Here is a 71,450-nt window from a genome sequence, read left to right on the forward strand (position 1 = left end):
AGATTGGCACTCCATTCATGCAATGACGGTGGATGGTAAAAAAAATGAAGACGTCACTCCTGGACGATTGTCAACAATCTTAGCTAACGCCAAAGAGGTATTTCAACAAGAACTGGGCACTCTTAAAGGCGTAACCGCCTTGATAAAAATAGAAGAGAATGCAATTCCCAAGTTTTTCAAAGCAAGACCGGTACAATATGCAATTCGCCCAGCCGTCGAGGCAGAGCTGGAGAATCTGGAGAAGGCAGGCGTGTTGTCTAAGGTCGACTGGAGCGAGTGGGCAACACCCATCGTTCCTGTCATGAAGAAAACGTTAAGCAATAAGTCTGAGGAGCCAAGGAAGGTTCGCATCTGTGGGGATTTCAAGGTGACGGTGAACCCAGTCCTTCACACAGTACAATATCCTCTTCCAAGGATAGAAGACATCTTCACCTCACTGTCTGGAGGGAAGCGTTTTACAAAAATTGACCTAGCACAAGCATATTTGCAGATGGAGGTTGAAGAATCCTCTAGGAAGTATCTCACGATAAACACTCACAAAGGTCTTTACTAGTATCATCGATTGGTATTCAGAGTAGCATCGGCTCCGGCGATATGGCAAAGAACGATGGAACAAGTCCTGCAAGGGATTCCGGGGACTCAGTGTTACTTGGACGACATCCTTGTGACAGGTGAAGATGACAGTGAACACCTTAACAACCTAGAACAGGTGCTCACTAGACTACGGGAACATGGGCTACGAGCCAACCGCCCCAAGTGCGAGTTTTTTAAGAAACAGATATCGTATTGTGGCCACGTGATTGATGAAGAGGGGTTACATAAGTCCCCTGACAAAATTGAAGCGGTTGTTAAGGCCCCAGCGCCTGAAAATGTGTCGCAACTGAGGTCATTCCTCGGATTGGTGAATTACTACCATAAGTTTTTGCCGAATTTGTCGACAATCCTGCACCCACTGAACGCCCTGCTACGAACGGGAGTAGCATGGAAATGGAGCAATGACTGTAAGCGGGCCTTTCAGAAGAGTAAGGACTTAATCACTTCAAGAGAAGTATTGGCTCACTACAACCCAGCCCTGCCGATCAGATTGGCGTGTGATGCGTCTCCCTACGGCATTGGGGCGGTACTGTCACATAAATTCCTTGACGGTTTAGAGAGGCCGATAGCTTTTGCGTCACACTCGTTAACTTCTGCCGAGCGTAACTACGCCCAGATTGACAGAGAGGCCCTCAGCCTAGTGTGGGGGGTGAAGAAGTTCAATCACTACCTGCACGGTCAAAAATTTACTCTACTAACCGATCATCAATCTCGTCTCCATTTTCAACTCTCAGAAGGGCGTACCGATGATGACAGCGCAACGGCTGCAGAGGCGGTCCCTTTTCCTAGGGGCACACCAATATGACATTGAGTACAAAGGAACTAAACAGCATGGGAATGCTGATGGATTGTCACGCCTACCGTTGCTGATGGTGGAAGAAGACCTTGCAGTGGATCCAATGGAGTTATTCCACTCGACCATAGTCGAATGTCTCCCTGTGACGAATGCAAACATAGAAAAGGAAACACGGAATGACCCGACACTATCACGGGTCTATGATTTAACGGTGAAGGGATGGCCAGCACATGGCGAACCACTGCTGCCAGCATTCTCGCCGAGAAGAGAACAGCTGTCAGTGTGCAGAGGAACCTTGATGTGTGGATCCAGAGAAGTAATTCCACCTAAGTTGACGGATAGAGTGCTCAATGAGCTTCATGAGGGTCATCTGGGTGGGGTAAAAATGAAGAACTTAGGCAGAGCGTTTGTGTGGTGGCCGGGAATCGATAGAGAAATCGAAGAGATGACCAAGAGCTGTGCAGGATGCCAGAAGGTCCAAAACGCCCCACCACAAGCTCCTCTACATCCATGGGAGTGGCCCTCATCTCCATGGCAAAGGGTGCACATTGATTTTGCTGGTCCCTTCATGGACTCGATGTTTTTAATTGCGGTGGATGCACAAAGTGGCCAGAGGTAATAAAAATGTCCTCAACCACCACGGAAAAAACTATCACAGTTTTACGAACCATATTCGCCAGGGATGGGCTGCCTGAACAGATTTGCTCTGACAATGGACCACAGTTTGTGTCTGAAGAGTTCCGGAGGTTCTTAAAGAACATTGGTGTTAAGCATTACACATCTGCCCCATATCATCCAGCCACTGGCTGAGAGGTTTGTTCAAACATTCAAGAAGGCTATCAAGGCAATGTGTAATGAAGATATACCCCTACAACACAAGGTGGACAACTTCTTGTTTGCCTACCGGAATGCGACACATGCGGTTACCAACCAAACTCCAGCCATGATATTCTTCAATCGAAGACTACGATGCCGCTTGGATTTGGTTAAGCCAAACGTCCGAAGAGATGTGGAGAACAGGCAGTTTCAGAATATGAATGAAAGGCCGACCAGGAGTTTTAAGATAGGGCAACCAGTTTTGGCCCGGGACTACTGCACTGAGAAATGGCAGCCAGGAACGATTTGTACACGGCAAGGACCTCTCATGTATACCGTGGACGTTGGAGAGAGCATTGTAAGATGACATGCTGACCAGATTCTAGAGTCACTGGAAAACGTCAACTCCACACCACGATCTGAAACACCTGGTAATGAAGTCGACGTACCAATGGCAGCTACCGCAGAATCGGTGATATTGGAAGCAGATGAACCAAACAACGACATTGATCCCGACTCAACCTTGCCAGAGGAACCTGATACCCGAAAGAGGCGTTATCCAGACAGAATCAGGAAGCCTCCTCAAAGACTGAACTTATAATTGCTTAAACTTAACCAATGTATCTAGCAACAGTAATTGTGATTATAATTCGTTATCATTTAGTTGTTAGATGAATGTTATGTACTGTTTATCTAAAAGGGGAGGAATTGTTGTGTATGTACCTTTAAGAGAATAACTGGTCTCAGACTGCAGTACTGGCAGTGACCACCCCTGTATAAAAGGTGCTAGTAAGCCTCTGTAGTTTCAGTTTCCCGATTGACTCCTTTCAGTAAAGACTTGTTTTGTTCAACTCCTGCTGTCCGTGTCTCAATCATACACGGGCATAATACTAGGGTACTTAAGGAAGTGGCCCTAGAAATAGTGGATGCACTGCTGGTCATCTTCCAAAATTCTATAGACTCTCGAACAGTTCCCATGGATTGGAGGGTAGCTAATGTTACCCCACTGTTCAAAAAAGGTGGTAGAGAGAAAACGGGGAATTATAGACCGGTAAGCCTGACATCGGTAGTGGGGAAAGTGCTAGAGTCCATTATAAAAGATGTAATAGCAGAGCATTTGGAAAACAGTGACCGGATCGGATAAAGTCAACATGGATTTAAAAAAAGGTAAATCGTGCTTGACTAATCTACTAGAATTTATTGAGGATGTAACTGGTAAAATAGATAAGGGAGAACCAGTGGATGTGGTGTATTTGGACTTTCAGAAGGCTTTCGATAAGGTCCCACATAAGAGATTAGCGTGCAAAATTAAAGCACATGGGATTGGGGGCAAGGTATTGACTTGGATAGAGAACTGGTTGGCAGACAGGAAGCAAAGAATTGGAATAAACGGGTCTTTTTCCGAGTGGCAGGCAGTGACTCGTGGGGTACTGCAGGGATCGGCGCTAGGACCCCAGCTATTCACAATATATATAAATGATCTGGACAAGGGAACTAGATGTAAGAAGGCAAATGGTATGATGGCCTTCGTAGCGAGAGTGTTTGAGTACAGGAACAAGGATGTCTTGCTGCAGTTGTACAGGGCCTTGGTGAGGCCACATCTTGAGTATTGTGTGCAGTTTTAGTCACCTTATCTGAGGAAGGATTTTCTTGCCATGGAAGGAGTGCAGCGAAGATTCACCAGGCTGATACCTGGGATCGCAGGAATGTTGTATGAGGAGAGATTGGGTCGATTGGGCTTGTACTCGCTGGAGTTTAGAAGAATGAGAGGGGATCTCATTGAAACTTATAACATTCTAACAGGACTAGACAGGCTAGATGCAGGAAGGATGTTCCCGATGGTCGGGGAGTCCAGAACCAGGGATCACAGTCTAAGGATAAGGGGTAAGCCATTTAGGACAGAGATGAGGAGGAATTTCTTCACCCAGAGAGTGGTGAACCTGTGGAATTCTCTACCACAGAAGGCAGTGGAGGCCAATTCATTAAATATATTCAAGAAGGAGTTGGATATATTTCTTAAGGCTAAAGGGATCAAGGGATATGGGGAGAAGGCAGGGACCAGGTACTGAATTTGGATGATCAGCCATGATCTCATTGAATGGCGGAGCAGGCTCGAGGGGCCGAATGGCCTACTCCTGCTCCTATCTTCTATGTTTCTATGAACCCCAGGACCAGGCCCCTACGGGGAATAGGTATGCAGATCTAGCCGCAAAACTAGCTGCGGAAGAAATGCAACCAGAGGACGCGTTCAAAAACAAAATAAGTATGGTCAGGATAGTCAGTGGGGTACAGGAAGTGAATATAATGGAGCTACAAGAAAATACTAGTAAAGAGCAAAAGGAGAAATGGAGACAAGCTGGCGTGCAATTACAAGAGGGAATTTGGAAATGGGGCCCCCGTAACCAGGTGGTGGCACTGGAATGTTGTAGACAACTGATGGCGCTATACCATGGTGTAACACATACTGGCAGAAGTAACATGTTGCACCTACTGACACAGTACTGGTGGTGGCCAAAGATAGGTCGGAAAGTAGCGAAATATTGCCACCGCTGTATAATATGCGCAAGAATAATGTAGGACAGAGATGTTGAGTTAGAGTAGCAAACCAACCCAGGCCCCAAGGACCCTGGGAAAACTTACAAATTGACTTTACCGGCCCCTTAGCGCAGGACCGGGGGAAGAAATATTGCCTGGTAATAATTGACCAATTTACCAGGTGGGTGGAAGCCTTTGCCACCCGAGACTGCTCTGCAAAAACAGTTGCAGTAATATTGGCTACCGAGGTTATACCCCGTTGGGGAGTGCCTTTGCAAATTGACCCAGACAACGGCACTCATTTCACTGGCAAAATAATGAAAGAAATCTGTAAGCTGCTACATGTGACACAAAAATATCACGTACCATATCACCCCCAGAGCTCGGGGATGGTAGAAAGAATGAATAGGACACTGAAAAACGCGCTGACAAAAGTCATCCAAGAAACAGGGAGGGGATGGTGGAAATTATTACCCAGCATACTAATGAGGCTGCGAGCCACCCCGGGACGAACGACCGGACTGACCCCCTATGAATTAATGACAGGACGAGCTATGAGACTACCAGAGGATTTGGCTGGAGGGGTGGGAGAACCAGGACCAGTACAAGATAGATTAAGGCGATACTTAGTACAACTAAATCAGGAGGTACAAGCACTAAATAAAGAAGTGAGGAACCAACAACAGATTAAAGATCTAGAAAGGCAGAATGCTGGACTTAAGCCAGATGAGTTGCCCAGAATAGGTCAACAAGTAATGACGCAAGTTATCGGAAGAAAGGGAATGGGGCCCGTTGGATGGGGCCATGCACTGTATTAATGACAAGTGATACGTGTGTTTGTCTACAGGAACCAATGGGTATGTGATGGAAGCAATGGACCCAGGTGAAACCATTTAACACTAAAGACCCCCATTCTACCCTCTCCTCTAGGAGAAAGAGCTCGGAACACGACCAGACCTCAGTTTAAATTACAGATAAACATGGATCCAGTCGACCCTTTATATCAGAGGGTCTGTCTCGGGGAGAAGAAGCTCTCCCGGTTTACCCTTACACCTGAGAACTCATTTTTAATGCGGAAGCAAGTCATCCTCGGTTCCGAGGGACTGCCTAAGAAGAAAGAAGAAGATATAATTGGAGTAAGGCTTCTTTACTGCTGTACTCAAATCCTCTTGTAATGAAGGCCAGCATACCATTTGCTTTCTTAACTGCCTTTCACGACCACCGGACGTCCCAAAGCGCTTTACAGCCAATGAAGTACTTTTGAAGTGTAGTCACTGTTGTAATGTGGGAAACGCGGCAGCCAATTTGCGCACAGCAAGCTCCCACAAACAGCAATGTGATAATGACCAGATAATGTTTTTTCGTCATGTTGATTGAGGGATAAATATTGGGCTCAAAACACCGGGGATAACTTCTTCGAAATAGCACCACGGGATCTTTTACATCCACCTGAGGGGGCAGACGGGTGTAGTGTATGTGCCTTTAAGAGCCCCATGTGTACTGTAATGCCGGTAACGGCCACTCGGGCTATATAAGCCTGTATATTGTGTTGTATCAGTTAGTTCCCCTCCAGACTTTGTTTAGTAAACACCTATGAAACCAACTCCTGTCTTCAGTGTCTCTATCAACACACAGACACAACAGTGGCGACAAATTGGAAACGGACTTACCTGCAATTCGGCAGCACCTCAAGAACATCGATTCCTCTGGTGTCCAAAGTTGAAGAAAAATCAAGAAAAAGAAAAAGCTGTGGTTTCACCAGCTAGCCAAGCTGGTGGCAGGTACTGCAATAATCCTTCCTGGGCGTCGGGCTGGGGCTCCAGCGGCTGGCTCTACAGATAGGCCAAGCAGCGAAAGCGGAGGCAAGCAGTAACAGACGGGGAGGGAGCACTCGGGAGACGGCCGGCGCTGCAAGCAGGTTGGCGTTCAGACCTAGAGAGTCCGGCGGGAATGAGTCTCCAACTGTAAATAAATAAATAAAAAGAACGGAAACTGCGGGAAACAGCGTTGTCATCGGCAGCAGCGGCGGGGAAGCGCGGGAAGTGCCATATCTTTTCTGCAGAAAAGAAAGAAAAGCGCGGGAAGCGCCATTTTATTTCTAGGATGCCTAAGTCTGGCAATATTGATGCTTTTGATAACGAGATAGAGGATTGGACCACATATGTGGAAAGAGTGGAGGTATATTGCACCGCAAATGGAATAGAAGATGAAAAAAAAGCTTCAGTACTGCTAAATCTAATGGGCGCAAAGACATACGGGCTGTTACGAAATTTAATCACTCCAGCCAAACCAAAGGAGCACTTAAACCCAACACCGCTGCTGATAGCGGAACGATACAAATTCTTCAAGAGAAATCAACACAAGAATGAAAGTAACGCTGATTACCTTACCGAATTAAGAAAGCTATCAAAACACTGCCAATTCGGGGCAGGACTAGCAGATTATCTTAGAGACAAATTCGTCTGCGGTCTCTTAAGTGAAGGAACACAGAAAAGGCTGCTTTCTGAAAAAGATTTAACACTGGACAAGGCTTTCAGTATGGCTGTATCATACGAAGCAGCCGCAAGAGGAGCTGCAGAGATACAACAAAAGACACAGGACTTCGGCACCCATGAAATGACACAGGGTATCGAGAGATGTTATCGCTGCGGCAGATCCACTCATGACCAGAGGGACTGCTGGTTCAAGGACAAAGCATGCAGGCAATGCAGAAAGATTGGACACATCAAGACAGTGGGAGACTTTCAGAAGGGAAATAGAGAGAGTACAACGCCAACATGTTCCTGTAAAGGTCAAGGGTGGGACCAACAAGCAAAGGGAACCTTGGATGACAAGGGATATACAAAAATGCATTAGAAATAAAAGGGGGGCTTTTGGCAGTTACAAAAGACTAAAGACGGAAGAAGCCCGAGAGGAGTATAAAAAGTGCAGGGGCATACTTAAAAAAGAAATTAGGAGGGCGAGGAGGGGCCATGAAATAACACTGGCGAACAAAATAAAGGAAAATCCTAAGATGTTTTATAAGTATATTAAGGGCAGGAGGATAACCAGGGAAAGGGTAGGGCCCATTAGGGACCAAAGTGGCAATCTGTGTGTAGAGCCAGATGATGTAGGCGGGGTTTTAAATGAATTTTTTGCATCTGTGTTCACTATGGAGAGAGACGATGCAGACATAGAAATCGGGCAAGGGGACTGTGACATACTTGAACATATTAGCATCGAGAGGGAGGAGGTGCTAGCGGTTTTAGCAGGCCAAAAAGTGGATAAATCCCCAGGCCTGGACGAGATGTATCCCAGGCTGCTGTGGGAGGCAAAGGAGGAGATTGCAGGGGCTCTGACACAAATTTTCAGAACCTCTCTGGCCACAGGGGATGTACCAGAGGACTGGAGAACAGCTAATGTAGTACCATTATACAAGAAGGGTAGCAGGGATAAACCAGGGAATTACAGGCCAGTGAGCCTAACATCTGTGGTAGGGAAATTATTGGAAAAAATTCTGAGGGACAAAATTAGTCTCCACTTGGAGAGGCAAGGATTAATCGGGGATAGTCAGCATGGCTTTGTCAAGGGTAAATCATGTCTGACAAATCTGATTGAATTTTTCGAGGGGGTGACTACGGGGGTGGATGAGGGAAATGCTGTGGATGTGGTTTACATGGACTTCAGTAAAGCTTTTGACAAAGTCCCGCATAGGAGACTGGTCAAGAAGGTAAGAGCCCATGGGATCCAGGGTGCCTTGGCGCATTGGATCCTAAACTGGCTGAGTGGCAGGAGGCAGAGGGTGATGGTCGAAGGATGCTTTTGTGACTGGAAGCCTGTGTCCAGTGGGGTACCTCAGGGATCGGTGCTGGGTCCCTTGTTGTTTGTGATCTACATAAATGATTTGGATGAGAATGTAAAAGGTATGATCAGTAAGTTCGCAGATGACACGAAAATTGGTGGGGTGGTAAATTGCGAGGAGGAAAGCCTCAGGCTACAGGACGATATAAACGGGTTGGTCAGATGGGCGGAAAAGTGGCAAATGGAATTTAACCCTGAAAAGTGCGAGGTGATGCATTTTGGACGGACAAATAAGGCAAGGGAATACACAATGAGTGGTAGGACCCTAGGAAGTACAGAGGGTCAGAGGGACCTTGGTGTACATGTACATAGATCTCTGAAGGCAGCGGAACAGGTAGATAAGGTGGTTAAAAAGGCATATGGGATACTTGCCTTCATTAGCTGAGGCATAGAATATAAGAGCAGGGAGGTTATGATGGAGCTGTACAAGGCACTGGTGAGGCCACAGCTGGAGTACTGTGTGCAGTTCTGGTCGCCTCACTATAGGAAGGATGTGATTGCTTTGGAGAGGGTGCAGAGAAGATTCACCAGAATGTTACCTGGGATGGAGCGCCTCAGCTATGAAGAAAGACTAAACAGGCTGGGGTTGTTTTCCTTGGAGCAAAGAAGGCTGAGGGGGGACCTGATTGAGGTGTACAAAATGATGAGGGGCATAGATAGGGTAGATAAAGAGGAACTTTTCCCCTTAGTAGGGGGGTCAATAACAAGGGAGCATAGATTCAGGGTAAGGGGCAGGAGATTTAGAGGGGATTTGAGGAGGAACTTTTTCACCCAGAGGGTGGTTGGAATCTGGAACTCACTGCCTGAAAGGGTGGTAGAGGCAGGAACCCTCACAACATTCAAGAAGCATTTGGATGAGCACTTGAAATGCCATTGCATACAAGGCTATGGACCAAATGCTGGAAAATGGGATTAGACAGGACAGGGGTGGATGGGCGGCGCGGACACGATGGGCCGAAGGGCCTCTTTCTGTGCTGTAAAACTCTATGACTATGACTCTATGGCACGGGTATGCCGATCTGGACAAAACAAATCCACAGACAGGAAAAAAAAAAACAATAAAGAAAAGTACAGAAAGGTACAAATGATGACGGACAGTAGCTCCGAAGACCAGAAGAGCGATAGCGACTCCGAAAACAAGAGACTAAGCTGTCTCAAATTACATAATGTAATTGCCAAAGACGATTACCAGACCATTTGGGTTACCCTTACGATAGCAGGCTCCCCAGTTAAAATGGAGCTAGATACAGGATCAGCTCTGACCGTCATAAATCGACGGGATTACGAGCGGCTATTTCCGCATATACCTTTAAAAGACACATCCATTATCTTGAAAACATATACGGGGCAGAAAGTATACCCCAAAGGAAAAATAAGGGTGCCTGTTGTATACAACGGCAAGGAAATACAAAAGTTGTATTTATACATTCTACAAGATGGTGGTCCACCGCTGTTGGGACGTGAATGGATCAGGAAAATACGTTTAGACTGGCACTCCATTCAGGCACTGACGGTGACCAGTAAGAAAAAAAACGATGATGATGTCATACCTAAACGATTAAAAGACATCTTGGCCAACGTCAAAGAAGTGTTTCAAGAGAAACTCGGAACCTTGAAAGGCATCACCGCCTCAATAAAAGTGGAAGATGCAGCAATTCCCAAGTTTTTTAAGGCAAGACCGGTGCCATACGCAATTCGTCCAGCAGTCGAGGCAGAGCTGGAGAATTTGGAAAAGGCAGGCGTATTATCCAAAATAGATTGGAGCGAGTGGGCAACACCCATCGTTCCAGTCATGAAGAAAGCATTGAATAATGATAAATCTGAAGAACAGAGAAAAATTCGCATCTGTGGAGACTTCAAGGTGACTGTAAACCCGGTCCTTCACACGGTACAGTATCCTCTTCCGAGGATAGAAGATATTTTCGCCTCAATATCCGGAGGGAAACGTTTCACCAAAATTGACTTGGCACAGGCATATCTACAGATGGAGGTTGAAGAGGCCTCTAAAAAATCTCACGATAAATACACACAAAGGTCTGTACCAGTACAATCGACTGGTTTTCGGAGTAGCATCCGCTCCAGCTATCTGGCAAAGAGCTATGGAGCAAGTCCTCCAAGGGATTCCAGGGACTCAATGCTACCTAGACAACATCCTTGTAACAGGAGAAAACGACAACGAGCACCTTGCCAATTTGGAGCAGGTGCTCACTAGGCTCAGAGAACGGGGCCTACGAGCAAATCGCCCCAAGTGCGAATTTTTCCAAAATCAAATATCATATTGTGGCCACATAAATAATAATGAAGGGTTGCATAAGTCACCTGAAAAAATTGAAGCGGTCATAAAAGCCCCAGCACCTGAAAATGTTTCACAATTAAGGTTGTTCCTGGGATTAATAAATTACTATCATAAATTTTTACCAAACTTATCAACTCTTCTACACCCTCTTAATGAACTGCTATAAACAGGAGTAATTTGGAAATGGAGCGAAGACTGTAAACGTGCCTTCCATAAATGCAAAGACTTAATCACGTCCAAAGAAGTTTTGGCTCATTAGAGTCATAGAGTCATAGAGTAATACAGCACGGATAGAGGCCCTTCGGCCCATCGTCTCCATGCCGGCCATCAAGCCCTGTCTAATCTAATCCCATATTCCAGCATTTGGCCCGTAGCCTTGTATGCTATGGCATTTCAAATGCTCATCCAAATGCTTCTTAAATGTTGTGAGGGTTTCTGCCTCCACAACCCTTTCAGGCAGTGAGTTCCAGACTCCAACCACCCTCTGGGTGAAAAAGTTCTTTCTCAAATCCCCTCTAAACCTCCCGCCCTTTACCTTGAATCTATGCCCCCTAGTTATTGACCCCTCTACTAAGGGGAAAAGCTCCTCAGCATCCATCCTATCTATGCCCCTCACAATTTTGTACACCTCAATCATGTCCCCCCTCAGCCTCCTCTGCTCCAAGGAAAACAAACCCAATCTGCCCAGTCTCTCTTCATAGCTGAAGCGCTCCAGCCCTGGTAACATCCTGGTGAACCTCCTCTGCACCCTCTCTAACGCGATCACATCTTTCCTGTAGTGTGGCGACCAGAACTGCACACAGTATTCCAGCTGTGGCCTAACCAGTGTTTTATACAGCTCCATCATAACCTCCTTGCTCTTATATTCTATGCCTCGGCTAATGAAGGCAAGTATCCCATATGCCTTTTTTACCACCTTATCCACCTGTTCCGCCGCCTTCAGGGATCTGTGTACCTGCACACCCAGATCCCTCTGACCCTCCGTCTTGCCTAGGGTCTTACCATTCATTGTGTATTCCCTTGCCTTGTTAGACCCCCCAAAGTGCATCACCTCGCACTTTTCCGGGTTAAATTCCATTTGCCACTGTTCCGCCCATCTGACCAACCCATCTATATCGTTCTGCAGACTGAGGCTACCCTCCTCGCTATTTACCACCCTACCAATTTTAGTATCATCCGCGAATTTACTGATCATACCCTTTACATTCATATCCAAGTCATTAATGTAGACCACAAACAGCAAGGGACCCAGCACCGATCCCTGTGGTACCCCACTGGCCACAGGTTTCCAGTCACAAAAACAACCTTCGACCATCACCCTCTGCCTTCTGCCACTAAGCCAGTTTTGTATCCAATGTGCCAAGGCACCCTGGATTCCATGGGCTCTTACCTTCTTGACCAGTCTCCTGTGCGGGACTTTATCGAAGGCCTTACTGAAATCCATGTATACCACATCCACTGCGTTACCCTCATCCACACACCTAGTCACCCCCTCAAAAAATTCAATCAAATTAGTCAGACATGATCTTCCCTTGACAAAGCCATGTTGACTATCCCTGATTAATCCTTGCCTCTCCAAGTGGAGACAAATTTTGTCCCTCAGGATTTTTTCCAGTAATTTTCCTACCACTGATGTTAGGCTCACTGGCCTGTAGTTCCCCGGTTTTTCCCTACTACCCTTCTTGAATAATGGTACGACATTAGCGGTTCTCCAGTCCTCTGGCACATCCCCTGTGGCCAGAGAGGTCCTGAATATATGTGTTAGAGCCCCCGCAATCTCCTCCTTTGCCTCACACAGCAGCCTGGGGTACATTTCATCCGGGCCTGGGGATTTATCCATTTTTAGGCCAGCTAAAACCGCCAATACCTCCTCCCTCTCGATGTTAATATGTTCGAGCATATCACAGTCCCCCCGCCCTATTTCTATGTCTACATCGTCCTTCTCCATAGTGAAAACAGATGCAAAAAATTCATTTAGAACCCCTCCTACATCTTCCGGCTCCACACACAGATTGCCACTTTTGTCCCTAATGGGCCCTATTTTTTCCCTAGTTATCCTTTTACCCTTAATATACTTATAAAACATCTTCGGATTTTCCTTTATTTTGCTCGCCAGTGTTATTTCATGGCCCCTCCTTGATCTCCTAATTTCTTTTTTAAGTATCCCCCTGCACTTTTTGTACTCCTCTAGGGCTTCCTCCGTCTTTAGCCTTTTGTATCTACCAAAAGCCCTCCTTTTTTTCCTAATCCATTCCCGTATATCCCCTGACATCCACGGTTCCCTGTGGTTTTTGGAACCACTCTTGACATTTATGGGAACATGTTGCCCTTGTATGATCTCAATCTCCCTTCTGAAAGCCTCCCATTGCTCCGATGCGGATTTTCCTACAAGCTACAACCCATCACTGCCAATCAGACTGGCATGCGATGCATCCCCTTACGGCGTAGGAGCAGTATTATCGCATAAATTCCCTGATGGCTCAGAACGGCCGATAGCTTTTGCATCACGCTCATTGAACTCAGCTGAGCGTAACTATGCCCAAATCGACAGGGAAGCAGTCAGCCTGGTATGGGGAGTGAAGAAATTCAACCATTACCTACACGGACAAAAATTTACCTTGTTGACTGACCATCAACCCCTTATCTCCATATTCAACCCTAAAAAGGGTGTTCCCATTACGACAGCGCAAAGGCTACAGAGGTGGTCCCTTTTTCTAGGGGCACACCAATACAACATAGAATACAAAGGATCAAAACAGCATGGGAATGCTGACGGGTTATCGCGCCTACCGTTGCCAACAGTAGAAGAAGCACCTACCGTAGACCCAGTGGAGATTTTCCACTCTAACATAGTCGAATGTCTACCAGTAACAAATTCTGCCATTGAAAGGGAAACTAGAAATGACCCGACTCTCACGAGTCTACGATTTAACAGTGAAGGGATGGCCAGCACATTGCGAGAATGCTGGCAACAGTGGTTCGCCAAGAAGAGAACAGCTGTCAGTGTGCCGAGGAACCTTGATGTGTGGATCCAGAGTGGTGATTCCACCCAAACTCCAGGATAAAGTTCTAAAGGAGCTTCATGAGGGGCATCTGGGTGGAGTGAAAATGAAGAACCTAGCCAGGGCGTTTGTATGGTGGCCAGGTATCGATGGAGACATCGAAGAAATGACCAAGAGCTGCCTAGGATGCCAGAAGGTCCAAAACGCTCCACCCCAAGCCCCTCTACATCCATGGGAGTGGCCCTCATCTCCCTGGAAAAGGGTACACATCGACTTTGCTGGTCCATTTATGGACTCAATGTTCTTAATCGCGGTTGATGCACACTCCAAGTGGCCGGAGGTAATAAAGATGTCCTCCACCACCACGGAAAAAACCATCACAGTATTTGTTGTGTCCGTGTGTAGATAAAGACACTGAAGACAGGAGTTGGTTCATAGGTATTTACTAAGCAAGTCTGGGGGGGGGGGGTTTCTAAAGGATATACACAATACACAGGCTTATATAGCCCAAGTGGCAATTACCGGCATTACGCACACCTGGGGCTCTTAAAGGCACATACACCACAATTCCTCCCCTTCTAGCTAACTAGTACATCATATTTTAAGTAATTATTAATTACATGTTATATGCAAAATAATATATATTGCTGTATTAATTAATTATAAGTTAGTCTCTCAGGAGGCTTCCTGACTCGGTCCGGATAACGCCTCGGGGGTGTAGTAGTTTCTGGTGGTGTAGTAGGTTCTTCTGGCAAGGCTGATTCGGCTTGAAGGCCAGTGTCGGGTTCATCGGGCTCCAGTATCACCGGATCGGAGGTAGATATGGGTATCTCCACTTCATCGTTAGATGTATAGAGTGGTGGTGTAGGTTGTCCCTTTTCGGATGACTTGATGATTTGGTCAGCATGGCGCTTTATTATGCTGTCTCCGATGTCCACGGTATACATCAGTGGTCCTAATCGTGTGCAGATAGTTCCAGGCTGCCATTTCTCGGTACGGTAGTCCCGGGCCAAAACCGGTTGGCCTATCTGGAAGGCCCTAGTTGGCCTTTCATTCATGCCCTGAAACTGCCGGTTCTCCACGTCCCTTCGGATGTTGGGCTTGACCAAATCCAGCCGGCATCTTAGGTTTCTATTGTAGAACATCATGGCGGGAGTTTGGTTAGTAACCATATGCGTTGCATTCCTATATGCAAATAAGAAGTTATCCACCTTGTGCTGAAGTTTTATGTCTTCATTACCCATGGCGTTGATGGCCTTCTTGAAGGTCTGGACAAACCTTTCAGCCAATCCATTGGTGGCGGGATGGTATGGGGCGGACGTGTAGTGCTTTACCCCATTGTTCTTTAAGAACTTTCTGAATTCTTCGGACACAAATTGCGGTCCATTATCAGAACATATCTGCTCCGGCAGCCCATTCCTGGCAAATATGGTCCTTAATACTGTGATGGTTTTTTCCGTGGTGGTGGAGGACATCTTTATTACCTCCGGCCACTTGGAGTGTGCATCAACTGCGATTAAGAACATTGAGTCCATAAATGGACCAGCAAAGTCGATGTGCACCCTTTGCCAAGGAGATGAGGGCCACTCCCATGGATGTAGAGGGGCCTGTGGCGGAGCATTTTGGACCTTCTGGCATCCTAGGCAGCTCTTGGTCATGTCTTCGATGTCTCCATCGATACCTGGCCACCATACAAATGCCCTAGCTAGGTTCTTCATTTTCACTCCACCCAGATGCCCCTCGTGAAGCTCCTTTAGCACTTTATCCTGGAGTTTGGGTGGAATCACCACTCTGGATCCACACGTCAAGGTTCCTCGGCACACTGACAGCTGTTCTCTTCTTTGCGAGAATGCTGGCAACAGCGGTTCGCCCTTTCAATGGCAGAATTTGTCACCGGTAGACATTCCACTATGGTAGAGTGGAATATCTCTACTGGGTCTACTGTAGGTGCCTCTTCTATCGTTGGCAACGGTAGGCGTGATAAACCGTCAGCATTCCCATGCTGTTTTGACCCTTTGTATTCAATGTTGTATTGGTGTGCCCCATAGAAAAAGGGACCACCTCTGTAGTCTTTGTGCCGTCATAATGGGACACCTTTTTTAGGGTTGAACATGGAGATGAGGGGTTGATGGTCAGTCAGCAAGGTAAATTTTTGTCCGTGTAGGTAATGGTTGAATTTCTTCACTCCCCATACCAGGCTGAGTGCTTCCCTGTCTATCTGGGCATAGTTACGCTCAGCTGAGTTCAATGAGCGTGACGCAAAAGCTATCGGTCGTTCCGAGCCATCAGGGAATCTATGGGACAATACCGCTCCTATGCCGTAAGGGGATGCATCGCACGCCAGTCTGATTGGTAGTGATGGGTTGTAATGAGCCAAAATTTTCTCGGATGTGATTAAGTCTTTACATTTATGGAAGGCCCGTTTACAGTCTTCGTTCCATTTCCAAATCACTCCTGTCTGTAGAAGATCATTAAGAGGGTGTAGAATAGTTGATAAGTTCGGTAAAAATTTATGATAGTAATTTATTAATCCCAGGAATGACCTTAATTGTGAAACATTTTCAGGTGCTGGGGCTTTTATAACTGCTTCAATTTTTTCAGGTGACTTATGCAACCCTTCCTTATTAATTATGTGGCCACAATATGATATCTGATTTTGGAAAAATTCGCACTTGGGGCGATTTGCTCGTAGGCCCCGTTCTTTCAGGCTAGTGAGCACCTGCTCCAAATTGGCAAGGTGCTCGTTGTCGTTTTCTCCTGTTATAAGGATGTCGTCTAGGTAGCATTGAGTCCCCGGAATCCCTTGCAGGACTTGCTCCATAGCTCTTTGCCAGATAGCTGGAGCTGATGCTATTCCAAAAACCAGTCGATTGTACTGCTACAGGCCTTTGTGTGTGTTTATTGTGAGATACTTTTTAAGAGGTCTCTTCAACCTCCATCTGTAGATATGCCTGTGCCAAGTCAATTTTTGTGAAACGTTTCCCTCTGGATAGTGAGGCGAAAATATCTTCTATCCTCGGAAGAGGATACTGTACCGTGTGAAGGACCGGGTTTACAGTCACCTTAAAGTCCCCACAGATGCGAATTTTTTTCTGTTCCTCAGAGTTATTTTTCAATGTTTTTTTCATGACTGGAATGATGGGTGTTGCCCATTCGCTCCAATCTGTTTTGGATAATACGCCTGCCTTTTCCAAATTCTTCAGCTCTGCCTCGACTGCCGGACGTATTGCGTATGGCACCGGTCTTGCCTTAAAAATTTTTGGAATTGCTGTATCTTCCACTTTTATTGAGGCAGTGATGCCTTTCAAGGTTCCTAGTTTCTCTTGAAACACTTCTTTGGCGTTGGCCAAGATGTCTTTTAATCGTTCAGGTATGATGTCATCATTGTTTTTTTCCTTACTGGTCACCGTCAGTGCCAGTGCCAGTGCCTGAATGGAGTGCCAGTCTAAACGTATCTTCCTTATCCATTCACGTCCCAACAACGGTGGACCACCATCTTGTAGAATGTATAAATACAACTTTTGTATTTCTTTGCCGTTGTATACCACAGGCACCCTTATTTTTCCTTTGGGGTATACTTTCTGCCCCGTATATGTTTTTCAGATAATGGATGTGTCTTTTAGAGGTATATGCGAAAATAGCCTCTCGTAATCTCGTCGATTTATTACGGTTAGAGCTGATCCTGTATCTAGCTCCATTTTAACTGTGGACCCTGCTATTGTGAGGGTAACCCAAATGGTTTGGTAATCCTCTTTGGCAAGTACATTATGTAATTTGAGACAGCTTAGTCTCTTGTTTCCGGAGTCGCTATCGCTATTCTGGTCTTCGGAGCTATTGTCCGTCATCATTTGTACCTTCCTGTACTTTTCTTTATTGATTTTTTTTTTTCTGTCAGTGGATTTATTTTGCCCAGATTGGCATACCCGTGCAATGTGTCCAATCTTACCACATTGCCTGCATGCTTTGCCCTTGAACCAGCAGTCCCTCTGGTTATGGGTGGATCTGCCGCAGCGATAACATCTTCCGAACTCACAGTGTGTCATTTTATGGGTGCCGAAGTCCTGTGTCTCTTGTTGTATCTCTGCAGCTCCTTTTGCTGCTGCTTCGTATGATACAGCCATACTGAAAGCTTTGTCCAATGTTAAATCTTTTTCAGAAAGCAGTCATTTTTGTGTTCCTTCACTTAAGAGACCGCAAACAAATTTGTCTCGAAGATAACCCGATAGTCTTGCTCCGAATTGGCAGTACTTTGATAGCTTTCTTAATTCGGTTAGGTAATCAGCGTTACTTTCATTCTTGTGTTGATTTCTCTTGAAGAACTTGAATCGTTCCGCTATCAGCAGCGGTGTTGGGTTTAAATGCTCCTGCAGGGTATCAACAATTTCTTTAAAAGTCTTGTCCTTTGGTTTGGCTGGAGTGATTAAATTTCGTAACAGCCCGTATGTCTTCGCGCCCATTAAGTTCAGAAGTACTGAAGCTTTTTTTTCATCTGTTATTCCATTTGCAGTGCAATAAACCTCTACTCTTTCCACGTATGTGGTCCAATCTTCTATTTTGCCATCAAAAGCCTCAATATTACCAGATTTAGGCATTTCAGAAAAGATATGGCGCTTCCCGCGCTTTTTTTTTTCTCTGTAGCAACGATATGGCGCTTCCCGCGCTTTCCCGCCGCTGCTACCGATAACAACGCTGTTTTACTGTGGTTTCCGTTTATTCACTGTTGGAGACTCGTTCCCGACGGAGGTCTAAACGCTGGCCTGCTTGCCGCGCCGGCCGTCTCTCGAGTGCACCCTCCCAGTCCGTTATTGCTTGCCTCCGATTTCGCTGCCTGTCTCAGCTGTAGAGCCCGCCGCTGGAGCTCCAGCCTGACGCCCAGGAAGGATTAGCGCAGTACCTGTCACCAGCTTGGCCAGCTGGTGACACCACAGTTTCTCTTACTTCCTCGAGTCTTCTGGACGCTGGAGGAATCGATGTCCTTGAGGTGCTGCCGAATTGCAGGTAAGTCCGTTTCCACTTCGTCGCCACTGTTGTGTCCGTGTGTAGATAAAGACACTGAAGACAGGAGTTGGTTCATAGGTATTTACTAAGCAAGTCTGGGGGGGGGGGGGGGGGGGGGGGGTTTGTAAAGGATATACACAATACACAGGCTTATATAGCCCAAGTGGCAATTACCGGCATTACGCACACCTGGGGCTCTTAAAGGCACATACACCACAGCATTAAGGACCATATTTGCCAGGAATGGGCTGCCGGAACAGATCTGTTCTGATAATGGACCGCAATTTGTGTCCGAAGAATTCAGGAAGTTCTTAAAAAAACAATGGGGTTAAGCACTACACGTCCGCCCCATACCATCCCGCCACCAATGGATTGGCTGAAAGGTTTGTCCAGACCTTCAAGATGGCCATAAAGGCCATGGGTAATGAAGACATAAAACTTCAGCACAAGGTGGATAACTTCTTGTTCGCATACAGGAATGCAACACATATGGTTACAAACCAAACTCCCGCCATGATGTTCTTCAATAGAAGCCTAAGATGCCGGCTGGATTTGATCAAGCCCAACATCAGAAGGGACGTGGCGAACCGGCAATTTCAAGGCACGAATGAAAGGCCAACTAGAACCTTCCAGATAGGTCAACAAGCTTTGGCCCGGGACTACCGTACCGAGAAATGGCAGCCTGGAACTATCTGCACACGACTAGGACCGCTGATGTATACCGTGGACATCGGAGAAAGCATAATAAGGCGCCATGCTGACCAAATCATAGAGTCATCCGAAAAGGGACAACCTACACCACAACTCTATACGCCTAATGATGAAGTAGGGATACCCATACCTACCTCCGATCCGGTGATACTGGAACCCGATGAACCCGACACTGGCATTCAAGCCGAATCAGCCTTGCCAAAAGAACCTACTATACCACCAGAAACTACGACACCACTGAGGCGTTATCCGGACCGAGTCAGGAAGCCTCCAGAGAGACTGACTTATAATTAATTAACTGCAGCAATGTGTAGATTATTTTTCTTGTAACATGTAATTAATAATTACTTAAAATATTATGTACTGGTTGGCTAAAAGGGGAGGAATTGTAGTGTATGTGCCTTTAAGAGCCCCATGTGTACTATAATGCCGGTAATGGCCACTCGGGCTATATAAGCCTGTATATTGTGTTGTATCAGTTAGTTCCCCTCCAGACTTTGTTTAGTAAACACCTATGAAACCAACTCCTGTCTTCAGTGTCTCTATCAACACACAGACACAACGGGGGCCTTGGTTTAACGTCTCATCCGTAGGAGGGCACCTCCGACACTGCAGCACTTCTTCATTACTGCCCATCTGACAATGCGGCTCTCCCGCAGCACTGTCCCTCCGAAAGTGCGGCGCTTCCGCAGTACTGCCCCTCCGATGGAGCAGCGGTCCCTCAGCACTGCCCCTCCGACAGTGCAGCGCTCCCTCAGTAATGCCCCGACAGTGCGGCGCTCCCTCAGTACTGCCCCTCCGACAGTGCAGCGCTCCCTCAGCACCGCCCCTCCGACAGTGCAGCGCTCCCTCAGTAATGCCCCGACAGTGCGACGCTCCCTCAGTACTGCCCCTCCGACAGTGCGGCGCTCCCTCAGCACCGCCCCTCTGACAGTGCGGCGCTCCATCAGCACCGCCCCTCCGACAGTGCGGCGCTCCCTCAGCACCGCCCGTCCGACAGTGCGACGCTCCCTCAGCACCGCCCCTCCGACAGTGCGGCGCTCCCTCAGCACCGCCCCTCTGACAGTGCGGCGCTCCTTCAGCACCGCCCCTCCGACAGTGCGGCGCTCCCTCAACACTGCCCCTCCGACAGTGCGGCGCTCCCTCAGCACCGCCCCTCCGACAGTGCAGCGCTCCCTCAGTAATGCCCAGACAGTGCGGCGCTCCCTCAGCACTGCCCTTCCGACAGTGCGGCGCACCCTCAGCACCGCCCCTCCAACACTCCCTCAGCACTGCCCCTCTGCCTGCGGCCCCTCTCCCAGATTCCAGTCCCAGCCCTGTGCTGACTGAGCTGCTCTCACCTGGGGACAGCGCACCTGAGCTGGAGAGGAGGTCCCGCCCCCTTGCCGCGCCACCATTGCCCAGTTCAGTCCTCCCACCTCAGCCCTCTTCCTATTGGTCAGAGCTCCCGTCAGTCACAATCACATTGCTGCGGCTCAATCCGCTCCGTTCGGCGTCCGCGGAGGTCCCGCCCGACTCTCAAGTTTGGTTTCTCGTATTTTATTTTATTATCTCGGTCTCCGCTCCCCCCTCACCTCGATTTAAATCGATTCCCAACACTTTACTTTACCCCGGCCGCTGATTCCGCCTCTTCCCCGGGCCAGGCCTTCCTTCTGCTCCCCGGAGGCCCCGCGCAGGCGCACTGGCAGCCTGGTTTTGTGGTGAGGGGGCCGAATGAGCATGCGCGGCCCCGCCTCTCCCCCTTTAAAGGGACACCCACCCCCTCCACATTTAAAGGGACACCCACCCCCTGCACATTTAAAGGGACACCCACCCCCTGCACATTTAAAGGGACACCCACCCCCTCCACATTTAAAGGGACACCCACCCCCTCCACATTTAAAGGGACACCCACCCCCTCCGCATTTAAAGGGACACCCACCCCCTCCGCATTTAAAGGGACACCCACCCCCTCCACATTTAAAGGGACACCCACCGCCTCCACATTTAAAGGGACATCCACCCCCTCCACGTTTAAAGGGACACCCACCTCCTCCACATTTAAAGGGACTCCCTCCCCCCCTCTCATGTCCTCTACTGTGGAGGAGGAATTCCTGGAGTGTTTACGGGATGATTTCCTGGACCAATATGTCGAGGAACCAACCAGAGATCAGGCCATCTTAGACTGGGTATTATGCAACGAGAAAGGATTAATTAGCAATCTTGTTGTACAAGGCCCCTTGGGTCTGAGTGATCATAATATGATCAAATTCTTCATTAAGATGGAGAATGAAGTTGTTGACTCAGAGAGTAGGGTCCTAAATTTAAATAAAGGAAACTACGATGGTCTGAGGAGCGAGTTGGGTAGGATTGATTGGGGAATGTCACTCCAAGGGTTGACGGTGGATAGGCAATGGCAAACATTCAAAGACCGCATGGATGAACTACAGAATTTGTTCATCCCAGTTTGGCATAAAAATAAAACAAAAAAGGTGACTCAACCGTGGCTAACAAGGGAAATTAGGGACAGCATAAGATCCAAGGAGAGGACATATAATTTGGCCAGAAAAAGCAGTAAACCTGAGGATTGGGAGCAGTTTAGGATTCAACAAAGGAGGACAAAGGGATTAATTAAGAAGGGGAAAATAGAATATGAGAGTAAGCTTGCAGGGAACATAAAAACTGACTGTAAAAGCTTTTATAGATATGTGAAGAGAAAAAGAACATAAGAAGTAGGAGCAGAAGTAGGCCATACGGCCCCTCGGGCCTGCTCCGCCATTCAATAGGATCATGGCTGATCCGAACCTAGACTCACGTCCACTTCCCTGCCCGCTCCCCGTAACCCCTAATTCCCTTATCAGTTAGGAAACTGTCTATCTCCGTTTTAAATTTATTTAATGTCGCAGCTTCCACAGCTATCTGAGGTAGCAAATTCCATAGATTTACCACCCTCTGAGTGAAGAAGTTTCCCCTTGTGGAAATGTGAATAAAATGGACGATGAATTGGCTTACAAAAATGGCTTCGCACAAGGAAAGTCTGGATTAGATTAAAGAGCAGCCCCAGCTTTGCAAAGTGCAAAGCTAGCAGAAAAGAGAGACACCTGCCCCAGCCTGCGGCCAAGTGTTAACGAGCAATAAAGGTCACTGAAAGGGCTTAACTGCTAGCTAGAAGATGACTGACTAGCTATTGTGTGGTGCCCAATCACGATCCGGTACTTCAGGAAGGCATATGCAGCAGTGAGACAAGTCAGGACTTGCCCGCCAGACTGAAGGCCAGATCATGGCCAAACGGAAAGGGCTTAAGTGATCCCCATTGGAGAACGCTTGTTGCCAGGGAAGTGATGTAATGACCCTTGTCCCACTGTATAAAAGGGGCTTCCCTACCGGTATTCGCTCTTAGCCAGAAGACGTGTGGATCATCAAGAGAGTCAGACACCTCCCGGGGACGTAAATGCTGGCAACACGTGCCTAACCCGGTGTGACTCTCGGGACACGAATGTACTGTAAAAGACCTCAATATACTGTGTGACCACTGCGAACAGTTGGAAGTAATAAAATGTTGTTTTAACTCTCCGAACCCTCGAGCCTGAAATCATTCTTCGTACTACGGAACTCAAGACGAGGACCAGGAAAACCCGGTTCTAACACCCTCATCACAGTTTTGAAACGGCAGCCCCTTATTCTAAGATTATGCCCCCTAGTTCTAGTCTCACCCATCAGTGGAAACATCCTCCCCGCATCCACCCGATCAAGCCCCCTCACAATCTTATATGTTTCGATAAGATCGTCTCTCATTCTTCTGAATTCCAATGAGTAGAGGCCCAACCTACTCAACCTTTCCTCATAAGTCAACCCCCTCATCTCCAGAATCAACCGAGTGAACCTTCTCTGAACTGCCTCGAGAGCAAGTATATCTTTTCTTAAATATGGAAACCAAAACTGTACGCAATATTCCAGGTGTAGCCTCACCAGTATCCTGTATAACTGCAGCAAGACTTCCCTGCTTTTATACTCCATCCCCCTTGCAATAAAAGCCAAGATTCCATTGGCCTTCCTGATCACCTGCTGTACCTGCATACTAACCTTCTGTGTTTCATGCACCAGGACCCCCAGATCCCTGTGTACTGTAGCACTTTGCAGTTTCTCTCCATTTAGATAATAACTTGCTCTTTGATTTTTTCTGCCAAAGTGCATAACCTCACACTTTCCAACATGATATTCCATCTGCCAAATTTCTGCCCACTCACTTAGCCTGTCTATGTCCTTTTGCAGGTTTTTTATGTCCTCCTCACTCACTGCTTTCCCTCCCATCTTTGTATCGTCGGCAAACTTGGATATGTTGCACTCGGTCCCCTCCTCCAAATCGTTAATATAGATTGTAAAGAGTTGGGGTCCCAGCACTGACCCCTGCGGAACACCACTAGTCACTGATTGCCAACCCGAGAATGAACCATTTATCCCAACTCTCTGTTTTCTGTTAGATAGCCAATCTTCCACCCATGCCAGTCTATTACCCCCATCCCGTGATTTTTTATCTTGTGCAGTAATCTTTTGTGTGGCACCTTGTCAAATGTCTTTTGGAAGTCCAAATACACTACATCCACTGGTTCCCCTTTATCCACCCTGTTTGTTACATCCTCAAAGAATTCGAGCAAATTCGTCAAACATGACTTCCCCTTTATAAAACCATGCTGACTCTGTCCGATTAAATTATGCTTATCCAAATATCCTGTTACTGCTTCCTTAATAATGGACTCCAACATTTTACCAACCACAGATGTTAGGCTAACTGGTCATTCTGAAGGGGATTGACATACCTCCCGTCTTTCCTCATCTAACTCTATCAGCATAACTCTCCTATCCCTTCTCCCTCATATGCTTGTCTAGCCTCCCGTTAAATGCATCTATACTATTTGCTTCAACCACTCCCTGTGTCAGCGAGTTCCACATTCTCACCACTCTTTGGGTAAAGAAGTTTCTTCTGAATTCCCTATTGGGTTTCTTGGTGACTATCTTATATTGATGGCCTCTAGTTATGCTCTTCCCCACAAGTGGAAACACTCTCTCTGTATCCACTCAATCAAAACCTTTCATAATTTTAAAGACCTCTATTAGGTCCTGGGATGAGAGAGCTGTCCTATGAGGAGAGATTGTGTAGAATGGGCCTATACTCTCTGAAACATACAAGATTCTGAAGGGGATTGACAGGGTAGATGCTGAGAGGTTGTTTCCCCTGGCTGGAGTGTCTAGAACTAGGGGCCATAGTCTCAGGATAAGGGGTCGGCCATTTAAGACTGAGATGAGGAGGAATTTCTTCACTCAGAGGGTTGTGAATCTTTGGAATTCTCTGCCCCAGGGGGCTGTGGATGCTGAGTCTTTGAGTATATTCAAGGCTGAGATCGATAGATTTTTGGACTCTACGAGAATCAAGGGATATGGAGATTGGGTGGGAAAGTGGAGTTGAGGTCGATGATCAGCCATGATCTTATTGAATGGCGGAGCAGGCTCAAGGGGCCGTATGGCCCACTCCTGCTCCTAATTTTTATGTTCTTATAGGTCACCCCTCAGCCTTCTCTTTTCAAGAGTAAAGAAGTTTCTTCTGAATTCCCTATTGGACTTCTTGGTGACTATCTTATATTGATGGCTTCTAGTTATGCTCTTCCCCAGCTCGTTCATCCTTTCCTGACAGGTGTACCCTCGCATTTCTGGTATCATCCTTGTAAATATTTTTTGCACCCTCTTCAGTGCCTCTGTATCCTTTTTTTTTGAATAAGTCTGGTACGTGGTACTATTCATAAAGCGTTACGGTAGCATAGTGGTTATGTGACTGAACTAGTAATCCACTAGGCCTGGACTGAGAATCCAGAGACTTGAGTTCAAATCCCACCAGGGCAGCTGGGGAATTTAAATTCAGTGAATTAAATAAATCTGGAATAAAAAACTAGTATCAGTAATATAAAAACCCATCTGGTTCCTATAGGGAAGGCAATCTGCCATCCTAACCTGGTCTGGCCCACATGTGACTCCAGACACACAAGGTGGTTGACTCTCAACTGCCCTCTGCGGTTGAAGGCGGCTCACCGCCACCTTCTCGAGGGCAACTTGGGACACGCAATAAATAACGGCCTTGCCAGCGACGCCCACATCCCATGAACTAATGAAAAAAACGCCTTTTGAAAGTCCACATACACAACATCTACCGCACTACTCTCATCAACCCTCCACTACTTAATCAAAGAACACGATCAGGTTAATCGGACATGGTTTGCCTTTAACAGATCCCGTGCCGGCTGTCCCTTACCCAAGCTTCTCTTTTTTAAAAATGTGAATTTAATTAAAAATAATGCCCCACAAAAAGAAAGATTTGCGTTAATGTAGCGCCTTTCACGACCACTGGACTGTCCCAAAGCGTTTAACAGCCAAGAGTGCAGTCACTGTCTGTGGTAAACCACTGTTTGTATTCCACTGTGTACATGCCTGGACATGCCTCGGCTGACTCCTCCCACAAGTCCTAGTATAAAGGTGACTGCTCCCCAGCCCTTTGTATTTCTGGACCGGTCGACCACTCGAGGCAGACCTTCATTCTTTTGTTAATAAAAGCCTTTAGTTACTCTCTTAACTCTCAGTCTTTTATGAGTAATTGATAGCGCATCACTGTTGTAATGTCGGAACCACGGCAGCCAATTTGCGCACAGCAAGCTCCCACAAACAGCAATGTGATAAATGACCATCTGTTTTAGTGATCTTAATTGAGGGATAAATATTGGGCCCAAGACACCGTGGAGAACTCCCCTGCTCTTCGTCGAAATAGTGGCCACGGGATCTTTGACGTCGACCTCAGACAGCAGAGGGGCCTCGGTTCAACGTCTCATCCGAGAGACAGCCCCTCCGACAGGGCTGCACTCCCTCGGCACTGCAGTGGACTGTCAGCCTAGATTTTTGTGCTCAAGTCTCTGGAGTGGGACTTGAACCCACGACCTTCTGGCTCAAGAAAACGCCCACAAGTGAGAAATTGCACCAATGAACAGCCTCCCCTTTAACATCCCCCCCCCCTGCCCTTTAACATCCCCCTTTGCCCTTTAACATCCCCCTTCACACAATGAGGGACAATGGCCTGCGCCCACCTACCTCACCACGGCAGCTCCCGCCCCCTCCGCGCCCTGATTGGTTGGTGGACCGCCAACCCGAATGGTCCTCTCAGACCGCGCTCCCCCTTCTGATTGGTCCGACGCTCCCGTCAATCAGGCCGCGTCCAGCTGGCCGGGCGCCGAACCGCAAGGGAGGTCCGAGTGAATCACGGCCCTCACACTCGGCGGCCAAATGAAAAAAAAATTAACTTGATTTAATTCAATATTTTTAAAATGAATGAAATCAAGCGTACCGTTCACTGGAAAGGAGCATTTTGTTTCCGAGAAGCCGACTCACGGTGAGAGGTGAGCTGCGCCTGCGCAGCCCCGGGAGGGCGAAGTCGGCCCCGCGCTCGGTTATGCACATGCGCGTTGTTAGCGGGGGGGCGGGGCGAGTTTGATACGCGTAATCAGAGGGGCGGGGCACGTGATTGTTGCGTCATCACACCCCCAGTACTGCCCCTCCGACAGTGCGACGCTCCCTCAGTGCTGCCCCTCCGACAGTGCGGCGCTCCCTCGGTACTGCCCCTCCGACAGTGCGGCGCTCCCTCGGTACTGCCCCTCCGACAGTGCGGCGCTCCCTCGGTACTGCCCCTCCGACTGCGGCGCTCCCTCAGTACTGCCCCTCCGACACTGCGACGCTCCCTCAGTACTGCCCCTCCGACAGTGCGGCGCTCCCTCAGCACTGCCCCTCCGACTGTGCGGCGCTCCCTCAGTACTGCCCCTCCGACAGTGCGACGCTCCCTCAGTCTGCCCCTCCGACAGTGCGACGCTCCCTCAGTACTGGCCCTCCGACAGTGCGACGCTCCCTCAGTACTGCCCCTCCGACAGTGCGGCGCTCCCTCAGTACTGCCCCTCCGACTGTGCGGCGCTCCCTCAGTACTGCCCCTCTGACAGTGCAACACTCCCTCAGTACTGCCCCTCTGACAGTGCAGAACTCCCTCAATGCTGTCCCTCCGACAGTGCGGCGCTCCCTCAGTACTGCCCCTCCGACAGTGCGGCGCTCCCTCAGTGCTGCCCCTCCGACAGTGCAGCGCTCCCTCAGTACTGCCCCTCCGACAGTGCGGCGCTCCCTCAGTACTGCCCCTCCGACAGTGCGGCGCTCCCTCACTCCTGTCCCTCTGATAGTGCAGCGCTCCCTCAGTACTGCCCCTCCGACAGTGCGACGCTCCCTCAGTACTGCCCCTCTGACAGTGCGGCGCTCCCTCAGTACTGCCCCTCCGACAGTGCGGCGCTCCCTCAGTACTGCCCCTCCGACTGTGCGGCGCTCCCTCAGTACTGCCCCTCTGAAAGTACGGCGCTCCCTCAGTACTGACCCTCCGACACTGCGGCACTCCCTCAATACGGCCCTTCCGGCAGTGCGGCGCTCCCTCAGTAAGGCCCCACCGACAGTGCGGCGCTCCCTCAGCACTGCCCCTCCGACAGTGCGGAGCTTCCTCAGTGCTGCGTCTCTCACAGTGCGGAGCTCCCTCAGCACTGCCCCTCCGACAGTGCGGCGCTCCCTCAGTACTGCCCCGCCGACAGTGCGGCGCTCCCTCAGTGCTGCTCCTCCGACAGTACAGCGCTCCCTCAGTACTGCCCCTCGGACAGTGCGACGCTCCCTCAGTACTGCACCTCGGACAGTGCAGCGCTCCCTCAGTACTGACCCTCCGACAGTGCGGCGCTCCCTCAGTACGGCCCTTCCGACAGTGCGGCGCTCCCTCAGTAATGCCCCACCGACAGTGCGGCGCTCCCTCAGTACTGCCACTCCGACAGTGCGGAGCTTCCTCAGCACTGCCCCTCCGACAGTGCGGAGCTCCCTCAGGACTGCCCCTCCGACAGTGCGGAGATCCCTCACTACTGCCGCTCCGACAGTGCGGTGCTCCCTCAGTACTGACCTTCCAACAGTGCGGCGCTCCCTCAGTACGGCCCCTTCGACAGTGCGGCGCTCCCTCAGTACGGCCCTACCGACAGTGCGGCGCTCCCTCAATACTGCCCCACCGACAGTGCGGTGCTCCCTCAGTACTGCCCCTCCGACAGTACGGAGCTCCCTCCGTACAGCCCCTCCGACAGTGCGGCGCTCCCTCAGTACTGCCCCTCCGACAATGCGATGCTCCCTCAGTACTGCCCCTCCGACAGTGCGCAGCTCCCTCAGGACTGCCCCTCCGACAGTGCGGCGCTCCCGCAGTACTGCCCCTCCGACAGTGCAGCGCTCCCTCAGTACTGCCCCTCTGACAGTGCGGCGCTCCCTCAGTACTACCCCTCCGATAGTGCGGCGCTCCCTCGGTATTCCCCCTCCGACAGTGCGATGCTCCCTCAGTATTGCTCCTCCGACAGTGCGGAGCTCCCTCAGTTCTGACCCTCCGACAGTGCGGCGCTCCCTCAGTACTGCCCCCCGACAGTGCGGCGCTCCCTCAGTACTGCACGTCCGACAGTGCAGCACTCCCTCAGTGCTGTCCCTCTGACTGTGCGGCACTCCCTCAGTACTGCCCCTCCGACAGTGCGGCACTCCCTCAGTACTGCCCCTCCGACAGTGCAACGCTCATTCAGTACTGCCCCTCCGACAGTGCAGCACTCCCTCTGAACTGCCCCTCCGACAGCGCAGCGCTCCTTCAGTACTGACCCTCCGACAGTGCGGCGCTCCCTCAGTGCTGCTCCTCCGACAGTGCAGCGCTCCCTCAGTACTGCCCCCTGACAGTGCGGCCCTACCTCAGTACTGCCCCTCCGACACTGAGGCACTCCCTCAGTACTGCCCCTCCGACAGTGCAGCGCTCCCTCAGTACTGCCCCACCGACAGTGCGGCACTCCCTCAGTACTGCCGCACTGACAGTGCTGTACTCCCTCAGTACTGCCCCTCCGACAGTGCTGCACTCCCTCAGTACTGCCACTCCGACGGTGCGGTGCTCCCTCAGTACTGCCCCTCCGACAGTGCGGCGGTCCCACAGGACTACCCCTCCGACAGTGCGGCACTCCCTCAGTAGTGCCCGTCCGACAGTGCGGCGCTCCCTCAGTAAGGCCCCACCGACAGTGCGGCGCTCCCTCAGCACTGCCCCTCTGACAGTGCGGAGCTTCCTCAGTGCTGCGTCTCTCACAGTGCGGAGCTCCCTCAGCACTGCCCCTCCGACAGTGCGGCGCTCCCTCAGTACTGCCCCGCCGACAGTGCGGCGCTCCCTCAGTACTGCTCCTCCGACAGTACAGCGCTCCCTCAGTACTGCCCCTCGGACAGTGCGACGCTCCCTCAGTACTGCACCTCGGACAGTGCAGCGCTCCCTCAGTACTGACCCTCCGACAGTGCGGCGCTCCCTCAGTACGGCCCTTCCGACAGTGCGGCGCTCCCTCAGTAATGCCCCACCGACAGTGCGGCGCTCCCTCAGTACTGCCACTCCGACAGTGCGGAGCTTCCTCAGTGCTGCCCCTCTCACAGTGCGGAGCTCCCTCAGCACTGCCCCTCCGACAGTGCGGAGCTCCCTCAGGACTGCCCCTCCGACAGTGCGGAGATCCCTCAGTACTGACCTTCCAACAGTGCGGCGCTCCCTCAGTACGGCCCCTTCGACAGTGCGGAGCTCCCTCAGTACGGCCCTACCGACAGTGCGGCGCTCCCTCAGTACTGCCCCACCGACAGTACGGAGCTCCCTCCGTACAGCCCCTCCGACAGTGCGGCGCTTCCTCAGTACTGCCCCTCCGACAATGCGATGCTCCCTCAGTACTGCCCCTCCGACAGTGCGCAGCTCCTTCAGGACTGCCCCTCCGACAGTGCGGCGCTCCCGCAGTACTGCCCCTCTGACAGTGCGGCGCTCCCTCAGTACTACCCCTCCGATAGTGCGGCGCTCCCTCGGTATTCCCCCTCCGACAGTGCGATGCTCCCTCAGTATTGCTCCTCCGACAGTGCGGAGCTCCCTCAGTTCTGACCCTCCGACAGTGCGGCGCTCCCTCAGTACTGCCCCCCGACAGTGCGGCGCTCCCTCAGTACTGCACGTCCGACAGTGCAGCACTCCCTCAGTGCTGTCCCTCTGACTGTGCGGCACTCCCTCAGTACTGCCCCTCCGACAGTGCGGCACTCCCTCAGTACTGCCCCTCCGACAGTGCAACGCTCATTCAGTACTGCCCCTCCGACAGTGCAGCACTCCCTCTGAACTGCCCCTCCGACAGCGCAGCGCTCCTTCAGTACTGACCCTCCGACAGTGCGGCGCTCCCTCAGTGCTGCTCCTCCGACAGTGCAGCGCTCCCTCAGTACTGCCCCCTGACAGTGCGGCCCTACCTCAGTACTGCCCCTCCGACACTGAGGCACTCCCTCAGTACTGCCCCTCCGACAGTGCAGCGCTCCCTCAGTACTGCCCCACCGACAGTGCGGCACTCCCTCAGTACTGCCGCACTGACAGTGCTGTACTCCCTCAGTACTGCCCCTCCGACAGTGCTGCACTCCCTCAGTACTGCCCTTCCGATGGTGCGGCACTCCCTCAGTACTGCCCCTCCGACGGTGCGGCACTCCCTCAATACTGCCCCTCCGACGGTGCGGCACTCGCTCAGTACTGCCACTCCGACGGTGCGGTGCTCCCTCAGTACTGCCCGTCCGACAGTGCGGCGCTCCCTCATTACTGCCCCTCCGAAAGTGCGGCGCTTCTTCAGTACTGCTGCACCGACAGTGCGGCGCTCACTCAGTACTGCCCCCCCGACAGTGCAGCGCTCCCTCAGTCCTGCCCCACCGACAGTGCGGCGCTCCCTCAGTGCTGTACCTCCGACAGTGCGGCACTCCCTCAGTACTGCCCCTCCGACAATGCAGCACTCCCTCAGTACTGCCCCTCCGACAGTGCGGCGCTCTCGCAGTGCTGACCCTCCGAAAGTGCGGCGCTCCCTCGGTACTGCCCCTCCGACAGTGCGGGGCTCCCTCAGTACTGCCCCTCCGACAGTGCGGCACTCCCTCAGTACTGCCCCTCTGACAGTGCGGCGCTCCTTCAGTACGGCCCCTCTGACAGTGCGGAGCTCCCTCAGTACTGCCTCTCCGACAGTGCGACGCTCCCTCAGTTCTGCCCCTCCGACAGTGCAGTGCTCCCTCAGTACTGCCCCTCCGACAGTGCAGCGCTCCCTCAGTACTGACCCTCCGACAGTGCGGCGCTCCCTCAGTACTGCCCCTCCAACAGTGCGGCACTCCCTCAGTACTGCCCCTCCGACAGTGCAGCGCTCCCTCATTGCTGACCCTCCGACAGTGCGGCGCTCCCTCAGTACTGGCCCTCCGACAGTGCGGCGCTCCCTCAGTCCTGACCCTCCGTCAGTGCGGCACTCCCTCAGTACTGCCCCTCTGACAGTGCAGCACTCCCTCAATGCTGTCCCTCCGACAGTGCGGCGCTCCCTCAGTACTGCCCCTCCGACAGTGCGGAGCTCCCTCAGTACTGCCCCTCCGACAGTGCAGTGCTCCCTCAGTACTGCTTCTCCGACAGAGCGACGCTCCCTCAGTACTGCCCCTCCGACAGTGCAGCGCTCCCTCAGCACTGCCCCCCCAAAAATGCGGCGCTCCCACAGTACTGCCCCTCCCACAGTGCGGCGCTCCCTCAGTACTGCCCCTCCCACAGTGCGGCGCTCCCTCAGTACTGCCCCTCGGACGGTGCGGCGCTCCCTCAGTCCTGCCCCTCCCACGGTGCGATGCTCCCTTAGTACTGCTCCTCCGACGGTGCGGCGCTCCCTCAGTACTACCCCTCCGACGGTGCGGTGCTCCCTCAGTACTGCCCCTCCGACGGTGCGGCGCTCCCTCAGTACTGCCCCTCGGACAGTGTCGAGCTCCCTCAGTGCTGTCCCTCTGACCGTGCAGAGCTCCCTCAGTACTGCCCTTCCGACAGTGCGGTGCTCCCTCAGCACTGCCCCTCGGACAGTGTAGCGCTCCCTCGGTACTGCCCCTACGACATTGGGGCACTCCCTCAGTGCTGTCCCTCTGACACTGCGGCGCTCCCTCAGTACTGACCCATTCGACAGTGCGGCGCTCCCTCAGTACTGCCCCTCTGACAGTGCAGCACTCCCTCAATACTGTCCCTCTGACAGTGTGGCGCTCCCTCAGTACTGCCCCTCCGACAGTGCGGCGCTACCGCAGGACTGACCCTCCGACAGTGCGGCGCTCCCTCAGTTCTGCCCCTCCGACAGTGCGGAGCTCCCTCAGTACTGCCCCTCCGACAGTGCGGCGCTCCCTCAGTACTGCCCCTCCGACAGTGCAGCGCTCCCTCAGTACTGACCCTCCGACAGTGCGGCGCCCCCTCAGTACTGCCCCTCCGACAGTGCGGGGCTCCCTCAGTACTGCCCTTCCGACAGTGCGGCCCTCCTTCAGTACTGCCCCTCCGACTGTGCGGAGCTCCCTCAGTGCTGTCCCTCTGACAGTGCGGCGCTCCCTCAGTACTGCCCCTCCGACTGTGCGGAGCTCCCTCCGTGCTGCTCCTCTGACAGTTCAGCACTCCCTCAGTACTGCCCCTCGGACAGTGTAGCGCTCCCTCTGTACTGCTTCTACGACAGTGGGGCGCTCCCTCAGTACTGGCCCTCTGACAGTGCGGAGCTCCCTCAGTACTGCCCCTCTGACAGTTCAGCACTCCCTCAGTGCTGTCCCTCTGACAGTGCGGCGCTCCCTCAGTACTGCCCCTCCGACAGTGCGGCCCTCCTTCAGTACTGCCCCTCCGACTGTGCGGAGCTCCCTCAGTGCTGCCCCTCCGACAGTGCGGCGCTCCCTCAGTACTGACCCTCTGACAGTGCGACGCTCCCTCAGTACTGCCCCTCGGACAGTGTAGCGCTCCCTCGGTACTGCCTCTACGACAGTGGGGCGCTCCCTCAGTACAGCCCCTCTGACAGTGCAGCACTCCCTCAGTGCTGTCCCTTCAACGGTGCGGCACTCCCTCAGTACTGCCCCTCCGACAGTGCGGTGCTCCCTCAGTACTGCCCCGTGGACAGTGTAGCGCTCCCTCGGTACTGCCTCTACGACAGTGGGGCCCTCCGTCAGTGCGGCACTCCCTCAGTACTGCCCCTCTGACAGTGCAGCACTCCCTCAATGCTGTCCCTCCGACAGTGCGGCGCTCCCTCAGTACTGCCCCTCCGACAGTGCGGAGCTCCCTCAGTACTGCCCCTCCGACAGTGCAGTGCTCCCTCAGTACTGCCTCTCCGACAGAGCGACGCTCCCTCAGTACTGCCCCTCCGACAGTGCAGCGCTCCCTCAGTACTGCCCCTCCGACAGTGCGGCGCTCCCTCAGTACTGCCCCTCCAACAATGCGGCTCTCCCTCAGTACTACCCCTCCGACGGTGCGGTGCTCCCTCAGTACTGCCCCTCCGACGGTGCGGCGCTCCCTCAGTACTGCCCCTCGGACAGTGTAGAGCTCCCTCAGTGCTGTCCCTCTGACCGTGCAGAGCTCCCTCAGTACTGCCCTTCCGACAGTGCGGTGCTCCCTCAGTACTGCCCCTCCGACAGTGCAGCGCTCCCTCAGTACTGCCCCTCCAACAATGCGGCGCTCCCACAGTACTGCCCCTCCCACAGTGCGGCGCTCCCTCAGTACTGCCCCTCCCACAGTGCGGCGCTCCCTCAGTACTGCCCCTCGGACGGTGCGGCGCTCCCTCATTCCTGCCCCTCCCACGGTGCGATGCTCCCTTAGTACTGCTCCTCGGACACTGCGGCTCTCCCTCAGTACTACCCCTCCGACGGTGCGGTGCTCCCTCAGTACTGCCCCTCCGACGGTGCGGCGCTCCCTCAGTACTGCCCCTCGGACAGTGTAGAGCTCCCTCAGTGCTGTCCCTCTGACCGTGCAGAGCTCCCTCAGTACTGCCCTTCCGACAGTGCGGTGCTCCCTCAGTACTGCCCCTCGGACAGTGTAGCGCTCCCTCGGTACTGCCCCTACGACATTGGGGCACTCCCTCAGTACTGGCTCTCCGACAGTCCAGCACTCCCTGAGTGCGGTCCTTCTGACACTGCGGCGCTCCCTCAGTACTGACCCATTCGACAGTGCGGCGCTCCCTCAGTACTGCCCCTCTGACAGTGCAGCACTCCCTCAATACTGTCCCTCTGACAGTGTGGCGCTCCCTCAGTACTGCCCCTCCGACAGTGCGGCGCTACCGCAGGACTGACCCTCTGACAGTGCGGCGCTCCCTCAGTACTGCCCCTCCGACAGTGCGGCGCTCCCTCAGTACTGCCCCTCCGACAGTGCGGAGCTCCCTCAGTACTACCCCTCCGATAGTGCGGCGCTCCCTCGGTATTCCCCCTCCGACAGTGCGATGCTCCCTCAGTATTGCTCCTCCGACAGTGCGGAGCTCCCTCAGTTCTGACCCTCCAACAGTGCGGCGCTCCCTCAGTACTGCCCCCCGACAGTGCGGCGCTCCCTCAGTACTGCACGTCCGACAGTGCAGCACTCCCTCAGTACTGTCCCTCTGACTGTGCGGCACTCCCTCAGTACTGCCCCTCCGACAGTGCGGCACTCCCTCAGTACTGCCCCTCCGACAGTGCAACGCTCATTCAGTACTGCCCCTCCGACAGTGCAGCACTCCCTCTGAACTGCCCCTCCGACAGCGCAGCGCTCCTTCAGTACTGACCCTCCGACAGTGCAGCGCTCCCTCAGTACTGCCCCCTGACAGTGCGGCCCTACCTCAGTACTGCCCCTCCGACACTGAGGCACTCCCTCAGTACTGCCTCTCCGACAGTGCAGCGCTCCCTCAGTACTGCCCCACCGACAGTGCGGCACTCCCTCAGTACTGCCGCACTGACAGTGCTGTACTCCCTCAGTACTGCCCCTCCGACAGTGCTGCACTCCCTCAGTACTGCCCTTCCGATGGTGCGGCACTCCCTCAGTACTGCCCCTCCGACGGTGCGGCACTCCCTCAATACTGCCCCTCCGACGGTGCGGCACTCGCTCAGTACTGCCACTCCGACGGTGCGGTGCTCCCTCAGTACTGCCCCTCCGACAGTGCGGCGGTCCCACAGGACTACCCCTCCGACAGTGCGGCACTCCCTCAGTAGTGCCCGTCCGACAGTGCGGCGCTCCCTCAGTAAGGCCCCACCGACAGTGCGGCGCTCCCTCAGCACTGCCCCTCCGACAGTGCGGAGCTTCCTCAGTGCTGCGTCTCTCACAGTGCGGAGCTCCCTCAGCACTGCCCCTCCGACAGTGCGGCGCTCCCTCAGTACTGCCCCGCCGACAGTGCGGCGCTCCCTCAGTACTGCTCCTCCGACAGTACAGCGCTCCCTCAGTACTGCCCCTCGGACAGTGCGACGCTCCCTCAGTACTGCACCTCGGACAGTGCAGCGCTCCCTCAGTACTGACCCTCCGACAGTGCGGCGCTCCCTCAGTACTGCTTCTCCGACAGAGCGACGCTCCCTCAGTACTGCCCCTCCGACAGTGCAGCGCTCCCTCAGCACTGCCCCCCCAAAAATGCGGCGCTCCCACAGTACTGCCCCTCCCACAGTGCGGCGCTCCCTCAGTACTGCCCCTCCCACAGTGCGGCGCTCCCTCAGTACTGCCCCTCGGACGGTGCGGCGCTCCCTCAGTCCTGCCCCTCCCACGGTGCGATGCTCCCTTAGTACTGCTCCTCCGACGGTGCGGCGCTCCCTCAGTACTACCCCTCCGACGGTGCGGTGCTCCCTCAGTACTGCCCCTCCGACGGTGCGGCGCTCCCTCAGTACTGCCCCTCGGACAGTGTCGAGCTCCCTCAGTGCTGTCCCTCTGACCGTGCAGAGCTCCCTCAGTACTGCCCTTCCGACAGTGCGGTGCTCCCTCAGCACTGCCCCTCGGACAGTGTAGCGCTCCCTCGGTACTGCCCCTACGACATTGGGGCACTCCCTCAGTACTGGCTCTCCGACAGTGCAGCACTCCCTCAGTGCTGTCCCTCTGACACTGCGGCGCTCCCTCAGTACTGACCCATTCGACAGTGCGGCGCTCCCTCAGTACTGCCCCTCTGACAGTGCAGCACTCCCTCAATACTGTCCCTCTGACAGTGTGGCGCTCCCTCAGTACTGCCCCTCCGACAGTGCGGCGCTACCGCAGGACTGACCCTCCGACAGTGCGGCGCTCCCTCAGTTCTGCCCCTCCGACAGTGCGGAGCTCCCTCAGTACTGCCCCTCCGACAGTGCGGCGCTCCCTCAGTACTGCCCCTCCGACAGTGCAGCGCTCCCTCAGTACTGACCCTCCGACAGTGCGGCGCCCCCTCAGTACTGCCCCTCCGACAGTGCGGGGCTCCCTCAGTACTGCCCTTCCGACAGTGCGGCCCTCCTTCAGTACTGCCCCTCCGACTGTGCGGAGCTCCCTCAGTGCTGTCCCTCTGACAGTGCGGCGCTCCCTCAGTACTGCCCCTCCGACTGTGCGGAGCTCCCTCCGTGCTGCTCCTCTGACAGTTCAGCACTCCCTCAGTACTGCCCCTCGGACAGTGTAGCGCTCCCTCTGTACTGCTTCTACGACAGTGGGGCGCTCCCTCAGTACTGGCCCTCTGACAGTGCGGAGCTCCCTCAGTACTGCCCCTCTGACAGTTCAGCACTCCCTCAGTGCTGTCCCTCTGACAGTGCGGCGCTCCCTCAGTACTGCCCCTCCGACAGTGCGGCCCTCCTTCAGTACTGCCCCTCCGACTGTGCGGAGCTCCCTCAGTGCTGCCCCTCCGACAGTGCGGCGCTCCCTCAGTACTGACCCTCTGACAGTGCGACGCTCCCTCAGTACTGCCCCTCGGACAGTGTAGCGCTCCCTCGGTACTGCCTCTACGACAGTGGGGCGCTCCCTCAGTACAGCCCCTCTGACAGTGCAGCACTCCCTCAGTGCTGTCCCTTCAACGGTGCGGCACTCCCTCAGTACTGCCCCTCCGACAGTGCGGTGCTCCCTCAGTACTGCCCCGTGGACAGTGTAGCGCTCCCTCGGTACTGCCTCTACGACAGTGGGGCCCTCCGTCAGTGCGGCACTCCCTCAGTACTGCCCCTCTGACAGTGCAGCACTCCCTCAATGCTGTCCCTCCGACAGTGCGGCGCTCCCTCAGTACTGCCCCTCCGACAGTGCGGTGCTCCCTCAGTACTGCCCCTCCGACAGTGCAGTGCTCCCTCAGTACTGCCTCTCCGACAGAGCGACGCTCCCTCAGTACTGCCCCTCCGACAGTGCAGCGCTCCCTCAGTACTGCCCCTCCGACAGTGCGGCGCTCCCTCAGTACTGCCCCTCCAACAATGCGGCTCTCCCTCAGTACTACCCCTCCGACGGTGCGGTGCTCCCTCAGTACTGCCCCTCCGACGGTGCGGCGCTCCCTCAGTACTGCCCCTCGGACAGTGTAGAGCTCCCTCAGTGCTGTCCCTCTGACCGTGCAGAGCTCCCTCAGTACTGCCCTTCCGACAGTGCGGTGCTCCCTCAGTACTGCCCCTCCGACAGTGCAGCGCTCCCTCAGTACTGCCCCTCCAACAATGCGGCGCTCCCACAGTACTGCCCCTCCCACAGTGCGGCGCTCCCTCAGTACTGCCCCTCCCACAGTGCGGCGCTCCCTCAGTACTGCCCCTCGGACGGTGCGGCGCTCCCTCATTCCTGCCCCTCCCACGGTGCGATGCTCCCTTAGTACTGCTCCTCGGACACTGCGGCTCTCCCTCAGTACTACCCCTCCGACGGTGCGGTGCTCCCTCAGTACTGCCCCTCCGACGGTGCGGCGCTCCCTCAGTACTGCCCCTCGGACAGTGTAGAGCTCCCTCAGTGCTGTCCCTCTGACCGTGCAGAGCTCCCTCAGTACTGCCCTTCCGACAGTGCGGTGCTCCCTCAGTACTGCCCCTCGGACAGTGTAGCGCTCCCTCGGTACTGCCCCTACGACATTGGGGCACTCCCTCAGTACTGGCTCTCCGACAGTCCAGCACTCCCTGAGTGCGGTCCTTCTGACACTGCGGCGCTCCCTCAGTACTGACCCATTCGACAGTGCGGCGCTCCCTCAGTACTGCCCCTCTGACAGTGCAGCACTCCCTCAATACTGTCCCTCTGACAGTGTGGCGCTCCCTCAGTACTGCCCCTCCGACAGTGCGGCGCTACCGCAGGACTGACCCTCTGACAGTGCGGCGCTCCCTCAGTACTGCCCCTCCGACAGTGCGGCGCTCCCTCAGTACTGCCCCTCCGACAGTGCGGAGCTCCCTCAGTACTACCCCTCCGATAGTGCGGCGCTCCCTCGGTATTCCCCCTCCGACAGTGCGATGCTCCCTCAGTATTGCTCCTCCGACAGTGCGGAGCTCCCTCAGTTCTGACCCTCCAACAGTGCGGCGCTCCCTCAGTACTGCCCCCCGACAGTGCGGCGCTCCCTCAGTACTGCACGTCCGACAGTGCAGCACTCCCTCAGTACTGTCCCTCTGACTGTGCGGCACTCCCTCAGTACTGCCCCTCCGACAGTGCGGCACTCCCTCAGTACTGCCCCTCCGACAGTGCAACGCTCATTCAGTACTGCCCCTCCGACAGTGCAGCACTCCCTCTGAACTGCCCCTCCGACAGCGCAGCGCTCCTTCAGTACTGACCCTCCGACAGTGCGGCGCTCCCTCAGTGCTGCTCCTCCGACAGTGCAGCGCTCCCTCAGTACTGCCCCCTGACAGTGCGGCCCTACCTCAGTACTGCCCCTCCGACACTGAGGCACTCCCTCAGTACTGCCTCTCCGACAGTGCAGCGCTCCCTCAGTACTGCCCCACCGACAGTGCGGCACTCCCTCAGTACTGCCGCACTGACAGTGCTGTACTCCCTCAGTACTGCCCCTCCGACAGTGCTGCACTCCCTCAGTACTGCCCTTCCGATGGTGCGGCACTCCCTCAGTACTGCCCCTCCGACGGTGCGGCACTCCCTCAATACTGCCCCTCCGACGGTGCGGCACTCGCTCAGTACTGCCACTCCGACGGTGCGGTGCTCCCTCAGTACTGCCCCTCCGACAGTGCGGCGGTCCCACAGGACTACCCCTCCGACAGTGCGGCACTCCCTCAGTAGTGCCCGTCCGACAGTGCGGCGCTCCCTCAGTAAGGCCCCACCGACAGTGCGGCGCTCCCTCAGCACTGCCCCTCCGACAGTGCGGAGCTTCCTCAGTGCTGCGTCTCTCACAGTGCGGAGCTCCCTCAGCACTGCCCCTCCGACAGTGCGGCGCTCCCTCAGTACTGCCCCGCCGACAGTGCGGCGCTCCCTCAGTACTGCTCCTCCGACAGTACAGCGCTCCCTCAGTACTGCCCCTCGGACAGTGCGACGCTCCCTCAGTACTGCACCTCGGACAGTGCAGCGCTCCCTCAGTACTGACCCTCCGACAGTGCGGCGCTCCCTCAGTACGGCCCTTCCGACAGTGCGGCGCTCCCTCAGTAATGCCCCACCGACAGTGCGGCGCTCCCTCAGTACTGCCACTCCGACAGTGCGGAGCTTCCTCAGTGCTGCCCCTCTCACAGTGCGGAGCTCCCTCAGCACTGCCCCTCCGACAGTGCGGAGCTCCCTCAGGACTGCCCCTCCGACAGTGCGGAGATCCCTCACTACTGCCGCTCCGACAGTGCGGTGCTCCCTCAGTACTGACCTTCCAACAGTGCGGCGCTCCCTCAGTACGGCCCCTTCGACAGTGCGGAGCTCCCTCAGTACGGCCCTACCGACAGTGCGGCGCTCCCTCAGTACTGCCCCACCGACAGTGCGGTGCTCCCTCAGTACTGCCCCTCCGACAGTACGGAGCTCCCTCCGTACAGCCCCTCCGACAGTGCGGCGCTCCCTCAGTACTGCCCCTCCGACAATGCGATGCTCCCTCAGTACTGCCCCTCCGACAGTGCGCAGCTCCTTCAGGACTGCCCCTCCGACAGTGCGGCGCTCCCGCAGTACTGCCCCTCCGACAGTGCAGCGCTCCCTCAGTACTGCCCCTCTGACAGTGCGGCGCTCCCTCAGTACTACCCCTCCGATAGTGCGGCGCTCCCTCGGTATTCCCCCTCCGACAGTGCGATGCTCCCTCAGTATTGCTCCTCCGACAGTGCGGAGCTCCCTCAGTTCTGACCCTCCGACAGTGCGGCGCTCCCTCAGTACTGCCCCCCGACAGTGCGGCGCTCCCTCAGTACTGCACGTCCGACAGTGCAGCACTCCCTCAGTGCTGTCCCTCTGACTGTGCGGCACTCCCTCAGTACTGCCCCTCCGACAGTGCGGCACTCCCTCAGTACTGCCCCTCCGACAGTGCAACGCTCATTCAGTACTGCCCCTCCGACAGTGCAGCACTCCCTCTGAACTGCCCCTCCGACAGCGCAGCGCTCCTTCAGTACTGACCCTCCGACAGTGCGGCGCTCCCTCAGTGCTGCTCCTCCGACAGTGCAGCGCTCCCTCAGTACTGCCCCCTGACAGTGCGGCCCTACCTCAGTACTGCCCCTCCGACACTGAGGCACTCCCTCAGTACTGCCCCTCCGACAGTGCAGCGCTCCCTCAGTACTGCCCCACCGACAGTGCGGCACGCCCTCAGTACTGCCGCACTGACAGTGCTGTACTCCCTCAGTACTGCCCCTCCGACAGTGCTGCACTCCCTCAGTACTGCCCTTCCGATGGTGCGGCACTCCCTCAGTACTGCCCCTCCGACGGTGCGGCACTCCCTCAATACTGCCCCTCCGACGGTGCGGCACTCGCTCAGTACTGCCACTCCGACGGTGCGGTGCTCCCTCAGTACTGCCCGTCCGACAGTGCGGCGCTCCCTCATTACTGCCCCTCCGACAGTGCGGCGCTTCTTCAGTACTGCTGCACCGACAGTGCGGCGCTCACTCAGTACTGCCCCCCCGACAGTGCAGCGCTCCCTCAGTCCTGCCCCACCGACAGTGCGGCGCTCCCTCAGTGCTGTACCTCCGACAGTGCGGCACTCCCTCAGTACTGCCCCTCCGACAATGCAGCACTCCCTCAGTACTGCCCCTCCGACAGTGCGGCGCTCTCGCAGTGCTGACCCTCCGAAAGTGCGGCGCTCCCTCGGTACTGCCCCTCCGACAGTGCGGCGCTCCCTCAGTACTGCCCCTCCGACAGTGCGGCACTCCCTCAGTACTGCCCCTCTGACAGTGCGGCGCTCCTTCAGTACGGCCCCTCTGACAGTGCGGAGCTCCCTCAGTACTGCCTCTCCGACAGTGCGACGCTCCCTCAGTCCTGCCCCTCCGACAGTGCAGTGCTCCCTCAGTACTGCCCCTCCGACAGTGCAGCGCTCCCTCAGTACTGACCCTCCGCCCTCCGACAGTGCAGCACTCCCTCAGTACTGCCCCTCCGACAGTGCAGCACTCCGTCATTACTGCCCTCCGACAGTGCGGCACTCCCTCAGTACTGCCCCTCCGACAGTGCGGCACTCCCTCAGTACTGCCCCTCCGACAGTGCGGCGCTCCCTCAGTACTGCCCCTCCGACAGTGCGGCACTCCCTCAGTACTGCCCCTCCGACAGTGCGACGCTCCCTCAGTACTGCCCCTCCGACAGTGCGACGCTCCCTCAGTACTGCCCCTCCGACAGTGCGGCGCTCCCTCAGTACTGCCCCTCCGACAGTGCGGCACTCCCTCAGTACTGCCCCTCCGACAGTGCGACGCTCCCTCAGTACTGCCCCTCCGACAGTGCGACGCTCCCTCAGTACTGCCCCTCCGACAGTGCGGCACTCCCTCAGTACTGCCCCTCTGACAGTGCAGCACTCCCTCAGTACTGCCCCTCCGACAGTGCAGCACTCCCTCAGTACTGCCCCTCCGACAGTGCGACGCTCCCTCAGTACTGCCCCTCCGACAGTGCGGCACTCCCTCAGTACTGCCCCTCCGACAGTACGACGCTCCCTCAGTACTGCCCCTCCGACAGTGCAGCACTCCCTCAGTGCTGCCCCTCCGACAGTGCAGCGTTCCCTGCCCCACCGACAGTGCGGCGCTCCCTCAGTGCTGTACCTCCGACAGTGCGGCACTCCCTCAGTACTGCCCCTCCGACAATGCAGCACTCCCTCAGTACTGCCCCTCCGACAGTGCGGCGCTCTCGCAGTGCTGACCCTCCGAAAGTGCGGCGCTCCCTCGGTACTGCCCCTCCGACAGTGCGGCGCTCCCTCAGTACTGCCCCTCCGACAGTGCGGCACTCCCTCAGTACTGCCCCTCTGACAGTGCGGCGCTCCTTCAGTACGGCCCCTCTGACAGTGCGGAGCTCCCTCAGTACTGCCTCTCCGACAGTGCGACGCTCCCTCAGTTCTGCCCCTCCGACAGTGCAGTGCTCCCTCAGTACTGCCCCTCCGACAGTGCAGCGCTCCCTCAGTACTGACCCTCCGACAGTGCGGCGCTCCCTCAGTACTGCCCCTCCAACAGTGCGGCACTCCCTCAGTACTGCCCCTCCGACAGTGCAGCGCTCCCTCATTGCTGACCCTCCGACAGTGCGGCGCTCCCTCAGTACTGCCCCTCCAATAGTGCAGCACTTCCTCAGTACTGCCCCTCCGACAGTGCAGTGCTCCCTCAGTACTGCCCCACGACAGTGCGCCGCTCCCTCAGTACTGTCCCTCTGACAGTGCCACGCTCCCTCAGTGCTGTCCCTCTGACAGTGCGGCGCTCCCTCAGTTCTGCCCCTCCGACAGTGCTGCACTCCCTCAGTTCTGCCCCTCCGACAGTGCTGCACTCCCTCAGTACTGCCCCTCCGACAGTGCTGCACTCCCTCAGTACTGCCCTTCCGACACTGCATTGCTCCCTCAGTACTGCCCCTCCGACAGTGCGGCGCTCCCTCAGTACTGTCCCTCTGACAGTGCGGCGCTCCCTCAGTATTGCCCCACCGACAGTGCGGCGCTCCCTCAGTACTGGCTCTCCGACAGTGCACCACTCCCTCAGTACTGCCCCTCTGACAGTGCGGCACTCCCTCAGTCCTGCCCCTCCGACAGTGCGGTGCTCCCTCAGTACTGCCCCGCGGACAGTGTAGCGCTCCCTCGGTACTGCCTCGAGGACAGTGGGGCGCTCCCTCAGTACTGCCCCTCTGACAGTGCGGCGCTCCCTCAGTACTGACCCTCCGACAGTGCGGCACTCCCTCAGTACTTCCCCTCCGACGGTGCGGCGCGCCCTCAGTTCTGCCCCTCCGACAGTGCGGTGCTCCCACAGGACTACCCCTCCGACAGTGCGGCACTCCCTCAGTACTGCCCGTCCGACAGTGCAGCGCTCCCTCATTACTGTCCCTCCGACAATGCGGCGCTCCCTCAGTATTGCCCCACCGACAGTGCGGCGCTCCCTCAGTACTGCCCCCCCGACAGTGCGGCGCTCCCTCAGTTCTGCCCCCCCGACATTGCGGCGCTCCCTCAGTACTGCCCCTCCAACAGTGCGGCGCTCCCTCAGTACTGCCCCTCCAACAGTGCGGCGCTCCTTCAGTACTGCCCCTCTGACAGTTCAGCACTCCCTCAGTGCTGTCCCTCTGACAGTGCAGCGCTCCCTCAGTACTGCCCCTCCGACAGTGCGTTGCTCCCCCAGTTCTGCCCCTCCGACAGTGCAGCACTCCCTCAATGATGTCCCTCCGACAGTGCGGCGCTCCCTCAGTACTGCCCCTACGACAGTGGGGCGCTCCCTCAGTGCTGTCCCTCTGACCGTGCAGAGCTCCCTCAGTACTGCCCTTCCGACAGTGCGGTGCTCCCTCAGTACTGCCCCTCGGACAGTGTAGCGCTCCCTCGGTACTGCCCCTACGACATTGGGGCACTCCCTCAGTACTGGCTCTCCGACAGTGCAGCACTCCCTCAGTGCTGTCCCTCTGACACTGCGGCGCTCCCTCAGTACTGACCCATTCGACAGTGCGGCGCTCCCTCAGTACTGCCCCTCTGATAGTGCAGCACTCCCTCAATACTGTCCCTCTGACAGTGTGGCGCTCCCTCAGTACTGCCCCTCCGACAGTGCGGCGCTACCGCAGGACTGACCCTCCGACAGTGCGGCGCTCCCTCAGTACTGCCCCTCCGACAGTGCGGCGCTCCCTCAGTACTGCCCCTCCGACAGTGCGGAGCTCCCTCAGTACTGCCCCTCCGACAGTGCAGCGCTCCCTCAGTACTGCCCCTCCGACAGTGCAGCGCTCCCTCAGTACTGACCCTGCGACAGTGCGGCGCCTCCTCAGTACTGCCCCTCCGACAGTGCGGCGCTCCCTCAGTACTGCCCCTCCGACAGTGCGGCGCTCCCTCAGTGCTGTCCCTCCGACTGTGCGGAGCTCCCTCCGTGCTGCCCCTCTGACAGTTCAGCACTCCCTCAGTACTGCCCCTCGGACAGTGTAGCGCTCCCTCTGTACTGCTTCTACGACAGTGGGGCGCTCCCTCAGTACTGGCCCTCTGACAGTGCGGAGCTCCCTCAGTACTGCCCCTCTGACAGTTCAGCACTCCCTCAGTGCTGTCCCTCTGACAGTGCGGCGCTCCCTCAGTACTGCCCCTCCGACAGTGCGGCCCTCCTTCAGTACTGCCCCTCCGACTGTGCGGAGCTCCTTCAGTGCTGCCCCTCCGACAGTGCGGCGCTCCCTCAGTACTGACCCTCTGACAGTGCGACGCTCCCTCAGTACTGCCCCGTGGACAGTGTAGCGCTCCCTCGGTACTGCCTCTACGACAGTGGGGCGCTCCCTCAGTACTGCCCCTCTGACAGTGCGGCGCGCCCTCATTTCTGCCCCTCCGACAGTGCAGCACTCCCTCAATGCTGTCCCTCCGACAGTGCGGCGCTCCCTCAGTACTGCCCCTGCGACAGTGCGGCGCTCCCTCAGTACTGACCCTCCGTCAGTGCGGCACTCCCTCAGTACTGCCCCTCTGACAGTGCAGCACTCCCTCAATGCTGTCCCTCCGACAGTGCGGCGCTCCCTCAGTACTGCCCCTCCGACAGTGCGGAGCTCCCTCAGTACTGCCCCTCGGACGGTGCGGCGCTCCCTCAGTCCTGCGCCTCTCACGGTGCAGTGCTCCCTTAGTACTGCTCCTCGGACAGTGCGGCTCTCCCTCAGGAGTACCCCTCCGACGGTGCGGTGCTCCCTCAGTACTGCCCCTCCGACGGTGCGGCGCTCCCTCAGTACTGCCCCTCGGACAGTGTAGAGCTCCCTCAGTGCTGTCCCTCTGACCGTGCAGAGCTTCCTCAGTACTGCCCCTCCGACAGTGCAGCACTCCCTCAGTACTGCCACTGCAGCAGTGCGGCGCTTCCTCAGTACTGCCCCTCCGACAGTGCGGCGCTCCCTCAGTAATGCCCCTCCAACAGCGCAGCACTCCCTCAGTACTGCCCCTCCTCCGACAGTGCGGCGATCCCTCAGCACTGCCCTTCCGACAGTGCGGTGCTCCCTCAGTACTGCCCCGCGGACAGTGTAGCGCTCCCTCGGTACTGCCTCTACGACAGTGGGGCGCTCCCTCAGTACTGCCCCTCGGACAGTGTAGCGCTCCCTCAGTACTGCCGCTCCGACAGTGCTGCGCTCCCTCAGTACTGACCCTCCCAACAGTGCGGCGTTCCATCAGTACTGCCCCTCTGACAGTGCGGAGCTCCCTCAGTGCTGCCCCTCTGACAGTGCAGCACTCCCTCAATGCTGTCCCTCCGACAGTGCGGCACTCCCTCAGCACTGACCCTCCGACAGTGCGTTGCTCCCTCAGTACTGCCCCTCTGACAGTGCAGCACTCCCTCAATGCTGTCCCTCCGACAGTGCGGCGCTCCCTCAGTACTGCCCCTCCGACAGTGCGGAGCTCCCTCAGTACTGCCCCTCGGACGGTGCGGCGCTCCCTCAGTCCTGCGCCTCTCACGGTGCAGTGCTCCCTTAGTACTGCTCCTCGGACAGTGCGGCTCTCCCTCAGTACTACCCCTCCGACGGTGCGGTGCTCCCTCAGTACTGCCCCTCCGACGGTGCGGCGCTCCCTCAGTACTGCCCCTCGGACAGTGTAGAGCTCCCTCAGTGCTGTCCCTCTGACCGTGCAGAGCTTCCTCAGTACTGCCCCTCCGACAGTGCGGTGCTCCCTCAGTACTGCCCCTCGGACAGTGTAGCGCTCCCCCGGTACTGCCCCTACGACATTGGGGCACTCCCTCAGTACTGGCTCTCCGACAGTGCAGCACTCCCTCAGTGCTGTCCCTCTGACACTGCGGCGCTCCCTCAGTACTGACCCATTCGACAGTGCGGCGCTCCCTCAGTACTGCCCCTCTGACAGTGCAGCACTCCCTCAATGCTGTCCCTCTGAAAGTGCGGCGCTCCCTCAGTACTGCCCCTCCGACAGTGCGGCGCTCCTTCAGTACTGCCCCTCCGACAGTGCGGCGCTCCCTCAGTAATGCCCCTCCAACAGTGCGGCGCTTCCTCAGTACTGTCCCTCCGACAGTGCAGCACTCCCTCAGTACTGCCACTGCAGCAGTGCGGCGCTTCCTCAGTACTGCCGCTCCGACAGTGCGGCGCTCCCTCAGTACTGCCCCTCCAACAGCGCAGCACTCCCTCAGTACTGCCCCTCCTCCGACAGTGCGGCGATCCCTCAGCACTGCCCTTCCGACAGTGCGGTGCTCCCTCAGTACTGCCCCGCGGACAGTGTAGCGCTCCCTCGGTACTGCCTCTACGACAGTGGGGCGCTCCCTCAGTACTGCCACTCGGACAGTGTAGCGCTCCCTCAGTACTGCCCCTCTGACAGTGCGATGCTCCCTCAGTACTGCACCTCGGACAGTGTAGCGCTCCCTCGGTACTGCCTCTACGACAGTGGGGCGCTCCCTCAGTACTGGCCCTCTGACAGTGCGGAGCTCCCTCAGTACTGCCCCTCCGACAGTGCGGCCCTCCTTCAGTGCTGCCCCTCCGACTGTGCGTAGCTCCCTCAGTGCTGCCCCTCCGACTGTGCGGCGCTCCCTCAGTACTGCCCCTCCGACAGTGCGGAGCTCCCTCAGGACTGCCCCTCCGACAGTGTTTCATTCCCTCACTACTGCCCCTCCGACAGTGCGATGCTCCCTCAGTACTGCCCCTCCTACAGTGCAGCGCTCCCTCAGTACTGTCCCTCTGACAGTGTGGCGCTCCCTCAGTACTGCCCCTCCGACAGTGCGGCACTCCCTCAGTACTGCCCCTCCGACAGTGCAGCGCTCCCTCAGTGCTGTCCCTCTGAGAGTGCCGGGCTCCCTCAGTACTGCCCTTCCGACAGTGCGGCCCTCCTTCAGTACTGCCCCTCCGACTGTGCGGAGCTCCCTCAGTGCTGTCCCTCTGACAGTGCGGCGCTCCCTCAGTACTGGCCCTCCGACAGTGCGGCCCTCCTTCAGTGCTGCCTCTCCGACTGTGCGGCGCTCCCTCAGCACTGCCCCTCCGACAGTGCGGCGCTCCTTCAGTACTGCCCCTCCGACTGTGCGGAGCTCCCTCCGTGCTGCCCCTCTGACAGTTCAGCACTCCCTCAGTACTGCCCCTCGGACAGTGTCGCGCTCCCTCTGTACTGCTTCTACGACAGTGGGGCGCTCCCTCAGTACTGGCCCTCTGACAGTGCGGAGCTCCCTCAGTACTGCCCCTCTGATAGTTCAGCACTCCCTCAGTGCTGTCCCTCTGACAGTGCGGCGCTCCCTCAGTACAGCCCCTCCGACAATGCGGCCCTCCTTCATTACTGCCCCTCCGACTGTGCGGAGCTCCCTCAGTGCTGCCCCTCTGACAGTGCGGCGCTCCCTCAGTACTGCCCCTCCGACAGTGCGGCGCTCCCTCAGTGCTGCCCCTCTGACAGTGTCGCACTCCCTCAATGCTGTCCCTCCGACAGTGCGGCACTCCCTCAGCACTGACCCTCCGACAGTGCGGAGCTCCCTCAGTGCTGCCCCTCTGACAGTGCGGCGCTCCCTCAGTACTGCCCCTCCGACAGTGCGGCGCTCCCTCAGTGCTGCCCCTCTGACAGTGTCGCACTCCCTCAATGCTGTCCCTCCGACAGTGCGGCACTCCCTCAGCACTGACCCTCCGACAGTGCGGCGCTCCCTCAGTACTGACCCATTCGACAGTGTCGCACTCCCTCAATGCTGTCCCTCCGACAGTGCGGCGCTAGCGCAGGACTGACCCTCCGACAGTGCGGCACTCCCTCAGTACTGCCCCTCTGACAGTGCGGCGCTCCCTCAGTACTGCCCCTCCGACAGTGCGGCGCTCCCTCAGTACTGCCCCTCCGACAGTGCGGAGCTCCCTCAGTACTGCCCCTCCGACAGTGCGGCGCTCCCTCAGTACTGCCCCTCCGACAGTGCAGCGCTCCCTCAGTACTGACCCTCCGACAGTGCGGCGCCCCCTCAGTACTGCCCCTCCGACAGTGCGGCGTTCCCTCAGTACTGCCCCTCCGACAGTGCGGCGCTCCCTCAGTACTGCCCCTCGGACAGTGTAGCGCTCCCTCAGTACTGCCCCTCCGACAGTGCTGCGCTCCCTCAGTACTGACCCTCCCAACAGTGCGGCGTTCCATCAGTACTGCCCCTCTGACAGTGCGGAGCTCCCTCAGTGCTGCCCCTCTGACAGTGTCGCACTCCCTCAATGCTGTCCCTCCGACAGTGCGGCACTCCCTCAGCACTGACCCTCCGACAGTGCGTTGCTCCCTCAGTACTGCCCCTCCGACAGTGCGGCGCTCCCTCAGTACTGCCCATCCGACAGTGCGGCGCTCCCTCAGTACTGCCCCTCCGACAGTGCGGAGCTCCCTCAGGACTTCCCCTCCGACAGTGCTGCGTTCCCTCACTACTGCCCCTCCGACAGTGCGACGCTCCCTCAGTACTGCCCCTCCTACAGTGCAGCGCTCCCTCAGTACTGTCCCTCTGACAGTGTAGCGCTCCCTCAGTACTGCCCCTCCGACATTGCGGCACTCCCTCAGTGCTGCCCCTGCGACAGTGCAGCGCTCCCTCAGTGCTGTCCCTCTTACAGTGCGGGGCTCCCTCAGTACTGCCCCTCCGACAGTGCTGCACTCCCTCAGTACTGCCCCTCTGACATTGCTGCACTCCCTCAGTACTGCCCCTCTGACAGTGCGATGCTCCCTCAGTACTGCCCCTCGGACAGTGTAGCGCTCCCTCGGTACTGCCTCTACGACAGTGGGGCGCTCCCTCAGTACTGGCCCTCTGACAGTGCGGAGCTCCCTCAGTACTGCCCCTCCGACAGTGCGGCCCTCCTTCAGTGCTGCCCCTCCGACTGTGCGTAGCTCCCTCAGTGCTGCCCCTCCGACTGTGCGGCGCTCCCTCAGTACTGCCCCTCCGACAGTGCGGAGCTCCCTCAGGACTGCCCCTCCGACAGTGTTTCATTCCCTCACTACTGCCCCTCCGACAGTGCGATGCTCCCTCAGTACTGCCCCTCCTGCAGTGCAGCGCTCCCTCAGTACTGTCCCTCTGACAGTGTAGCGCTCCCTCAGTACTGCCCCTCCGACAGTGCGGCACTCCCTCAGTACTGCCCCTCCGACAGTGCAGCGCTCCCTCAGTGCTGTCCCTCTGACAGTGCGGCGCTCCCTCAGTACTGGCCCTCCGACAGTGCGGCCCTCCTTCAGTGCTGCCTCTCCGACTGTGCGGCGCTCCCTCAGCACTGCCCCTCCGACAGTGCGGCGCTCCTTCAGTACTGCCCCTCCGACTGTGCGGAGCTCCCTCCGTGCTGCCCCTCTGACAGTTCAGCACTCCCTCAGTACTGCCCCTCGGACAGTGCAGCGCTCCCTCTGTACTGCTTCTACGACAGTGGGGCGCTCCCTCAGTACTGGCCCTCTGACAGTGCGGAGCTCCCTCAGTACTGCCCCTCTGATAGTTCAGCACTCCCTCAGTGCTGTCCCTCTGACAGTGCGGCGCTCCCTCAGTACAGCCCCTCCGACAATGCGGCCCTCCTTCAGTACTGCCCCTCCGACTGTGCGGAGCTCCCTCAGTGCTGCCCCTCTGACAGTGGGGCGCTCCCTCAGTACTGCCCCTCCGACAGTGCGGCGCTCCCTCAGTACTGACCCTCTGACAGTGCGACGCTCCCTCAGTACTGCCCCTCGGACAGTGTAGCGCTCCCTCGGTACTGCCTCTACGACAGTGGGGCGCTCCCTCAGTACAGCCCCTCTGACAGTGCAGCACTCCCTCAGTGCTGTCCCTTCAACGGTGCGGCACTCCCTCAGTACTGCCCCTCCGACAGTGCGGTGCTCCCTCAGTACTGCCCCGTGGACAGTGTAGCGCTCCCTCGGTACTGCCTCTACGACAGTGGGGCGCTCCCTCAGTACTGCCCCTCTGACAGTGCGGCACTCCCTCAGTACTGCCCGTCCGACAGTGCAGCGCTCCCTCATTACTGCCCCTCCGACAATGCGGCGCTCCCTCAGTATTGCCCCACCGACAGTGCGGCGCTCCCTCAGTACTGGCTCTCCGACAGTGCACCACTCCCTCAGTACTGCCCCTCTGACAGTGCGGCACTCCCTCAGTACTGCCCCTCCGACAGTGCGGTGCTCCCTCAGTACTGCCCCGCGGACAGTGTAGCGCTCCCTCGGTACTGCCTCTACGACAGTGGGGCGCTCCCTCAGTACTGCCCCTCTGACAGTGCGGCGCTCCCTCAGTACTGCCCCTCCGACAGTGCGGCGCTCCCTCAGTACTGCCCCTCCGACAGTGCGGCGCTCCCTCAGTACTGACCCTCCGACAGTGCGGCGCTCCCTCAGTACTTCCCCTCCGACGGTGCGGCGCGCCCTCAGTTCTGCCCCTCCGACAGTGCGGCGCTCCCACAGGCCTACCCCTCCGACAGTGCGGCACTCCCTCAGTACTGCCCGTCCGACTGTGCGGCGCTCCCTCATTACTGTCCCTCCGACAATGCGGCGCTCCCTCAGTATTGCCCCACCGACAGTGCGGCGCTCCCTCAGTACTGCCCCCCCGACAGTGCGGCGCTCCCTCAGTTCTGCTCCCCCGACATTGCGGCGCTCCCTCAGTACTGCCCCTCCAACAGTGCGGCGCTCCCTCAGTACTGCCCCTCCAACAGTGCGGCGCTCCTTCAGTACTGCCCCTCTGACAGTTCAGCACTCCCTCAGTGCTGTCCCTCTGACAGTGCAGCGCTCCCTCAGTACTGCCCCTCCGACAGTGCGTTGCTCCCTCAGTACTGCCCCTCCGACAGTGCAGCACTCCCTCAATGCTGTCCCTCCGACAGTGCGGCGCTCCCTCAGTACTGCCCCTGCGACAGTGCGGCGCTCCCTCAGTACTGGCCCTCCGACAGTGCGGCGCTCCCTCAGTACTGACCCTCCGTCAGTGCGGCACTCCCTCAGTACTGCCCCTCTGACAGTGCGGCGCTCCCTCAGTACTGCCCCTCCGACAGTGCGGAGCTCCCTCAGTACTGCCCCTCCGACAGTGCAGCGCTCCCTCAGTACTGCCTCTCCGACAGAGCGAGGCTCCCTCAGTACTGCCCCTCCGACAGTGCAGCGCTCCCTCAGTACTGACCCTCCGACAGTGCGGCGCTCCCTCAGTACTGCCCCTCCGACAGTGCGGAGCTCCCTCGGTCCTGCCCCTCCGACAGTGCAGCGCTCCCTCAGTACTGCCCCTCCGACAGTGCGGCACTCCCTCAGTACTGCCCCTCCGACAATGCGGCGCTCCCACAGTACTGCCCCTCCCACAGTGCGGCGCTCCCTCAGTACTGCCCCTCCCACAGTGCGGCGCTCCCTCAGTACTGCCCCTCGGACGGTGCGGCGCTCCCTCAGTCCTGCCCCTCCCACGGTGCGATGCTCCCTTCGTACTGCTCCTCGGACACTGCGGCTCTCCCTCAGTAAAACTCCTCCGACGGTGCGGTGCTCCCTCAGTACTGCCCCTCTGACGGTGCCGCGCTCCCTCAGTACTGCCCCTCGGACAGTGTAGAGCTCCCTCAGTGCTGTCCCTCTGACCGTGCAGAGCTCCCTCAGTACTGCCCTTCCGACAGTGCGGAGCTCCCTCAGGACTGCCCCTCCGACAGTGTTTCATTCCCTCACTACTGCCCCTCCGACAGTGCGATGCTCCCTCAGTACTGCCCCTCCTGCAGTGCAGCGCTCCCTCAGTACTGTCCCTCTGACAGTGTAGCGCTCCCTCAGTACTGCCCCTCCGACAGTGCGGCACTCCCTCAGTACTGCCCCTCCGACAGTGCAGCGCTCCCTCAGTGCTGTCCCTCTGACAGTGCGGCGCTCCCTCAGTACTGGCCCTCCGACAGTGCGGCCCTCCTTCAGTGCTGCCTCTCCGACTGTGCGGCGCTCCCTCAGCACTGCCCCTCCGACAGTGCGGCGCTCCTTCAGTACTGCCCCTCCGACTGTGCGGAGCTCCCTCCGTGCTGCCCCTCTGACAGTTCAGCACTCCCTCAGTACTGCCCCTCGGACAGTGCAGCGCTCCCTCTGTACTGCTTCTACGACAGTGGGGCGCTCCCTCAGTACTGGCCCTCTGACAGTGCGGAGCTCCCTCAGTACTGCCCCTCTGATAGTTCAGCACTCCCTCAGTGCTGTCCCTCTGACAGTGCGGCGCTCCCTCAGTACAGCCCCTCCGACAATGCGGCCCTCCTTCAGTACTGCCCCTCCGACTGTGCGGAGCTCCCTCAGTGCTGCCCCTCTGACAGTGGGGCGCTCCCTCAGTACTGCCCCTCCGACAGTGCGGCGCTCCCTCAGTACTGACCCTCTGACAGTGCGACGCTCCCTCAGTACTGCCCCTCGGACAGTGTAGCGCTCCCTCGGTACTGCCTCTACGACAGTGGGGCGCTCCCTCAGTACAGCCCCTCTGACAGTGCAGCACTCCCTCAGTGCTGTCCCTTCAACGGTGCGGCACTCCCTCAGTACTGCCCCTCCGACAGTGCGGTGCTCCCTCAGTACTGCCCCGTGGACAGTGTAGCGCTCCCTCGGTACTGCCTCTACGACAGTGGGGCGCTCCCTCAGTACTGCCCCTCTGACAGTGCGGCACTCCCTCAGTACTGCCCGTCCGACAGTGCAGCGCTCCCTCATTACTGCCCCTCCGACAATGCGGCGCTCCCTCAGTATTGCCCCACCGACAGTGCGGCGCTCCCTCAGTACTGGCTCTCCGACAGTGCACCACTCCCTCAGTACTGCCCCTCTGACAGTGCGGCACTCCCTCAGTACTGCCCCTCCGACAGTGCGGTGCTCCCTCAGTACTGCCCCGCGGACAGTGTAGCGCTCCCTCGGTACTGCCTCTACGACAGTGGGGCGCTCCCTCAGTACTGCCCCTCTGACAGTGCGGCGCTCCCTCAGTACTGCCCCTCCGACAGTGCGGCGCTCCCTCAGTACTGCCCCTCCGACAGTGCGGCGCTCCCTCAGTACTGACCCTCCGACAGTGCGGCGCTCCCTCAGTACTTCCCCTCCGACGGTGCGGCGCGCCCTCAGTTCTGCCCCTCCGACAGTGCGGCGCTCCCACAGGCCTACCCCTCCGACAGTGCGGCACTCCCTCAGTACTGCCCGTCCGACTGTGCGGCGCTCCCTCATTACTGTCCCTCCGACAATGCGGCGCTCCCTCAGTATTGCCCCACCGACAGTGCGGCGCTCCCTCAGTACTGCCCCCCCGACAGTGCGGCGCTCCCTCAGTTCTGCTCCCCCGACATTGCGGCGCTCCCTCAGTACTGCCCCTCCAACAGTGCGGCGCTCCCTCAGTACTGCCCCTCCAACAGTGCGGCGCTCCTTCAGTACTGCCCCTCTGACAGTTCAGCACTCCCTCAGTGCTGTCCCTCTGACAGTGCAGCGCTCCCTCAGTACTGCCCCTCCGACAGTGCGTTGCTCCCTCAGTACTGCCCCTCCGACAGTGCAGCACTCCCTCAATGCTGTCCCTCCGACAGTGCGGCGCTCCCTCAGTACTGCCCCTGCGACAGTGCGGCGCTCCCTCAGTACTGGCCCTCCGACAGTGCGGCGCTCCCTCAGTACTGACCCTCCGTCAGTGCGGCACTCCCTCAGTACTGCCCCTCTGACAGTGCGGCGCTCCCTCAGTACTGCCCCTCCGACAGTGCGGAGCTCCCTCAGTACTGCCCCTCCGACAGTGCAGCGCTCCCTCAGTACTGCCTCTCCGACAGAGCGAGGCTCCCTCAGTACTGCCCCTCCGACAGTGCAGCGCTCCCTCAGTACTGACCCTCCGACAGTGCGGCGCTCCCTCAGTACTGCCCCTCCGACAGTGCGGAGCTCCCTCGGTCCTGCCCCTCCGACAGTGCAGCGCTCCCTCAGTACTGCCCCTCCGACAGTGCGGCACTCCCTCAGTACTGCCCCTCCGACAATGCGGCGCTCCCACAGTACTGCCCCTCCCACAGTGCGGCGCTCCCTCAGTACTGCCCCTCCCACAGTGCGGCGCTCCCTCAGTACTGCCCCTCGGACGGTGCGGCGCTCCCTCAGTCCTGCCCCTCCCACGGTGCGATGCTCCCTTCGTACTGCTCCTCGGACACTGCGGCTCTCCCTCAGTAAAACTCCTCCGACGGTGCGGTGCTCCCTCAGTACTGCCCCTCTGACGGTGCCGCGCTCCCTCAGTACTGCCCCTCGGACAGTGTAGAGCTCCCTCAGTGCTGTCCCTCTGACCGTGCAGAGCTCCCTCAGTACTGCCCTTCCGACAGTGCGGTGCTCCCTCAGTACTGCCCCTCGGACAGTGTAGCGCTCCCTCGGTACTGCCCCTACGACATTGGGGCACTCCCTCAGTACTGGCTCTCCGACAGTGCAGCACTCCCTCAGTGCTGTCCCTCTGACACTGCGGCGCTCCCTCAGTACTGTCCCATTCGACAGTGCGGCGCTCCCTCAGTACTGCCCCTCTGACAGTGCAGCACTCCCTCAATGCTGTCCCTCTGACAGTGTGGCGCTCCCTCAGTACTGACCCTCCGACAGTGCGGCGCTCCCTCAGTACTGCCCCTCTGACAGTGCGGCGCTCCCTCAGTACTGCCCCTCCGACAGTGCGGCGCTCCCTCAGTACTGCCCCTCCGACAGTGAGGAGCTCCCTCAGTACTGCCCCTCCGACAGTGCAGCGCTCCCTCAGTACTGCCCCTCCGACAGTGCAGCGCTCCCTCAGTACTGACCCTCCGACAGTGCGGCGCCCCCTCAGTACTGCCCCTCCGACAGTGCGGCGTTCCCTCAGTACTGCCCCTCCGACAGTGCAGCGCTCCCTCAGTACTGCCCCTCCGACAGTGCGGAGCTCCCTCAGTACTGCCCCTCCGACAGTGCAGCGCTCCCTCGGTACTGCCCCTCCGACAGTGCAGCGCTCCCTCAGTACTGACCCTCCGACAGTGCGGCGCCCCCTCAGTACTGCCCCTCCGACAGTGCGGCGTTCCCTCAGTACTGCCCCTCCGACAGTGCGGCGCTCCCTCAGTACTGCCCCTCCGACAATGCGGCGCACCCACAGTACTGCCCCTCCCACAGTGCGGCGCTCCCTCAGTACTGCCCCTCCCACAGTGCGGCGCTCCCTCAGTACTGCCCCTCGGACGGTGCGGCGCTCCCTCAGTCCTGCGCCTCTCACGGTGCAGTGCTCCCTTAGTACTGCTCCTCGGACAGTGCGGCTCTCCCTCAGTACTACCCCTCCGACGGTGCGGCGCTCCCTCAGTACTGCCACTGCAGCAGTGCGGCGCTCCCTCAATGCTCCCCCTGCGACACTGCAGTGCTCCTTCAGTACTGCCCCTCCTCCTCCGACAGTGCGGCGATCCCTCAGCACTGCCCTTCTGACAGTGCGGTGCTCCCTCAGTACTGCCCCTCGGACAGTGTAGCGCTCCCTCAGTACTGCCCCTCCGACAGTACGGCACTCCCTCAGCACTGCCCCTCCGACAGTGCGGTGCTCCCTCAGCACTGCCCCTCCGACAGTGCGGCGCTCCCTCAGTACTGCCCCTCCGACAGTGCGGCACTCCCTCAGTACTGCCCCTCCGACAGTGTGCACTCCCTCTGTACTGCCCCTCCGACAGTGCGGCACTCACTCAGTGCTGTCCCTCTGACAGTGCGGCGCTCCCTCAGTAGTGCCCCTCCGACAGTGCTGCACTCCCTCAGTACTGCCCCTCCGACAGTGCTGCACTCCCTCAGTACTGCCCCTCCGACAGTGCTGCACTCCCTCAGTACTGTCCCTCCGACAGTGCAGCGCTCCCTCAGTACTGCCCCTCCGGCAGTGCGGCGCTCCCTCAGTACTGCCCCTCCGACAGTGCGGCATTCACTGAATACTGCCCCTCCGACAGTGCAGCACTCCCTCAGTACTGCCCCTCCGACAGTGCGGCGCTCGCTCAATACCGCCCCTCCGACAGTGCGGCACTCCCTCAGTACTGCCCTTCCGACAGTGCGGCGCTCCCTCAGTACTGCACTGAGAGTGTCCGCGCAGATTTTTGTGCTCAAGTTCCTTCTGACTCAGAGGCGAGGTTGCTTCCAACTGATCCACAGCTGGTACTGTTGAGACTCCACCGAGTTCACACTTGAGCACACTGGTCCGATTTCTGCTGTTAATCAGATCCAGGACTGAACCTTGTTAATTGGGGAGTGTGGAGGCTTGTTAGAATATTTTCTGAATCGGGTTCAAATCTAAGAGAAAAGGCAAGGGAATACACTATGAATGGTGGGACACTGAAAAGTACAGAGGGACCTTGGAGCGCATGTCCACAGATCCCTAAAGCAGGACAGGTGGATAAGGTGGTTAAGAAGGCACACGGAATGCTTGCCTTTATTAGCTGAGGCACAGAATATAAGAGCAGGGAGCTTATGCTTGAACTGTATCAAACACTAGTTAGGCCACAGCAAGAGTACTGCGTGCAGTTCTGGTCACCACATTACAGGAAGGATGTGATTGCACTCGAGAGGGTGCAGAGGAGATTTACCAGGATGTTGCCTGGACTGGGGAATTTTAACTATAAGGAAAGACTGGATAGGCTGGGGTTGTTTTCTTTGGAACAGAGGGGGCTGAGGGGAGACCTTATTGAGGTGTATAACATTTTGAGGGGCCTAGATAGAGTGGATAGGAAGGACCTATTTCCCTTAGCAGAAAGGTCAATAACCAGGCGCACAGATTTTAAGTAATTGGTCGGAAGTTTAGAGGGGAGTTGAGGAGAAATGTTTTCACCCAGAGGGTGGTGGGGGTCTGGAACTCACTGCCTGAAATGGTGGCAGAGGCAGAGACCATCATCACATTTAAAAAGTACTTGGATATGCGCTCGAAGTGCCGCAACCTACAGGGCTACGGACCAAGTGCTGGAAAGTGGGATTAGGCTGGAGAGCTCTTTTTCAGCTGGCACAGCACGATGGGACGAATGGCCTCTGTGCTGTAAATTTCTATGATTCTAAAAAGGCTAATGGAATGCTGGCCTTTATATCTCGAGGGCTAGAGTACAAGGGGGTAGAAGTTATGCTGCAGCTACACAAAGCCCTGGTTAGACCACACCTGGAGCACTGTGAGCAGTTCTGGGCACCACACCTTAGGAAGGATATATTGGTCTTGGAGGGAGTGCAGCGTAGGTTTACCAGAATGATACCCGGACTTCAAGGGGTAAATCACGAAGAGAGATTACACGAATTAGGGTTGAATTCCCTGGAATTTAGAAGGTTAAGGGGTGATCTGATAGAAGTTTTCAGGATATTAAGGGGAACAGATAGGGTAGGGAGAGAAACTGTTTCCGCTGGTCGGGGAGTCTAGGCTAGGAGGCATAGACTAAAAATTAGAGCCAGACCTTTCAGGAAACACTTCTACACACAAAGGGTGGTACAAGTTTGGAACTCTCTTCCTCAAATGGCAATTGATGCTCGATCAATTGTTAATATTAAATCTGAGATTGATAGATTTCATTAACCAAAGTTATTGGATATTAGGCAAAGGCAGGCATATGGAGTTAGGTCACAGATCATGATCTCATTGACTGGCAGAACAGGCTCGAGGGGCTAAATCGCCTACTCCTGTTCCTATGTTACTATGTTTGTATGTAGCCAATGCCCAGGTTCATTCCACAGAGCTGCCAGTTCCCAGAACCATCGCCCAGTACCTGCCCTGGGAGTGTTTGATGGGACAGTGCAGAGAGAGCTTTACTCTCTATCTAACGCGTGCTGTACCTGCCCTGGGAGTGTTTGATGGGACAGTGTAGAGGGAGCTTTATTCTGTATCTAACCCGTGCTGTACCTGGCCTGGGAGCGTTTGATGGGACAGTGTAGAGGGAGTTTTACTCTGTATCTAACCTGTGCTGTACCTGCCCTGGGAGTGTTTGATGGGATAATACAGAGGGAGCCTATTGCCCATGATGCACCCTGCAATTAATGCTCCGATGGTCCCAGCACTTGATCCCCCTGAAGATCCCTCCACTTATTGCCTCTGATGCCCTTCCTGTTACAGGGAATAGACTTGTTTCAGAGCACAAAGGAGGGAGAGGTAATATCCTTGCCGTATCCCAAACACCATTCCCACAAACCGTCTCTCTCTGCCAAAGCAGGAGGGAGACTCGCCGATATAAAGTGTCGGTGCAGGCTCGATGGGCCGAAATGGCCTCTATCTGCACTGTGGGGTTTCTGTGAATTCTGTGAAGGGGAGACTTTCTGGAGTGTAAAGCAAGAGGTAGAAATTGGGGTCTTTGAATAGTGGGACCTCACATTCAGAGGATGGGAGGGAGAATTTATCAGTGGTAATTTTGGGAGTCCGTGCTCCCTGTCTGGAGTCTCAGTACGTGGGAGCAGGGTTGGAGACGGGACTGATTGTACAACCTGCGTTCATGCCCAGTGAGACTGCACACCAGGAGCAGAGCCTGGTCATGTGACTCTGTAATAGCTAGAGTGGGAGGGGTTTGGGCTGCTTTGTGACATGGTCCCTGGCTCCTTTCTGATGTCAACTGGAGACGGTTTACGCCCCTGGTTACACAGCATCAGTGGGAGTCAGTGTGGGTGGAGCTGGCAGCTGACACTGCCGGTGAGTCTGGTCCATATAAATAGGGGAAAGGAAAGAACAATTTAATATTAAGGTAAGTAATTCAACCGAATGTCATTAATTACAAATATAGTCAAATTAAATCTAATCATAGTCACAAAAATTGTATTCCAATTACAGATTCTAGAATTAATATTAATCAGTTTTATGTTAAAGGATTCTTGGACTGAACAGTATCGGTGAAAAGTGGAGAGAGGAGTCGAATCATGGTCACATTAACTGGGACTGGATGGAGGTGGCTGGATTCACAGAGCCGATCAGGTGGGACTAAGACCCCTTTGAGTGCCTTGTGCATTGAGTGGTGCTGGAGTTTTGCTAAGTGGGAGAGAAATCATTTAAGTGTATTTTGTGAATTTTAGTGTGTTAAGAAGTCAATTATTTGAAGTAAGTTTAATTTTTCAAGGTTTTTTTAAACTCTTGGGCAGTTTAAACCGGAAGTAGAATCCGGGTATAAAAGGGGAGGGGCTAGTGCAGTGCACGGAGTGCTTTGTGCATTGAGTGGTGTTGGAGTTTTACTAAGTGGGAGAGTTCGGATAAGTGGGAGGTGAGGGTGTGTTTTCTGCTCTGTTTTGTTCCCCACTCCCAGGCTTAGACAGCACTGCGGAGGTGGAGCAGTGAGACAAGTCAACCAAACAGGCCCCACAGACAGTATTCAAGGAGGAGGTTGGTGATCAGCTGGTTGGTTGGTTTTCTTCCTTCTCTTCTCTTTTATACCTTTACGTTGGTAAGTCCTATTGAATAGTGGTGTGATATTATCATATATATCCGGCCAGGGTCTTCATAACTAATAATAAGAAATTTAATTAATTATATAGAATGGAGCAGGTGATGTTACTGTTGCGAGATGTGGGAGCCGGTGGTCCCCATTGAGGCTCACGGTGATTACATCTGCGACAAGTGTTTGCTGCTAGAGGAACTCAAGTTCCATGTTATGGAGCTTGAGACCGAGCTTCAGACACTGCGACACATCAGGGAGGGGGAGAAGTTCCTGGACTCTATGTTTCAGGAGATGGTCATACCTATGAAGTTAATTACTGCAGATGTAGTCCGTGGTCAGGGACAGGACGGTGTGACTACGAGTGAGGAAGGTACAGGGATCCAGGATGTAGTGTTGAAGGAGACGCAGACCTTGTTCTTGTCCAGCAGGATCGAGGTTCTTACTCCCTGTGAGGGCGGGAGCGGGGACTGCAGGGAGGATGAGCAACCTGGCCACAGCACCGTGGTACAGGGGGCCATTCAAGTGGAGGGAGTAAAAAGAAATGTTGTAGTGGTAGGGGATAGTATCATTAGGGGGATAGATAGGGTTCTCTGCAGTCAAGAGCGGGAGTCCCGAAGGCTGTGTTGCCTGCCCGGTGCCAGGGTTAAGGACATCTCTTCTGGGCTGGAAAGAAACTTGGAGTGGGAGGGGGAGGATCCAGTTGTCGTGGTCCATGTTGGTACAAACGACGTAGATAGGACAAGGAAGACGGTTCTGTTAAAGGAGTATGAGCAGCTAGGGGTCAAATTAAAAAACAGAACCTCAAGGGTAATAATCTCTGGGTTATTACCTGAGCCACGAGCAAATATGGCTAGGATAAATAAAATTAGAGTTAAATGCGTGGCTCAAAGACTTGTGTGGGAGAAATGGGTTTTGCTTCTTGGGACACTGGCACCAGTACTGGGACAGGAGGGAGCTGTTCTGTTGGGACGGACTCCACTTGGCCAGTGCTGGGACGAGAGTCCTGGCGAATCATATAACTAGGGCTGTAGCGAGGGCTTTAAACTAATTAGTGGGGGGAAGGTTTCTAGAGGGCAAATAATAGAAATGACAACAGAGAAGGTCATAGACTTAGGTAGCAGTGGGGGAATTAAAAAAACAGAATGTGCCAGGAAGGGACAGAAGGTATGGAGCAAAAAGTAAAGTACTAAAAAGGGAAAAAACAGGAACTAAGTGTTACAAAACACATTTGAAAGTTCTTTATCTGAATGCACGTAGCATTCGTAACAAAATGAATGAGTTAACGGCACAAATAACGACATATGGGTATGATCTTGTGGCCATTACAGAAACATGGCTGCAGGGTGACGACCATGTGTGCGGGAAATGCATCCAGCTGCAGCTACTTGCAGACCGCATTGCGGCGCTCGAGCTGCAGGTGGATGAATTTTGGAGCATGCGCGATGCTGAGAGGCTCGTGGATAGCACGTTTAGCGAGTTGTTCACGCCTCAGGGCAGGGCAGCACAGGGGGTGACCATCAGGCGGAGCAACAAAGGCAGGCAGGTAGTGCAGGGAACCCCTGCGGGCATCCCCCTTTCAAACAAGTAGACCGCTTTGGATACTGTTGAGGGGGATGACTCACCAGGGGAAGGCAGCAGCAGCCAACTTCCTGGCACTGGGGGTGCTCCTGCTGCCCAGGAAGGGGGGAAAAAGAGTGGGAGAGCAATAGTGGTAGGGGATTCTATAGTAAGGGGAACAGATAGGCGTTTCTGTGGCCGTAGACGTGAATCCAGGATGGTTTGTTGCCTCCCTGGTGCCAGGGTCAAGGATGTCACTGAGCGGCTGCAGGGCATTCTGGAGGGGGAGGGTGAACAGCCAATGGTCGTGGTCCACATTGGTACCAACGACATAGGTAAAAAGAGGGATGAGGTCCTGCATCAAGAATTTAGGGAGCTAGGTAACAGATTAAAGAGCAGGACCTCAAAGGTTGTAATCTCTGGATTACTCCCAGTGCCACGTGCTAGTAAGTATAGGAATGGGAGGATAGAGCAGATGAATGCGTGGCTAAAGAGTTGGTGTAGGGGGGAGGGTTTTACTTTCCTGGATCACTGGGCCTGCTTCTGGGAAAGGTGGGACTTGTACAAGTCGGACGGGTTGCACCTGAACCAGAGCGGGACAAATATCCTTGCGGGGAGGTTTGCTGGCACTGTTGGGGGGGGTTTAAACTAACTTGGCAGGGGGATGGGATACAGAGGGGAGCTGAAATAGGGGGGGATGTGCTGCCAATTATAGAGAAAAAAACAAGTCAGCTTGGTAGACAGGGCAAATATATAAGGGCAAGGCTGGATGGCATCTATTTTAATGCAAGGAGTCTTGCGAATAAGGTGGATGAACTGAAGGTGTTGATAAACACATGGGAGTATGATATTGTTGCTATCACGGAGACATGGTTGAGGGAAGGGCAAGACTGGCAGCTCAACATTCCGGGGTACAGAATCTTCAGGCGAGACAGAGGGGGAGGTATAAGAGGAGGGGGTGTCGCAATATTAATTAAGGAGTCAATTACTGCAGTAAGGAGGGATGATATATTAGCAGGGTCCTCTAATGAGGCCATATGGGTGGAGCTTAAAAACAAAAAGGGGGCAAGCACTTTGCTGGGAGTGTACAATAGGCCTCCAAACAGTCAGGGGGAGATAGAGGAACAGATATGTAGGCAAATCTCAGAGAAATGTGCAAATAATAGGGTAATAATAATGGGGGATTTCAACTTCCCCAATATTAACTGGGATAGTCAGAGTGTGAAAGGCTCAGAGGGTGTAGAATTCTTAAAGTGCATCCAGGAGAGCTTTTTGAGCCAGCATGTAGAAAGTCCTACAAGAGAGGGGACGGTACTGGACCTAATTCTAGGGAATGTGGCCGGCCAAGTGGAAAAAGTGCTCGTAGGTGAGCACTTTGGTGATAGTGACCATAATATGGTAAGATTTAAGGTGGCCATGGAAAAGGACAGGGATGGGCCGGAAATAAAGGTTCTAAATTGGGGGAAGGCCGATTTTAATAGGATAAGGCAGGATCTGGCCAAAATGGACTGGGATCAGCTACTTGTAGGAAAATCCGCATCGGAGCAATGGGAGGCTTTCAGAAGGGAGATTGAGATCATACAATGGCAACATGTTCCCGTAAAGGTCAAGGGTGGTTCCAAAAACCACAGGGAACCTTGGATGTCAGGGGATATACGTGAATGGATTAGGAAAAAAAGGAGGGCTTTTGGTAGATACAAAAGGCTAAAGACGGAGGAAGCCCTAGAGGAGTACAAAAAGTGCAGGGGGATACTTAAAAAAGAAATTAGGAGATCAAGGAGGGGCCATGAAATAACACTGGCAAGCAAAATAAAGGAAAATCCGAAGATGTTTTATAAGTATATTAAGGGTAAGAGGATAACTAGGGAAAAAATAGGGCCCATTAGGGACAAAAGTGGCAATCTGTGTGTGGAGCCGGAAGATGTAGGAGGGGTTCTAAATGAATTTTTTGCATCTGTTTTCACTATGGAGAAGGACGATGTAGACATAGAAATAGGGCGGGGGGACTGTGATATGCTCGAACATATTAACATCGAGCGGGAGGAGGTATTGGCGGTTTTAGCTGGCCTAAAAATGGATAAATCCCCAGGCCCGGATGAAATGTATCCCAGGCTGCTGTGTGAGGCAAAGGAGGAGATTGCGGGGGCTCTAACACATATATTCAGGACCTCTCTGGCCACAGGGGATGTGCCAGAGGACTGGAGAACCGCTAATGTAGTACCATTATTCAAGAAGGGTAGTAGGGAAAAACCGGGGAACTACAGGCCAGTGAGCCTAACATCAGTGGTAGGAAAATTATTGGAAAAAATCCTGAGGGACAAAATTTGTCTCCACTTGGAGAGGCAAGGATTAATCAGGGATAGTCAACATGGCTTTGTCAAGGGAAGATCATGTCTGACTAATTTGATTGAATTTTTTGAGGGGGTGACTAGGTGTGTGGATGAGGGTAACGCAGTGGATGTGGTATACATGGATTTCAGTAAGGCCTTCGATAAAGTCCCGCACAGGAGACTGGTCAAGAAGGTAAGAGCCCATGGAATCCAGGGTGCCTTGGCACATTGGATACAAAACTGGCTTAGTGGCAGAAGGCAGAGGGTGATGGTCGAAGGTTGTTTTTGTGACTGGAAGCCTGTGGCCAGTGGGGTACCACAGGGATCGGTGCTGGGTCCCTTGCTGTTTGTGGTCTACATTAATGACTTGGATATGAATGTAAAGGGTATGATCAGTAAGTTCGCGGATGATACAAAAATTGGTAGGGTGGTAAATAGCGAGGAGGGTAGCCTCAGTCTGCAGGACGATATAGATGGGTTGGTCAGATGGGCGGAACAGTGGCAAATGGAATTTAACCCGGAAAAGTGCGAGGTGATGCACTTTGGGGGGACTAACAAGGCAAAGGAATACACAATGAATGGAAAGACCCTAGGCAAGACGGAGGGTCAGAGGGATCTGGGTGTGCAAGTACACAGATCCCTGAAGGCGGCGGAACAGGTGGATAAGGTGGTAAAAAAGGCATATGGGATACTTGCCTTCATTAGCCGAGGCATTGAATATAAGAGCAAGGAGGTTATGATGGAGCTGTATAAAACACTGGTTAGGCCACAGCTGGAATATTGTGTGCAGTTCTGGTCGCCACACTACAGGAAGGATGTGATCGCGTTAGAGAGGGTGCAGAGGAGGTTCACCAGGATGTTACCAGGGCTGGAGCGCTTCAGCTATGAAGAGAGACTGGGCAGGTTGGGTTTGTTTTCCTTGGAGCTGAGGAGGCTGAGGGGGGACATGATTGAGGTGTACAAAATTATGAGGGGCATAGATAGGATGGATGCTGAGGAGCTTTTCCCCTTAGTAGAGGGGTCAATAACTAGGGGGCACAGATTCAAGGTAAAGGGCGGGAGGTTTAGAGGGGATTTGAGAAAGAACTTTTTCACCCAGAGGGTGGTTGGAGTCTGGAACTCACTGCCTGAAAGGGTTGTGGAGGCAGAAACCCTCACAACATTTAAGAAGCATTTGGATGTGCACTTGAAATGCCATAGCATACAAGGCTACAGGCCAAATGCTGGAATATGGGATTAGATTAGACAGGGCTTGATGGCCGGCGTGGACACGATGGGCCGAAGGGCCTCTATCCGTGCTGTATTACTCTATGACTCTATGACTCTATGACCATGACTGGGAATTAAACATACCAGGTTATTTAACAATCAGGAAGGACAGGCAGGAAGGGAGAGGAGGTGGGGTGGCTATGTTAATAAAGGAAGGAATCAATATAATACAGAGAAATAATATTGGGTCAAAGGAGCAGGATAGTGAAACAGTTTGGGTGGAGATAAGGAATAATAAGGGGAAAAAAACACTAGTGGGTGTAGTCTATAGGCCTCCGAACAGTTGCAACTCTGTTGGACGGAGTATTAATCAGGAAACAGTTGAGGCTTGTAATAAGGGAACAGCTATAATTATGGGGGATTTTAATTATCATATTAACTGGACAAATCAAATTGGGCAGAGCAGCCTTGAGGATGAGTTCATTGAGTGTATTAGGGATGGGTTTCTTGAGCAGTATGTAACTGAACCGACCAGGGGGCAAGCAACCTTAGATTTGGTCCTGTGTAATGAGACAGGATTAATTAAAAATGTCCTAGTAAAGGATCCCCTTGGAATGAGTGACCATAACATGGTTGAGTTCCATATTCAATTAGAGGGTGAGAAGGTTGGATCTCAAACAAGCGTGCTGAGCTTGAATAAAGGAGACTATGAAGGTATGAGAGTGGAATTGATCAGAGAGGACTGGGAAAATAGATTAAAGGGTAAGATGGTACATGATCAGTGGTGTACATTTAAGGAGTTATTTTACAACTTCCAAAAAAAATATATTCCACTGAGGAAAAAAGGGTGTAAAAGAAAAGATAGCCATCCGTGGCTAAGTAAAGTAATTAAGGATAGTATCCGACTAAAAACAAGGGCATATAAGGTAGCCAAATCTAGTGAGAGGATGGAAGTTTGGGACGTCTTTAAAAGACTGCAAAAAATAACCAAAAGATTGATTAAGAAAGGGAAGATAGATTATGAAAGTAAATTAGCAAAAAATATAACAACAGACAGTAAAAGTTTCTATAGTTATATAAAAAGAAAAAGGGTGGCTAAAGTAAATGTTGGTCCCTTAGAGGATGAGACAGGGAAATTAATGGTGGGAAACATGGAGATGGCAAAAACACTGAACAATTATTTTGTATCAGTCTTTACAGTAGAGGACACTAAGAATATCCCAACACTGGACAAACAGGGGGCTCTAGGGGGGGAGGAACTAAATACGATTAAAATCACTAAGGACGTGGTACTTGGTAAAATAATGGGACTCAAGGCGGATAAATCCCCTGGACCTGATGGCTTACATCCTAGGGTCTTGAGGGAAGTAGCGGTAGGGATTGTGGATGCATTGGTAATAATTTTCCAAAACTCACTGGACTCAGCAAAGGTCCCGGCAGATTGGAAAACTGCTAATGTAACACCCTTATTTAAAAAGGGTAGTCGGCAGAAGGCTGGAAACTACAGACCTGTTAGCCTAACATCTGTGGTTGGTAAAATGTTAGAGTCCATTATTAAGGAGACAGTAACGGGACATTTGGATAAACATAATTTAATAGGAGAAACTCAGCATGGTTTCTTGAAGGGGAAGTCATGTTTGACAAATTTGCTGGAGTTTTTTGAGGAAGTAACATGCAGGGTGGATAAAGGGGAACCCAGTGGACGTAGTGTATTTAGACTTCCAAAAGGCATTTGACAAGGTGCCACACAAAAGATTATTGCTCAAGATAAAAAATCATGGGATTGGGGGTAATATTCTGGCGTGGGTGGAGGATTGGCTCTCTGACAGAAAGCAGAGAGTTGGGATAAATGGTTCGTTCTCAGATTGGCAACCAGTAACTAGTGGTGTTCCGCAGGGGTCAGTGCTGGGTCCCCAACTCTTTACAATCTATATTAACGATTTGGAGGAGGGGACCGAGTGTAACATATCAAAGTTTGCAGATGATACAAAGATGGGACGGAAAGTAATGAGTGAGGAGGACACAAAAAACCTGCAAAGGGACATAGACAGGCTAAGTAAGTGGGCAGAGATTTGGCAGATGGAATACAATACTGGAAAGTGTGAGGTTATGCACTTTGGCAGGAAAAATCATAGAGCAAGTTATTATCTTAATGGCAAGAAACTGGAAAGTACTGTAGTACAAAGGGATCTGGGGGTCCTGGTGCACGAAACTCAAAAAGTTAGTATGCAGGTGCAGCAAGTGATCAAGAAGGCCAATGGAATGTTGGCTTTCATTACTAGGGGGATGGAATATAAAAACAGGGAGGTATTGCTGCAGTTGTACAAGGTATTGGTGAGACCGCACCTGGAATACTGCATACAGTTTTGGTGTCCATACTTAAGAAAAGACATACTTGCTCTCGAGTCAGTACAAAGAAGGTTCACTCGGTTAATCCCGGGGATGAGGGGGTGGTCATATGAGGAGAGGTTGAGTAGATTGGGACTCTACTCATTGAAGTTCAGAAGAATGAGAGGCGATCTTATTGAAACATATAAGATTGTGAAGGGGCTTGATCGGGTGGATGCGGTGAGGATGTTCCCAATGATGGGTGAAACTAGAACTGTTGTGTATGTACCTTTAAGAGAATAACTGGTCTCAGACTGCAGTACCGGCAGTGACCACCCCTGTATAAAAGGCGCCAGAGAACCTCTGTTGTTTAGTTTTGCTATTGCCTTCCACCAGTAAAGATCTGTTTGTTTCACTCCTGCTAGTCCGTGTCTCAATCATTCACGGACTTAACACTGGCGACGAGTCAGAAACGTACTTACCTGCAACTCGGCAGCAGCTCCGACGACGTTGTTGAAGGTCGGAGCCAGAAGAAAAAATAAAATAAAAATAGAGTCCATTGAAACTCGAGAAACGGGCGTCGACCGTCAATCATCGGGTTAACAACTTGCAGGAGCGACTTTCCAGAGCCAGGCTGAGTTCCTCGGTCCGTGGTTTCCCAGCTAATCGGGCTGGTGGCAGGTAGTGCTCTGATCCTTCCTGGGCTGCGGCGGGCTGAAGCTCGATCGGGTGGCCTTTCAACGGGGCCGGGCAACGAGTCGGGAAGCAAAGAGAGAGAGAGAGGGTGGAGCACACAGGGCGCGGCCGGTGTTTTGAAGCCGGGCAGTGTTCGGACCTAAGAAGTGGGAGGGAAGTGTCCCAGAGGGGCCGCTCCACGACGGGAAAATAATAAAAGAAAAAGAATCAAAATTTAACGCGCAGGAAACCGTGGAAAGCAGCGCTAACAACAGCGGGGAAGAAGACAAAGCGCGGGAGGCGCCATTTTGTTAAATCGGGGAAGAAGGCAAAGCGCGGGAGGTGCCATTTTAGATTTGCAAGATGCCGAAGACTGGCTGTATCACTGCTTTTGATAATACATTAGAGGACTGGACCACGTATGTGGAAAGAGTCGAGGTATATTTCGAGGCTAACGAAATAGCGGAGAGGAAAAAGGCATCGATATTGCTAAACTTAATCGACGCTAGAACGTACGGCCTATTGCAGGATCTGATTACTCCAGCCAAACCGAAGGCGAAGAGTTTTAACGAAATTGTTGCTGTTCTACAGGAACACTTAAACCCTGCACCGCTGTTGATAGCAGAAAGATTTAAATTCCACAGGAGAACTCAGCACAAAGATGAGAGCAATGCTGAGTATCTTACGGAACTACGCAAGCTATCAAAGCACTGCCAGTTCGGAGCAGGACTGGCAGATACCCTACGGGACAAATTTGTCTGTGGACTCCTGAGTGAAGGAACACAGAAGAAGTTACTCGCAGAAAAAGAGCTGACGCTAGATAAGGCTTTCAGCGTGGCAGTATCGTAAGAAGCAGCAGCCAGGGGAGCTGCAGAAATTCAACAAAAACCACAGGAATACGGCACCCACAAAATGACACGGGGATTGGCAAAATGTTATCGCTGCGGCAGAACTAACCATGACCAGAAGGACTGCTGGTCCAAAGACAAAATATGCAGACAATGCGGGAAGATTGGACACATTGCACGAGTTTGTAGGTCTGGGAAGAAGACCAGCGACAACAAAAAGGCTACTAAGGAACCGTACAAGAAAGTACAAAAGATGACGGACAGTAGTTCCGAAGACCAGATGAGCGATAGTGAATCCGAGAACAGGAGATTAAGCTGTCTCAAACTTCACAATGTAATCGCAAAAGAGGATCACCGAACCATTTGGGTCACCCTCACGATAGCAGGGTCCCAAGTTAAAATGGAATTGGATACAGGATCAGCGCTAACCGTCATGAATCGACGAGACTACGAGCGGCTATTTTCACACATACCCTTGAGAGAGACATCCATCGTCTTGACGACGTATACAGGGCAAAAAGTATACCCCAGAGGTAAAATAAGGGAGCCTGACTGGCTCTGCTGCACAGAAGGGCGGGAAAAAGAGGGATAGGGCTATAGTGATAGGGGATTCAATTGTAAGGGGGATAGATAGGAGTTTCTGTGGCCGAGACCGAGACTCCAAGATGGTATGTTGCCTCCCTGGTGCAAGGGTCAAGGATGTCTCGGAGCGGGTGCAGAGCATTCTGAAGGGGGAGGGGGATCAGCCAGTTGTCGTGGTACATGTAGGTACCAACGATGTAGGTAAAAAGAGGGAGGAGGTCCTACAAGCTGAATTTAGGGAGTTAGGAGCTAAATTGAAAAGTAGGACCTCAAAGGTAGTAATCTCTGGATTGCTACCAGTGCCACGAGCTAATAAGTTTAGAGAGAGTAAGATAGATAAGCTAAATACGTGGCTTGAGCAGTGGTGCAAGGGAGAGGGATTTAAATTCTTGAGGCATTGGAACCAGTTCTTGGGGAGGAGTGACCTGTACCAAGGGGACGGTCTACACCTGAACTGTGAGGGAGCCGATGTCCTCGGGGTAATATTTTCTAGGGCGGTTCGGGAGGATTTAAACTAATTTGGCAGGGAACCTAGATAGTGGAAAAGAGGGAAGTCATATGAAGTCAGAAATAGATGGTAGAAAGGTGAGAAGCAATAAGCAAAGGAGAGAAACACAAAGGGCCAAACAAATTCATAATGAGAGTGTGAAAAAAGCAAGCCTGAAGGCTTTGTATCTTAATGCTAGAAGCATTAGGAACAAGGTGGATGAATTAGTTGTGGAAATAGAAGTAAACAAGTATGATTTGATTGGGATTACAGAAACGTGGCTGCAGGGTGGGCAAGGCTGGGAACTTAACATCCAGGGATATACAATATTTAGGAAGGATCGTCAAAAAGGTAGGGGAGGTGGGGTAGCATTGCTGGTAAAGGAGGGGATTAATGCAACGGAAAGGAAGGATATTAACTCGGATGAAACGGAATCTGTATGGGTGGAAATGAGAAATAGCAAGGGGAGGAAAACGTTAGTGGGTGTGATATATAGGCCTCCAAATAGTAATATGGAGGTGAGGGAAGGCATAAAAAGGGAAATTAGAGAAGCGTGCGATAAGAGCACAGCTGTCATCATGGGTGACTTTAATTTACATATTGATTGGACTACCCAAATTAGTAAAAATTCTGAGGAGGAGGAATTCCTGGAATGTTTTCGGGACGGTTATCTGGACCAATATGTCGAGGAGCCGACTCGAGATCAGGCCATTTTAGACTGGGTATTGTGCAATGAGAAGGGACTTATCAGCAATCTTCTTGTACGAGGCCCCTTGGGTCAGAGCGATCATAATATGATCGAGCTCTCAGTCGAGATGGAGAGTGAGGAAATTGAATCAGAGACTAAGGTCCAGAACTTAAATAAAGGGAATTACGAGGGTATGAGACGGGAATTGGGTAAGATTGATTGGGTGGTGTTTCTGGGGGGATTGACAGTGGATAGACAATGGCAAGCATTCAAAGATAGAATGGAAGAATTCCAGAACATGTTTATACCGGTTTGGCATAAAAATAAACCTAAAAAGGTGACTCAACCGTGGATAACGAGGGAAATTAGGGACAGCATAAAATCAAAAAAAAGGGCATATCAACTGGCAAAAAAAAGCACCAGACCGGAAGATTGGGGGCAGTACAGGATACAGCAAAAGAGGACAAAGGGATTAATCAGGAAGGGGAAAATAGAATACGAAAGTAAACTTGCAGCAAACATAAAGACAGACTGCAAAAGCTTTTATCGGTATATCAGGAGGAAAAGACTGGTAAAATCCCAAGTCGGTCCCTTGCAGTCCGATTCGGGAGAATATATAATGGAGAATAAGGAAATGGCAGACCAATTAAACTCATACTTTGGTTCTGTATTCACAAAGGAGGACACAAATAACCTCCCAGGAATATCGGCAAACATAGGGACTAATGAGAGGGAGGAGCT

At 54.7% G+C, this 71,450-nt stretch overlaps 1 long non-coding RNA gene across 1 annotated transcript; it reads left to right on the forward strand.

Moving 5' to 3' along the window:
* Nucleotides 1-26,686: 26,686 nt before the first annotated feature.
* On the forward strand, nucleotides 26,687-59,548 carry LOC147114438 (uncharacterized). Its single transcript, XR_015078939.1, has 2 exons — nucleotides 26,687-27,000; nucleotides 59,444-59,548. It is a non-coding gene; the product is annotated as an uncharacterized LOC147114438 (long non-coding RNA).
* The last annotated feature ends 11,902 nt before the right edge of the window (nucleotides 59,549-71,450 follow it).

This window comes from Somniosus microcephalus, chromosome 7 (genome assembly GCF_052327205.1).
Source record: "Somniosus microcephalus isolate GS21.2 chromosome 7, FLI_Smic_1.0, whole genome shotgun sequence".
Lineage (NCBI taxonomy): Eukaryota > Metazoa > Chordata > Chondrichthyes > Squaliformes > Somniosidae > Somniosus > Somniosus microcephalus.